A 72,089-nucleotide genomic window follows, 5' to 3' on the forward strand; every position below is an offset into this window, starting at 1 on the left:
GGAGAATTGCCCTAATCGACTCAGCAAAACACGATTATCGTCAATTTTTTGGGCTATCTTCGTTTTTTTTTATTTGGTTTTTTCAATAATGGAATTATGGAAGCGCTTAAAGAGACAGGAGTAATAATATGATTGTAAGTTTGTAACTGTATACAGTCTAAGTTCTTGTTTTTTTTTTACTTCTATTGGTTTTTATTTTTTATAACATATATATTCCTAAATCCTAATATCTTAAATATTATCAACTAGAAGTATATGTGTAGCTGAATTAGAAAATTACCCTAAAAAAAGTGAATTAGAAATTAAAAATTATTCTACTATAATAAATATCGTAAAAGTCAAGGGCATTGCCCCCGACTGCCCGAGCCCCCTAATTAAGGCGCTTCACCCCTAGACCCCGACTCGCTGACTGGCCAACAAGATCCCCATAATAGGTTATACGAAAGGGGCACAATCATATTCAAGATACGAATACACACAACATAGATCAAATTAAATCACGTGATCCTAGAAACTAATTAACCAACTTAATTTTGGCGAATTAGACAAACAAATGATTTTCCCTTTTTTGTTCTATTTTATTTACACTTTTTAGTGTGCAGCATGGGTAAATAGAGTAACAAATTAACCCACACGATGCGATTAATAAGTACGCTTGAAGTAAGAAATTTTAAAGTGTTTGATTTTTCATGTAGACCACATATATTGATTTTAACTTGCAATATGTTTGAATAAGTGCTATCAGTTATGGATATCCCAAAAATAAAAAGTATATTAAAAACATTGGATATATATATATACACATATATATACATATATATACATATATATACATATATATGTACATATATATATATATATGTACATATATATATATATATATACAGATATATATGTGTATATATACATATATATGTGTATATATACATATATATGTGTATATATACACATATATATGTGTATATATATATATGTATGTATGTATATATATATATATATATATGTCAATCTTCTAGCTAGCAGCTTAAGTAGATTTAGCCACTTATAAATTTACATTGTTGCATATTAATGTGGCTTAAAGGTATGTTTTCCATGAGAATTTTTTTTATGGCACAGGTGTAGCCACGGGAAAATCAATTAGTTGTAGCAACGCCATGAAGTTTGCCACGGGAAAACAATTACTCGTAGCAAAACTAAGATTTTTGCCACGGGAAATCAACTGCCTGTGGCATAAATTTCACTAGGTTTTGAATTTTTGGTCAAAATTTATTTTTCCCGTGGCTAAGGGAAATTATGCCATGGATTTGGAATTCCCGTGGCATAATTCGTGGCACAAGTGCCAATTTGTTGTAGTGTCTTTTTGGGATTCTAATCTTATGAGGTTCTTGGAGAGCACTTCCATGCAGAGAATAAAGATGTAAGAAGAGAAAGGGTCACCTTTTCTTAGGTCGGTTGTATTGGAGGTATGTCCTTCAAACAATGTGATGGGTATCTCTAAAAGATAGTTTATAGGATCAGTTACGAGTTACGATAATATTAGTATAATTAAGTACTCGATATGTTTAGCTGGAAACCGTTACCGGTTGGCAATATTATTATTAAATATATTTGCAACTTAATTATTATTAATCCTATAGGATCGCATACATTCGCATGGGTTGAACCATGAATATATTTGGACTAAGGTTCAATAAAAATATCAAAGAAAACTTTTGAATTCTCTAGCCGAGTCAACAACGACATTATGCACATTGTGCATATCTTCCGTTATGTGGAATCACTAGTAGAATAAATACTATTTGCTGCGATAATATTGCTGCGGTTTTACCTATACGCAGCAATATAACACGCAAAAAGAAAAGAAAAAATAGAAATTGACAATATTGCTGCGGTTCCCGCCCAAAACCGCAGCAATATTGTCTAACGAACACTTTTTAAAAATAATGTGGGGCCCTGAACAGCAAATATTGCTGCGGTTTCCACGTAGGACCGCAACAATATATTAAAAAAATATTTTTTTAATATATTGCTGCGGTCCTACGTGGAAACCGCAGCAATATATCTAAAAAAAATGAAACCGTAAAAATCTTTAAGTGGGGCGCCTTTCCCCTCTCACACCTCCCCCTCTCTCATGTAAACCCTAAATATAAATTAACTAGGCGCCTCTCTCCTCTCAAATCTCCCCCTCTCAAAGCTCCTAGCCCCTCTCTTTCTTCCCTCCCTCACATCTCACTCCCGGAATTTCCTCCTCTCTTTCTCGTGTAGAATTCCGGTCGTCATCCTCACATCCTCTTCCTTTTCGTTTGTTTGTCGTCGGCCGTTGAAACTTAAAGCCCTAAATCCTTCTGTTGCTTGTTTCTCGAAATCAGACCGGCCGCATCTCGTTCGCGAGTCGTTGTGTTGCTCATTTGCGTTTTGTCATCTCTCCTCTCTACTCTTCGTCGGCGGTTCTGTCATAATCACGCGATTTCGTCTGGTTTTTTTTTCAGATCGGAGATTTTTTTCTTCGTCATCATCACGCGATTTCGTCTGGTTTTCTTCGTCGGCAGTCTCATTCGTGAGTCGTTCGAAGATATCTTTATAATTTCAGATCGAAGATTTTTTTCAGATTCTCGAAGATCGAAGATCGAAGATCGTGAGTCAGTTCAATTCTCGAAGATGGTGAAGTAAATATCTTTATAATTTCATATCGTGAGTCAGTTCAATTGTCGAAGATCGAAGATTTTCATTTCGATTTTTTCAGATTTAATTTGTGTATTTTGTCGTTTTCTTTATTATTTCAGATCTGGTTTTTTTTTTATTATTATTATTTTAGATAGGTTTTTTCCGTTTGTTGATTATTTTCGTTTGGTGATTATTTCAGATCAGATTTTCATTTCGATTTGTGTATCACAAGCTTTAGTGGAGGAGTCGCAATTTTTGTAATTGTTTTTATAATATTTTAGTAATTATTTGTGTATCAGAATACTACTTTTGAGTTGTATGGTTTAGGTTTTTTTATAATTTGCCTTAAATATTTTTGTTGTTTTTTTAGTTACTATAATTTTGGTTTTTTATATTCTGCCTTAAATATATTTCAATTTGAATTTTTATGTCTTTGAATTTTGTATAATAATTTTTTGTTATTAGTTTCAATAAGTGTTGTTTTATTTGCTTTTAACCTTTTTGTCATTCAAATTTGATGGCAAAATGCAAAAAAAAAAAAAAATTTTTTTTACCTGTACAGACCCTATTGTTGCGGTTTTACTAAAAAAATCGCAGCAATATGCTTTCTAAATCTGATATAAAATAAGTATATTGTTGCGGTTTGGCCTAAAAAATCGCAGCAATATTGGTATATATTGCTGCGGTTTTAAACCACAGCAATATTATTAATACCTATTGCTGCGCCCTTAATTGCTGCGCGCCCCAATCCGCAGCAATAGGGCACTTTTTAACCGCAGCAAGTAGCCTTTATTCTACTAGTGAATTAGTTTCTTGTTAGGATTTTTCCTAAAATTAAGCTACTCTAATTCTAGGGGATTACATTATAAGATATTTATCTTATATATATATGATATTGCTTTCTTATAATGCTCTAGAGAACATTACGTGATATTTGGTTTGACCCCAAAAATCTATTCTACAAAAGTGAGACACAAAGTACTTGGGAGTAAGAGTCTAAGAGATATACTTTGCTCTTCCTACTCCAAGATCTAAGGTGTCCTTGTGTTGTGGTTCGATCGTGTGATGTGCTAGCCATTAGAGGGACTTCAAGTAAGGTTCTCAAGAAAGTAACCTGATCGAATCTGCTAATTGGAGGTGCGCTACAAAGGTATATTAATGTGTATAATACGTTCATGAATTAATATATGTGTAGTTTCGATTTTGACCTGTTTTCAAAAACTATATGTTTTTATCAAAACCCTTCAGTGGTATCAAGAGTCATCTTACACATATTAAATTTTTGATCTATTATTAATATACTTGGTGAATTTTATGCTTTTATTATATGATTAGATGAACATGTGATAATGATTATTTTTTTATATTCGGAAATCATGTTGTATGTTTCGAATTTAGCCCTAATTTTATTGTATCATGCGCATATTTTTGATTTATTTGCTTATTGGATTTTATTACTATGCGCAAGGGTAGATAAAGATCATGTTTTATATTGTTCCCTTTAAAATTTTGAATTAATGATTTTTCCAAATTGATTAATGTCAATTTTAGTTAACCATATCTTATCATGATTATTACTTAATAGTTCATGATTAAAATTTATGCCCTATATTTGATTTAATGTTAAAGATCAATAATCTATCCATTAGTTAATGTGATATTTGTAAACATGTAAATCATCTTTCATTTAAAAAAAAATAAAAGAGAAAGGTTGAGATGAAGTTTCAGCGTCAACAAGCAGGGAGTTTATTTTTCCTTTGCCGAAAGATACTTCGGCGGTGACATTCATTGGGATGTGCTGGTTTTAAGTGGGTTGTATACAGAATTCGTAAATTACGACTTGCTATATATAGGTTTCTGTAAGGTTTTCACCCTTACTGTCTTACTTAATTCAATTCGACATAAAAGGTTTAATAAAATATTAGGCAATAAATAATAATGTTATATGTGACGTGCGCTAATTATTTTATTAATGTAGTTTTAAGTGGGAGGATTTGAAAAACATGAGGGTTTTAGGTTAAGTTGAGACTTAGTTGGGCTCGTTAACTCTAGATAACCTTTTTCGTGTGTTGATCTTTTAGTAATAATAGGCATGAGAATTCGATTAGATTTAATTAAGATTAATAATTGGTAGAATGTTTAAATTAATTATTTCTTGCGCATTTATGTATGTTTATACATGTATTACGTGATTTATATAAATGGCTTTTATATAAAATGGGCCATTCATTTTGGAAAATGAATGGGTGTATGTTATTAAATATAATCATGCAAGTTTTGTGACTAGTATGGCCCAAATAGGATAGAAAATATGGTATGTATATCATTTTGTTTTATTTGTAATTTAAATACAGTCTGCGAACCATTATGTATTTTTGTATATTATAGTATAAATTATTATTTTAATTAAAAACAAAAATGTTCTCACTTGTAATCATGAGAAGATGAAGATCAATTGGTGAGACAAGCTATCCGGATTGAAGAGAAGAACTTCAAGTCTATGGGCCATACTAGGATCATTTATTTTGTTACATGTTTTATATTTAATTGTTATTGGTTTGTTTTATGGTGTTTGATTATTGTTCACTAGTTTACTCAATAATCAACCAACATAGAAAAACCTAAGTCCCAAATAATATTGAGAATAATAAGAGTAGACTTAGTGAAGAGGTCTACATGTTAGTTTGGTTTTCTCATCAATTTAATTTTGGAGTCCTTATAAATTGAAGCAAAGGGGTAGGTTCAATTGGCTATTTTCACCTATCAACCAAGAATTATACGAAAGTTATAATTAGTAGATGGATTGCTTACCTAAATCATTAGCTTGAGTGTCATGCCACAGTTGCCTTAGGCTAAGTGAGATAGGATCTTGGAATCATTTTATTCGGAGGGACTTATATTTTTTAACCTAAATAAAATGTTAATAACTTGTTTATATTGCATGTTGCTTTATTTTAAGTTATTAAATATGTTAAAACGAATTTGATTGCATTTCTTTCCATTTGTAGTAATGGCTAATTCAAATAACAACAATTTATCATACAATTTGCATTCAATTCTCGAGCGTGAGAAGTTGAATGGCAATAATTTTCTCGACTGGCAGAGGAACTTGAGAATAGTCCTAATGCAGGAGAAAGGGGAGTACATCATTGATAAACCTCTCCCCACTCCTCCTCCTCTAAGTAATGCATCTGTTGAGGAGAAGGATGCACATGTATGTCATGTTGCTGCTACGGATGTCAAATGCCTTATGTTAGCTACTATGAGCCCAGATTTGCAAAAGTAGTTTCTAGACTCAGATGCATATACCATTAATCAAGAGCTCAATTTATGTCAAGAGCAAAGTAACTTATTTATTATTCTTATTATGGTCTATTCTCTACTTAATATGATCTTGCATTATAATATTATATTCTAATTATGTTAGTATTTATATTACTTTGCCTTGGTTTGTCATCACCAAAAAGGGGGAAATTGTTGACCCAATATGGTTTTGATGATGACAAACTAAAGTAATTTAACTAGTTTTATGTGTGCAAGAATCATTGTAAAAGGTTGTGCCTATAGCATTGAGAATGCTTAAATGAAAGGTGTGCGAGGTGCATTGTTCCTATGGATAACGAGAATACTACAATCAAGGTTGAAGTGAAGAGGCTTGACTTCAATATTGAAGTGAAGATATTCAAAGGAACAACTATCCTAACATGAAGGAAGCTTAGAATGCATGAGTTTGTATTTAAGTTCCTAAATGTAAAAAGGGAACGATATCCGGAAAGGTAAGGAAACTTGAGTTATAAAGTTGGAATGAAGGTTTAGGGTTTAGTTAAGTTCCTAGGCTTAATGAGTCTAAATGTTAAAAAGGTTGTGTCGGTTTCTATTAATTAAGTCTACGAGTTCCTGTTCTGTTCCTATGTTGAGAATAGGCGTTGGTACAGTTTGGGAACACAGGTTGGGAACAGACCTAAAACGTCCTATGTTGTGCGCCTAACATAGAAGCGCTTAACTAATTTGTTTAGGAGTCCTAGCTTAGTTTGACTAGATCCACTAATTTAGGGATTAGTTAGGAGTTTGTTAGGAAAATATTTTAAAATGATTTTCTGTTTTGAAAAGGATAATATCTTATTTTAAAATCTTATCTTTTTATCAAAAGATTTTCTTTTTAAATAAAATATGATTTTCAGTTTTTATTTAAATATTTTAAAAAGATGTTTTTTTCTTAAATTATTTATTTAAAATGTTTAATTTTTCTCCAAGCAACACTAACCACGTAATGTTTACTGTTAAACGTTTTTATTTGTTTAGTGGGCTTGCTTATTATTTCCCAAGTATTAATTAATTTATATGGTTTAATTACTCCCAAGAAACTAATATCAGTTTAAGTTACTGCTACACGTTTACTGTTTGTGGAGTAATGGGCTTGATTATTTTATTAAAGCCTTAATTTATTTTAATTAGTTTAATTAGGCTTCAAGTTTTATAAACCACGTTATACTTTACTGCTTCTCTCATTAAGTTAAGTAGTGGGTTAGTGGTTATTTAATTCTCAAGTAAAGTTAAATAAAACTAATTAATTAATTAAGTATGGATATCATGGGTTAGTGGATTAATTAGTGGTAAGTTATTTCATGACTACTTATGTTATAAATAGGCTTAATCTAAAGTTTAATGTGTCGGACTTTAAGTTATTTTACATAAAGTGTCAAACTTTAGTAGTCCTTCCATAGTGTGTCTGACTTCGTTTTAATTGGGTTTAACTAAGATAGAGTCAGTACCGTCATTCCTTCAATATACTCTTGTGTTCCTTACGTATTTCCTACTTATTCCTTATTGTTTTTATCGTTTGTAATCTTGGTTTTTGGGTAAGGGATTTTGAGTGAAATCCTGTATTGGGAAAAGCTTTGAGTAAAGCAAGAGAAAGGGAAGAAACTTGAGTGAGTTTCATTGTAAGTGTGAAGCTTTGAGTGAAGCAAGAGAAAGAGAAAGTAACTTCTAGTGAAGTTTGAGAGGAACGATAGTCGTGGGAACTGTCGTTGGGAACTTGAGTTTAGTAACTTAAGTTGTGGCTCAAGAGAAAAGTAATAGGATTGTAAACAGAGTTGTTTTGGCCTATTTTAGTGGAAAGTTGAGTTAAAATCCCTTGTGGTCGAGGTTGTTTCTTCCTATTGGGCCTAGGAAGTTTAGTGTTCCCTTAGAAGTCAACAATAAGAAACCTGAGGACAAAGACATTTACGCTCTGAGTGACATCTTTACCCACGATTTTCCAGTGTTTCAGGAATAAAATTAGAGGGGTACCATCTGGGCCTAAGGATTTTAAAGGGTGGGAGTTGAAACACGCTTCTTTTATCTCTTCATTAGTGAAAGGTATGGAAAGGTAAGAGATGTGATTATCTGTTAAACAAGGAAGAGAGGTAACGAAAGGGTCATTTTGTAGAATTGTTGTGTTTGTGGTGCTCTCTTTTTTGTAGAGGTCCTTAAACCCATCCAAAAATGATTTCTAGATTGAGCTTTGATCCAAAAACCAGGTTCCTTCTTGGTCCTTTATAGCAGCCTTGATCACGTTCCTCAAACTTCTTCCTCTGACACTCTTATAAAAGAAAGCGGATATCAGATCACCTAACGCATCCCACCTAGACTTAGCTCTTTGTTTCCAATAGGTTGTTTTCTCTTTTAAGCCATTCAATGTATTGTTTCGAACTTCCAGGTCTTGATCTACTTGATTGATACTTGTTATGCTTTGTTAATGTTCTGTGAGATTATTGGTTATAGCCTTCCAGTCAATCTTGTTCTTTTTTGTATACTCAAGACACCAGCTTCGAATTCTTCTCATCGTGTTTTGGAGTTTACGTTGTAGAACATGAGAAGAGGAGCCAGTATGAATATGTTTCCATTCTTCTTCGATGATTTTGAAAACTTCTGCATGTTCAAGACTCCAAGTATCTAGTCTATAAGGCCTCAATTTCTTTCCTTGGCATTTTTCTTGGAAATGAAGCACTATGGGGCTGTAATCTGAAAGGAGAATGGGAAGATTCCATAAAACTTTGTATGGGAATAAGTTTCTCCACTCTTGGTTACTAAATGCTTTATCGATTCTTTCGTAAATTGCACTTTCGTTAGACCTATTGTTTGTCTATGTGTAATTGACTCCGTGGAAAGGGATGTCCAGGAGTTTATCATCCATTTTCCAATCCATGAATTGAGATGCTTCTTTAATAACCATTGAACCTCTTAGCTTTTGTTTGTTATTTTTCACTTGATTGAAGTCTCCTAAAAGAACCACTTGATTGCTAGAGATTATTTGTGTGAGGTTATTCCAAACAGTTACTTTCGGAGTTCGAAGGTGATCCGTAAACAAAGGCGATATTATAATCATTATTAGCAGTCATATCCGATGTCTTACAGCATATAAAGTGTTTAGAAGTTAAGAAAATGAAAACTACTACCCTTCGAATCCAACATAGGAAAAGTCCTCCACTGTTGTCCTCAGAATTAATCCTCGTACACCCTTGACAACCAAGCCTACTGAAAACTGGTTCCAACAAAGAAACCTGGCTTATGGTTTCAAATAAGAAAATAAAATCTACATTATTTGTACTAGCAGTGTTAGAAATAAACCCTAACATATTGTAGCTAAGACTTTTCAGCCCCCTACAGTTCCACCTAAGGAGGCTAATCCTTTAAAAGAAGACTGGGGCTAGGGTATTGGCTCAACACATTCGTTTTGCTTTCCTCCTCCGAAAATTGTTGCTTCATTGAGTTTTCATCGCTTAGGCCAAATTTTAATTATACCCTTCCCCTTAGTGTTCTTTTGTATCTTCATTCTCTTTGCTTTGTTGGTTTCAATTTGTTGCGTCTCATCCTTAGGAGGAAGATTTAGATCGAAGTTGTTTCGAACACTAATTCTTATTGCTTCCCATTCAAAATTCCTTAGGTTTCGCGAAAGATATATAACTTGTTAATCTCCAAGCTCTTTTCCTCCTCCAAAAATGGTTGCTCCATTGACTTTTCATCGCTTAGGCCAAATTTCAATATACCCTTTCCCTTAGTGTTCTTTTGTATCTTCATTCTCTTTGCTTTGTTGGTTTCAATTTGTTGCGTCTCATCCTTAGGAGGAAGATTTAGATCGAAGTTGTTTCGAACACTAATTCTTATTGCTTCCCTTTCAAAATTCCTAAGGTTTCGCGAAAGATAACTTGTTGATCTCCAAGCTCTTTTCCTTCTTTGCTTCTTCATCTTTTGTGTATTTGAAGACTATGTGGTGATACTTTGGAACTAATTTTATGCGCGTGATGCTAAAGCTGGCAAAGGGTTCAGGATCTCAATTGTACTCGTCTAGACTATGAGACTGTATCCTAATTGAAGGATATGGGTCTTAATTTTTTAGATCTTATGGGTAAGGATAGGTTATGGGTCTTGATATTATTGGGTAAGGATAAGGGAAGGGTCCACTTCTAAAATACTCAAACCCTACTCATAGGTTTGCTCAAACAAACACTACAAGAAAATTCGCCTATGGAGGTAACACATTGAGGTAACCAATTTTTTGTAGCCTCTAAAAGTGCCTCTTAGCATTAGTTAATTTTGATTGCCTCTAACATTTTTTTTTTTAACATCAGTGAAACTTAGGTTTCCCCTAAAGGTACTCTTTAGTATCAATGAAATATTGGTTGCCTCTAAAAAATTTTAACATAAGGGAAATCTATGCTACCCCTAAAAGTAATTTTTAGCATTGATGAAATAATGGTGTCCTCTATTTTTTTTTTTTTTTAACACCGGTGAAATTTAGGTTGCCCCTAAATGTAGTTTTTAGTATTGATGAACTAATGTTTGCCTCCAAAACTTCTTTTTAGTTAGTGAAATCTAGGCTGCCCTTGAAAAGTAACTTTTAGTATTAACAAAATTTATATAGCTCCTAAATGTTTTCTTTAACATCAGTTGAGTTATGGTTCCATCTAAATGTTCTTTTAAGTCTTGTTAAAATTGATTATTCTCCTAAAAACTCATTGTTAGCATTAGTGATATTGTGTTTGCTTCTAAAAGATTGTTTTAGCATTACTGAAATTTAAATTGCCCCTAAATGTAATTTTTTGCATTTTTGGATTTTAGATGGCCTCTAAATGATTTTTTAAGCGCAATCGAAATTCACATTGCTATATAAAGTTGTTCTTACATTAAATCACCCATGTATTTAAATGATAGAATACTAAGTGTTCAACAATTACATATTCAGTGGATCTTAATCATATGTTGCATAATCATTTATATGATTTCACTAAGCTATATATTAAACAAACAATATCATGTCAATTGTCAATCAAGCTACTATCAGTAATTAATTATTAGAATTAGATTTAGAATATGTATGTAGTTTAATTTATATTTAGTGGAAAGTGCATTAAGTTATGTCTTAGGATAATTTATGAGTCATTAAAATATACGAAGTATTAAATGAAAACTGACATTAGTATTTTGGATATGGCCAAAAAAAAGTTTGTTACGACACTTCTATATTGTTGATTTTCTACGTGTCACACGAGCAAACACAAGGTAGAGTATTCAGCCATTATAGGTGTGCAACTAGTACAATACTCTCAATCAAATATCAATAAATAATTCAAATATAATAATAATTTATGATGACTAAGAAAATTAAACCTAATAATACCAAGTATTGTGCAAAAATATGACAATAACAACTAGTTGAGTAGAATAGAAATCACTTTTATTTCTAGCTATGTATAATGCGCCATGAGAATTATGACCAATATATGATAAAACCGATATCTAAAAAGAAAAAAATCACAAGCATACTTCATTTTCATAATAACAAAAGAATTAGTACAATAATTACTAATTCCACAAAGTTTATTTTCCAATAAAGAGAATATACAAGAAGCACGAGTCAATGGTTAAAATTAATGTAGCCGTATATGAGAGGTTCGAACATTTTCTTCCCTTACGGTATACTCGTCATACCTAGGGAAGATAATCGTAGCTCTGACTTAATCTATCACTCTTATTGATAAGCCTTAATTAGTGTCGAGTGACACCAACCCTAGCCAGCAGTAATATCATTATAACCATCCAATATGTTAAGCAATAGTACTATAAGTCTACTTGGCCACCATCTTATAATAGGCATACAAACTAGAGCCCACAAAACCCAGAAGCTGTCTAATAAATTTAGTTGCAAGTAGAATACAAAAAGATAGTTACCATTTTCCACTTAAGATCGTACTCCTTTTTTTTTTTTGGAAGGGAAGATCTTACTCTTAAGTGATCATTAACAAATATAACAATGTCATTTTACCCACCAAATCGAAGGGTAGGCCACCAAATATTATCCAGCTCATTCCACCAGTGAAAAACTCCTACAATAGAACAATATCGAGAATAAGATACATGCAAAAGCATGATAAAATGGAATAAAGAGTTCAATTAAAGTGCATTAGGAACGAAAAGGGAGTTAACTTAAGGCACACTGTTTAGAGTAGGCTAAGCTAAGGTCCTCTTGACTTAAGGTGTAATATTATAGATGATTACGGTGTACAAAGCCAAAATTTCGACTATGAGAAGAGAGATCGTTATTACAACATAGATAATCTTTCTAACTCTGCAATATCAACACTTTAAATGAATATAATTGTATATCTAACTTGTGCTTTCCATTCACCATCAAATTGGAATGATAGATCATGTTTGGATTACAGAATTATCCCAAATAATTTGTGCAATATTGACTTTTGTGAGATTCTAATAGCTGAGTTTCTACTAGCCAATAGTAATGGTACTAATTATCACCCAAAAGTTGCATTGAGCATAATTACAATCAATATTCCCCATATACAGATATGAAGTCCTCGTCTACCATATACTAGACTCTAAAAGATAAGATATTCTTGTTTTTTAATAAGTAAAAAAGATAAGATATTCTTATTTCCTAAAATCTCATAACTTACTACTCAAGTTCGGAGTTCAGTGCATCACAAGTGTACTCATACCATTCACATTCGAAAGTATAGGCTCAGAAAAGTTAAATATGCTAAGGTCAACAAGGCATATCTCATTCAGGGCTTGCCATTGCTTGTGAGTTGTGACAGCCAAAGCACACATTCGACTTACTCAAAAATTGGAGCCATAAGTTTCATGAAAAGAAGAGAAATATTTGGCCATAAAATGGCTCTGAGCAGAAAATAAGCTAAAAATATTACAATTAGTTGATCAGATGTACCAAGTTGAAGACATCTCATATGCCTAATATACCCAATTCGACTAAAATTCACAAATAGTCTACTAATGAATTTAATTGCACTCAAAATTGATTGATTACAAGAACATTATTGATCAAGAAACCGAATTTGGAGCAAAGAAATGAGTGTGCAGTAAAAACAAAGTACGGGAACAGGGAGCCTAACGACAAGCAAGGAAGTATATAAATAAAGAAGACAAAAGACACTAAGTTTTCAATTGAATTTATCTACTTGTCCTCAGTTATGCCCATGCTAATTATTAAATTAAACGACCTTGAAATTTGTCCAATAGTTTAAAATCAGAAGAAAAGAAATAGTGAAAATTCAATCATTGACGAACAATCAACCTCTTATTAACTGGAAACTTCTTCTAATTACACTTGTGTAAGTGTATCACTTTTATTTTAACTCTTATATTACTTCTTTAATGAGTTTCCTAAAACATGTAAATCAAAATAAAATAAAATAAAAACGAGCTTAAAATAGATCTAACCAAAAGAAATTCAATATTATAGTCATACAAGTAACTTAATTTAGAGGACAAGATTATCACATGGTAAGGATAAATTCTGAATAATTAAAAAATAAAAAAGAAAAATAAAAAAGATCAGCATGACGTTTCAATGAGATTAGAACAACAAAGCTAACTATAACATGAAATTTCAATGCAAATTAAGCTGGAAATAAATGAAACAAAAAGAGAGAGACAGAGGATAAGAAAGCAGAGAGAAAATGAAAATGAGAAATGAAATTGGGAAAGGGCAAATGATTTTGAAATGGAGGTTTTGAAAAGAATATGGGATTTGGAGAAGTATAGGCTTAACCATGATGGAGACATGGGCCTAACTATATGCATATGCAGACATGGACATGACATGACTGGATTATGCAAGCAGACTGGACTCGATGATTGAGCTTTGGGGAATATTAGACTTTGAGCTTATAGGTGGGATAAGCAGACTAGACCCAAATAAGATTACTTATGTGGACTTTAGGGAATACTAGACTTTGAACTTACGGGAAAGTAAGCAGGCTAAGTGATAGGGAAGGCTAGACTTTGAACTTACATTTAGAGTAATCAGCTAAACCTAAAGATGACTAGACTTTGAACTTACGGTTGAATAAGCAGGATAGGTGATAGGAAAGCCTAGACTTGAAATTTACATTTAGAGTAAGCAAACTAAACCTAAAGATGACTAGGCTTTAAATTTATGGGTGAGTAAGTTGGATAGGCAATAAGAAAGGCTAGACTTTGAACTTATATTTAGCATAAGCAGGCTAAACCTAAAGATGACTAGAATTTGAATTTACGAGAGAGTAAGCAGGCTAGACAATAAGCAATGCTAGACTTTGAACATATATTTAGAATAAGCAGGCTAGACCTAAGGGTGGCTAGACTTTGAACTAACATTTAGAGCAAGCATGCTAGACCAACAGATTAAATGACTTTAGAGTTTGGCCTTCTGTAATATCCTAAAAACTTAATCATGTTTAATCAATTAATTAGTTATAATCGTCACTAACTTGACTAAGATTTGGATTTTTCTTTTTATTATGTTAAACATAAATTACTAGAGTTTGTAAAAAGGGTAATTCTATTTTTTTGTTTAACCAGAAAATATTAGACTTAAATTTAACTATCACCAAACTAGGTGGTTGAAAGTTGAAACAATGACCATTTTTTGATTTCATAAATTAAAGGAAATATAAATAAAATATTACAAAATTAAAGAAGTTTACTCATTTCTTCCTCCTACTTCATTCCTTCTTCTTCTATGGCAAACATATATATAGCAAACATGTCCCAACTTACTCAGCTTTTTTTCTGCCAAACCACTCACACCTTCATCTAAGTCAACTTGCTCAGCTTTTCAATGCTCGGTTTTGCCAAAAACCACCCAACAAAGCTCATGGTATTGAGCTTCTAGAAGCCATAAGCTTGGCTATAAATAACCATACACGCGGCCCTCCCAGCATCCCTCACCAGTCACCATCTTAAGAAGGGGTTGCCGGAATTGACCCCTAAATTTCGGCCATCAAGCCTTCTATCTCCTTTCTTTCGACTCCTCACACCACCACCACCAGCTGCCATCCTTTGCGCGACGCCCACCTGTCGCGTCAAACAACGACCACCCACCTTCCCTCGACCATCATCGCTGTTTCGTTGCCGCAGCTCGGACCCTCCTTTTTTCTCTCTCCTCGCATTCTGCTCCTTCGCTCCCCCTTCGGCTTCGCCGCTGACCTGCGCTGCCAGACGCGCGCCGCACCGCCGGTCTTCTACCACCTATCTCGCTTCCCAGGCATGCCTGTTCCCTGCCGCCCTCGCCGAAGCTCTGCTCCGCTTCCCTATTGTGCGGTTCATCCCTGCTCAACGAGCAGAGGTATCTGGTATTATCATACCTCTTACGTTTAGAGCACCATTAACCATGATTGGAAAATAAGATCATGGAGGTGATTGAGAAAAAATGGGCCTTAACCACAATTGAAATAAAGATTGTGGAGTGATTGAAGGTGAGTGGGGAAAAAAAAAGGCATGGAACGATTGAATTGATGATCAGCCGTGGGGTTGGGACCCACAGCCTGGTCATCAATTGTTAAATTTTTTTTTGGCTGAGAACACAGCAAAACGCAGCGTTTTGCTGCGTTCTCAGCCCAAAAAATTTGGCTTGCTGACGCTGCAGCTGACACGCGTGTCAGCGCCAGTTGCAGCGTGACATTTGTCATGCACGCTGCCAAGTGTCGCGTTGTTATTGGTTTGTAAAATATAACCGTTGTAAATTTTACAACGGTTATATTTTAAAAAATATAAATCAAAAAAAAAAATACCAACAGCTCTATTTTTTCGAGATCTATAAATAGAGACCCATTTTGCTATATTTTGGGCACACTTAATTTTCTCCCTCTTCACTAATTTCTTCTATTTGTTCTAACTCTTCTTCCATTGCTCTTTAATTTCAAATTCTTATAATTATGGATCCTAATCATCCTAATTATATAAGAAATTCTCAAAATTATTCTCCTCAATATGATAACCTCTACCATGAATCCCCATCTGAAAATGTCAACCTATCATACCGTGAAGATGATGATTCTGATGGTTCTTGTGGTAAGAGGGTTTGGAGTGAACATGAAGATGAACTCCTGATCTCCGCATTTACGAACACGACTCTTGATAAGGTGAGTGGGACGAACCAAAGGAAAAATTCTTCTGGGGAAAAGTTTGGGAAGCTTTCGAGGCAGGAAGAATAGCACACCCAACAAAAATTGCTCCAAGAAATGCTGCTATTTGAAAGGTCGTTGGAGTAGACTTGCCAATACATGTCAGAAATTTGGTGGCAATGCTAATTAAGTTTGAAATTTTGATATGGAGAAGTTTTATGCACTTTTTTTCTTAATTAAGTTTGTAATTGTCGCACCAATGTAGCATCTTATGTATTTCGTTCTTAAAATTATATTAAAAATGCTAATTGTGTCTCATATCATTAAAAACGCTAACTAGTTTCGTATTTAATTACTTAATGAAAACACTAATTACATACGCTAATTATTAAAATGATAATTAAAATTTTAATTTTAATTTTATTTATTTAATTAATTAATAATAAAATATTAATTAGTAATTAATATTTCATATCATTAAAAAGTAAATAATAAAAATATTGTATGATGGTAGTTGGGTGATGAGAGGGAAAAGTAGTTGGGTGGGGTCAAAAAGTAAGAGAGAGAGGAAAAAGTAGTTGGGATGATTGAAAAATGGTTCATGATTAAGGAGATGAGTGGGAAAAGATTGTGGGATGTAATTTTTTAGAGAGAGAAAGTTAGAAAGAGAGTGGGATGATCTTTTTTTTCAATTGTGAGTAATGGTGCTCTTATCTTTTTTAAAAGTTTATGAGCCCCAAGCCCAATTGAACTTATTGATGTATTAATTAGTGCTGGGCCTAAAAATCTAAGTTAAGTAATTAAACTATTTTTGTTTTGTCATTATAACTTATTGGGCTAAAAATTAGATTTTCATAATGTAGGATTAAACCAATGTAGACTAACTTAAATTGTTTTAGTGTTCTATTAAACCATGCTAGTTTAATATATTAATTAAACATAATTATTGGACTTAAAACCAAATTCGCTTAATTAAACCACTTAATTCAGCTCACACCTTTATCTAGTTTGAGCTAATTTTATATTAAGTAATAAACTAATTCCAGCGATCTGAAACTATAATTACACATTAGAAACACTTAAGTTATATAAAACGACTTTATATTAACTCATAAGTTAAGTGAGAACTATTGAAGGTTATTAATAATAATATCTTGGGTAATTAGATTGACAACAATAATTTAATAGTAATCATAGTAAACTTATGTTTAAGCAAGTAACTTGATAGTTTTTACTCATTGATTTAAGCTTGTGAATTAAACTAAAGTTAGAATATTATATTGTTGTAATATAGGTTCTCTTAAGATGTATTCATTTAGTGGCATGATAAAGGATTAGAATTACAATGACTTTAGTTTATCATTAATCATGTATAAGTTTATAGTATTATTAGACGAGTAATTATAAGTATTAATAATGTCGTAAGTTTATTCAAAGTTGATAACTTAGTAAATGACTGCTTAAGTTAAGATACAGAAAATGAAATAACTAGAATATGAAAATCTTATTTACAAGTTATTAAACATGAATTATGAGTTAATATTATTTATATCTTTGTAGATTTATGTCGAAAAGATGTTAAGAATTATAACACGATTCATAAGTCAAAACTACGATTATTATAATTGTCGACTAAGTATGCCTACTATGTTTAGAAAGATCCTATACGAGTATTGAGATAACTACTACGGCGCACAACGAAATAATATATTAGAAAAGTCGTCTTAGTTAAATAGCAACGAATTACATTATTTTAAATCTTAATTAGATTAAAGGATAAAGGATATTACAAGCCTCACCCGGCTATCAAGGTTGTTAAGCAGGAGTTCAGGTAACGTCTACTGCTAACACCCGCATTCCCCTTCGAAGTATGTTTTATGATCATGCATGATTAATATTATATTTTGTATATGAATTGCGGGAAATGAAATGTTTTATGATGGTTATGATGATATGATGCTATGAAATGATGATGATGATGTCATGGATGAAATGAAAGAATATAACTATTCATGATGATTATGATATGCTTAAAAGAAACGAAACATGGTAAATTCAAGTGAAAGACGGTTCTTGGCAAGTATCCCGTTATCCTGGGTCATGCACGTACCTCCCGGCCGATTAACCACCTCCCGATTAGTGAGGGCTATTGTCCTCGGGTGGCATCGCACACTTCTAGGGCATTAACGCCACCTCCAGTTTAGTGAGGGTTTTTGTCCTCGGGTAGCTGCCTCCTGTTTACGATGTTACTATGTTCTGGGGAGACGTCCCTTCTGTTGTACGAGCCAAGTTACCAAATAATATGAATTAAGATGATGAACATGATAAGGAAGATAATGTAACACGATATGATATGTTTACGAAATAGTTTTACTTATTCTCTTCTCCTTGTTTACTAACAAAATGAGTTGAAATGAATTTACGATGTTAGGGTAGTATGTTAGTAAGCCTCGACTCATGACATTTTGTTTTATGTTTTAGGTATGGAAGAACACTTGTGGATCACTACTAGGGTTGTTCAGAGTGCGGTCTGGACCGCACCAAACCGCAACCCAAACCGTTTTTTCGCGGTTTGAGTTGGTTTGCGGTTTTAAAATTGCGGTTTGGGTTATGATTTCAAGCAAACCGCGGTTTGCGGTTTGGGTTGGGTTTTAATTTTTGTAAACCAAAACCGCACCGCAAACCGCAATTTTTTATATTTTTTTAAAACAAAAATATAAATACACTTGACAAGGTGACATACAAGTATAAAACTTAACAAAGAAGTTTGAGGTAAAGAAAATTTAACACTTTTGATAAATCATTATTTATGTTTAATTATGAAGTCAACTTCATATCTATTTGGACTCTTGTTAACAAATTTTTTTACTCTTAAATTACAAAATTAATGACGCGGAGGAAAAGATGGTTAAACCGCAAACCAAACCGCATAAAACCGTTTTGTGCGGTTCGGTTTGGTTGGTTTGGACAAAAGTGTGGTGCAGTTTGGATTGGAAAAATATCAAACCGTATATTTGCGGGTTGGGTTGGGTTACATCCCAAACCGCACCAACCCAAACCGCGAACACCCCTAATCACTACTATACTACGTTATGGAGATTATGTTTAATTCTATGAGGTTTTAGGATATTTTGTATGATGGATAAACAAGTATTATTTTTATGATGATTAATTGTATAGTTTATTTTCAATTTTAGGCTATTAGTTTACTTGTGGGCCATAACCGACATGCTTAAGTTATGATTCCGCTGCCAAATAGGGTTTTGTATTTGTCGGGGCATTAGACCTTTGTCCTATATTGGATTGGAATTACACTTAACTATAGATAATATAGAGATGTAAACTAGACCTAAGATTGGGCTTTTATAGTCTAAAGACTTGACTAGGCTTACATGGAGATGCAAACTAGACATAAAGTATGAATTGGGCTTTTATGGTCTTAAGATTTGACTAAGGTTTACATAGAGATGCAAACTAGACCTATGATTGATCTTTTATAGTTCTAAGACTTGACTAGGGCTTACATAAAGATGTAAACTACACGTAGGATTGAGTTTTTATAGTATGAAGAATTAACTAGGCTTACACGAAGATGCAACTAGACCTAGGATATAAATTGGGGTTTTGTATCCTAAGACTTGACTAGGGATTACATAGAGATGCAAAGTAGACCTAGAATTGGGCTTTCATAGTCCTAAGACTTGACTAGGGCTAACATAGAGATGCAAACTAGAGACGTAGGGTATGAATTTGGCCTAAATGTACCTAAGCTTTGGATTGGATTATAATTACACTTAGATTGAAATGACTAAGATGAGACTTGGATGGGGCCTAAGATGTATTATTATAATGCAAACGGGCCTAATATGAATGCATGGACTTAAATGTGCCTAATATGAATGTATGGACTCAAGCTTATATTGCAAAAAACGCACTGTTGAGGGAGGAAAACATGGCTTCTTTCCAATCTATCTTTAGTAGGCAGGCCATCATTACAAGCTTTCCATAAAAACTTTTTGATTTTTGGGGCAACATTCAACTTTCAAATCCAACGAAAATTGACAACCTCTGGCGGGGAAGGAAGTAGCCCTTGGCCTAGAAGAGCACCTGACTTAACCGAATAAACTTCATTAGTCGATAGTCCCCAGATCAATTTATCCGCCTGCTCAGTAAATGAGATAAAAAGAGAGCAAATAATATGAGCTATATCTAAGGGAACTAGCTCCTAAATAAGCAAGGAATCCCATTGCCGATTAGGCAACAGACACTCACTAACTTTGAAATTTGACGGATAGTCATGTCTTTGAATAATATCTTTGAGGGGATATTGGAACACCCAATTATCATGCCCAAAACTAATCGAGGTACCATCCCCAATTTGCCATCTAAGGCCTTTCTTGAAGGTCTCCCGAAGGCCCATCAAACTTCTCCATTGCCAAGAGGGGACAGCAAAAGGTTTATAATCAAACAACAACTTATTTTTATAATATTTTTTTTTTGACAAGCTTAACCCATATATTGCTATCATTTTTAACTAATTTCCACAAAAGTTTCATTTGAAGAGCAATGTTATGGGGCTCGGCTTTTCAGAACCCAATACCTCCATAATCCTTTGGGCGGCAGACTCTATCCCGACCAACTAGATTGACAGTTTTGTTGCTCGCAACTTTATTCCAAAAAAAATTCCTACAAATCTTATCTAAACTGGAATGAGTCGATTTTGGAAGCAAAAACCTTTGCATCTGAAAATTTGCTTTGGTAGCCAGATTGACTTGAATCAAAACAGATCGACCCGCTTGGGATAGCGAGTTTGCTTTCCATTTAGCAAGCTGGTTGTTGGTTCGGGAGACTACTGGAGAGAAAGTTTCTTTGGTTACTCGATTTTGGATGATGGGACATCCTAAATAATTCCGAAGATCATAGGATTCCGCCATCTGTAATAAATTAGCAAAATTACTCTTCTCATTCCCATTAACATTAGAGGAAACTTGAAAAGCTGATTTATTGAAATTAACCAGCTGGCCTGACATAGAGCAATATTTGTCTAAAATTTCCTTAATTCTGATACAGCTTCGATCATTTGCATTGGCAAATAGCATTGTGTCATCGGCAAAGGTTAGGAACGGGATTTTGATTCCTAATCTACCCACCGAGACTCCAATGAGCTTACCCTCATGGTTACTGGCGGCCGCAATTTGCCTAGCAAGAAGTTCAGCGCATTAAATAAAAAGATACGGAGATAACAGATCTCCTTGTCTAATACCCCTCGAAGGGAAGAATCTCTTGCCAGGGATGTCATTAACCTTAACTGAAAAAGAAACTGATTCAATGCAGCTTCTAATCCAGGTTCGCCATTGTAAGGAGAACCCTAACTTTTCGAGCGTGACTAATATATAATCCCATTCTAACCTATCATAGGCCTTCTCCATGTCTAATTTAATAGCTATCCACCCAGATTTACTTGTTTTTTGTTTAAAAGAATGGAAAACTTCATGTGCTATTAAAATGTTATCTTGGATTAGTCTTTCCGGCACAAAGGCCCCTTGAAGAGGGTGAATTATTCTTCCTAACACTATCTTCAACCTGTTGGTAATGACTTTAGATATGATTTTGTAAATAGTCGAGCAAAGACTAATTGGCCTAAAATGGTTGACTGTAGACGGATTGTCTATCTTAGGGATTAGAGCTAAGAAGGTATGATTTATTTCCTTTAAAAGTTTCCCGGAATGAAAGAAAGCTTGAACAACACGAATAACTGAATTACCAACTAGTGTCCAATATTTTTGGAAGAAAATAGGGGGGTAACCATCTGGGCCCGGGGATTTGTCCGGGGCAAGATCAAATACAACCATTTTTATTTCTTCCCGAGAATAGGGGCACATAAAAACTGGTTATCTTCTTCCGAAATAACCGGTTCCAATAATTTGAAATCTTCATTTGCATCAAAAAACGAATTGTCATTTCTGATAAAACGTTTCCTGAACTCATTTGTGAGCTCCTCCATAATCTGTGTGGGGGTTAGAAATTACTTCCCCCACGTCTGTAATAATTTCCTTAATTAGATTCCTATTATGTCTTATAGAGGCATGGGCATGAAAAAACTTAGAGTTAACGTCACCTTTAAACTGATAATTGGTTTGGCTTCTTTGCTTCCAGTACTCAGCATTGAAAGCTAGAAGTTTTTCCCTTACACATAAATTGGTGTTGTTGCTGTAAGAGTCTTACATCATCCTCCTTAGTAGGGGTGTGCAAAAATATCCGATCCGAAAATCCGCTGAGTCGATCCGAAATTTCGGATATCTGATCCGATTTTAAGATTTCAGATATTTCGGATCGGGTATCCGGAAAAAATTTCGGGTTTTCGGATCGGATACGGATCGGGATTTTTCAAAAATGTCAACGAACCCGATCCGAAAATCCTGTGACCCGATCCAAAAACCCGGTGATCCGATCTAAAAATTTCGGATTGGATTCGGATCGCAATTCTCCGATCCGAAATTTTCGGATCGGATCGAATCCGATATCCGACATTGAACACCCCTACTCCTTAGTCAGGAGTTGGGTTTGTATACTTTCGAGTTTTTCATCCACAATACGCAATTGGCGAAAGGTATTGCTAAAAGCTTTTTGATTCCATTCTTATGACTTTTTCTTTAGAAGTTTACATTTTTGAACTAAACAATACATGTGGGAGCCATGAAATCTATTACACCACGTTTTCTTAACTAGTGTGTTATAATTTTTTCTTAAACACCACATCTTTTTAACTTTAAATCGAGGGGCCTTTACATATTAATGGGCAAGAAATCTAAAGATAAAGGGCAGTGATCCGACGATGTAAAGATATGATGCTTAAGTTTTGCAGATGGGAAATTTGTGATCCAAGATATGCTAGCAACGCCCTTATCAAGCCTTTCAAATACATTATTAGGACCCGTTAATTTTTTCCTCCAAGTATATCTCGCTCCTAAAAAAGGAATTTTAGAAGTGGTAGTTTGAGACAAGAAATTTTGCATAATCCGACTTCTACTAGACACATAAGCCGAACCACCCAACTTATCATCATCATCACTTAATTCATTAAAATCTCCTATTACAATAAAAGGCAAAGTTGATGCATTCAAATAGCAAATCAACTCTTCCCAAAACTAAGATTTATGACTGTTTTGTGCTGGAGCATAAATGAAAACAACAATGAAAGGCAAGTTAATTCTTAGATAGTTAATAGAACAAGCCAGGAATCTCGAAGATTTATAAATAACAGCAAGATTATATGGATTTATATTGCAATCTCGCCAAAAAAGCCATATCCCTCCTGAGTAACCAATAGTAGGGATAAAATCAAAGTGTTGGAACCCACATTTTCTAGCACAATCCTGGGAGGGGGAGGGGGGGACTGAACCTTTACTTCACAAAGCATCAAGATTTTAATCTTGTTGCTTTTACAAAAATCATTACATTATGAGAGAGCATTACTTCTACCAACACCCCTGATATTCCAAAACCCAATAGTCATCATATATAAAACCAAAAGATATCCCTACTAATCATAAGACTATTAACAAAAACTAACGACCAAGGTTGCTCAAGAGAGGGACTGATCATCTAAATCCTCTTCCTCTTTAGGGCAGAGGAAGCGTCATCTTCCTCCCCATCTTCAATCCCACGTTTAGTAGAGTTAGTCTGAGAGGAGAGAACCAAAGGAAGAGAGGGGTCCATTCCCAAGTTTCAATTTGTTTGACAATAGAGTTGTCTGAATGAAGAGAGGTGAAAGAATTATCAGCAGCAGGTGATAGGTCCTCAAAGGCACCCCTCATCTGGTGCTCAAGGAGATGAGTATCTCCACCAAACTCATGATCAAATTAAAATAACCCGGCATTGGGGAGCCATCAGACGGGGTGAGAGGGATATACTTACTAGCATCAATCAAGGCACATGAGACAAAAACTCTAGTGGGGACTGGTGAGCCAAGGGAGGCACCATTTCTCCAGCTTCTTCAATATTCTCAGTCACAGGCTCAATGCCAGCAGGAAAGACATGATGAATAAGTACTAGAGCCTCATCACTAGAGGTATCATCGGATATGTTAGTAGCAGCAAACAAAACTTTACCTTTTCCTTTACCCGAATGAGAGGGATTTTTAACAACACTGATAGCATAAATTTTGTCAGGAAGATGCTCAACATCATTGATCATAACACCTTTTGCAGGGATTTTAACTGACAAACCGGCAATTAGGAGGCCTTTTTTTTAAAGGTAGGGAGTGAGGTTTGCATTTAGGGATGTGCTTGGACTGGACATGCACCACATCAACCTGCTCGGTTATGGTAGCATGATTTTCTTGTCCAACAGCCTTAGCAAGAGCATTATAGAGTGACTTTTGTTTGGGACTTTTAATAAACTGAATAGTTACCTCCTTTTTAGGGGAAGTTAGAAGAGGACAAGCCTTAATAGCATGCATGGACTCACCACAGAAAGAACATCCAATAGAGAAACCTTCATACCATACAATATAACCTTGAACCAGATCACCTTCACGGCTTACTTCAGCAAAATAAGGGGGCTTGAATATCAACCCGATTGCAAGCCCTAACAAACCTAATCTTGTTCCTAAGCAGGGACCTTTGATCAAGCTTTATTAGGGCACCAATATGATTAGCACTTAAAATATTTGCAATAAAGTCAAAGTTCATAAGCTCAGCAGGAAGTCTTGGAATTTTGACCGATAAATCCACCCACTTGACCACCTCCAAATAGGGGTCAAAGGCTGGTTTCCATGGGTAGAGAACAAGCAAATCACCTTGGACATGCCAAGGTCTTTCAGACGAAACAAGAGACAAATCTTGAGGATTAGCAAACCGAAACATAAGCCAATGATTTCCCATATCCAGATAATTGACATCCCCCTTTATAAACTTCCAACTAGCCTTGGTTTTGGCAGTGATTGTACGAATATCCAAGGGGACATACATCATTTTTCCAATCAAGAATGATAGTCTTAGGATAACAAGGAGGGGAGGAGGGTCATCAATGCTCTTATGAGCATAGTTTTCAGAGGAGATAGGGTTAATAATGATAGTAGGAGGAAGACATTCTGAAGTAATTGGGACAGTAGGGATAACAGAAGTAGAAGATGAACTACCTGCATCACCATTACTAGGGTGGGGATATGATATTAAGCTTCCTTAAAATTTGGGGACTTTTCCATCTTAAATGCTAACCAATCTACTAAAGAGAATAACTTTAGCACATGATTAATAAGAAGAGAAGGATGGAAGAAGGTGTGAGCCAAGAAGTTACCTGGTCTCCTCTTTTATAGCAAAAGAAGAGAGAAGAGTCTGAACTGGCCAGAATTACCTTGGCAATGATATTATCCATCACATTAAATGCAACAATGGATCTAGCAAGCCTACTCTCAGGAGTAGGGTAGTCTATGGATGCACTTAAGACCTCATTAGGTATGCGAAAGATCCTTTGACAAAAAAGAAAATGCACGCCACCATGAAGGGGATTATCACCAATCACCAACGAACCCTCACTCACAATTAATGCTCTACAGACAAAACCCCTGAACCGTTGCCCTCTTTTGTACTTGAACTGCAGCAGGAAAAACCCCTTCCTCCAATTAAACGTCTTTTTTGACACTTTTGATAAACTAGCCGACTTCCACCCACAATTTACAGAACAATTAGATGGCTGATACAGGATTTGGGGCGAAAATTCAATTGAAGGGGCTAATCGCGTAGGCTGATAATGATTTGGGGAAAACCCAAAAATTGGGGAATACAGCTGTGAAAGAAGAAGCAAGCTTATACTAATGATGAATTCGAATGGCCATAGAGTAATTGCATTTGGTACAGGAATTGAGTTCTAGGGTTCCTCGTGAAATTGGGGATTTTTTGTTTCAGAATTGGAGACTGACTTTTGGTTTGCGGGGTTTCTTTCGATGTCTGCAGAGCTTCTCTCTCTAATTGCTTCTCTCTCATGATTTTTTAGTATTAATATTTTTTTGATAAAAGTGGTATTTGCGTCGGATGTTGCTGCAGGGTCCGACACACATTGTGTCTTTGTGCGTCGCATGTGGACATGGGTCCGACGTACATCATGTCCAGCCCCTGATTTGGCAGTGTTGCTAGGCATGCTGTGTGTCGGACCATGTCAACATACGACGCACATGGTTCATCACTGCATTGCACCTCGATCTAACGTAGATAATGTTTGAACCATTTGCGTCGAGACCTGGCGTCGCACGTAGGTCCGACGCAAATGGTGCTTTCGGGTAGCAAATTGTCAATCCAGTACTAGTGACCCTAATTGTTTAAATAACCTCAATTGTTCACATGAGTAACCTCTTTCGTTCACAAGAGTAACCTCATTTAATCATACGACGATCCTGTTTAATCATACGAGTAACCCCAATTGTTCACAAAAGTAACTCATTTCTTCATGCAAGTAACCTCATTCTTTCATAAGAGTTAACTAATTAGTATTCTCTTTTGTTATGAAAGTAACTTATTTTGTTTATAATAGTAACACCTTTTTATAGTTAAGAGTAACCAACATATTAATACAAGCTATTATTGCATTTGTTCATAAGAGTAACTTCATTTGTTATAAGGGTTTGTGCAGAGGGGTCAACTTCAAAAGGTCATACCTCATATCACACTCACTATCTTCAGAAGATTCAAGTTGGAGATGAAAATTTAGCTCGTTAGCTTTTCAACGCTTGGTCAAAAGCTCAATTCCGATGAGAAACAAGATATAACCGTTTAAAAATGAGCTAACGAAAAATACTCACGCGTTCACGACAATATTAATAATTATAAGTGTGGTCGACCATATACAAAACGCTTTGTAAAAAGAAAAAGCAAAGCAAGTATATTTCTGCATGAGATAAAGTAAGGAATTTGGAAATAATGCAACTATATATGATATAGATAATTGTGGAATATCTAGCTCTAGCCCACTCAATACAACAAAAGAACAATAATATCAAATTCACTATTGGTATCAATGTCCATATAATAAAACTTCATTCTAAAATGTATATTTATCTTTATAAGTTTCTATTATCACTCAATACCATATCTAAAATGATAATAGATGACAAAAAAAATTCACTAATAATAAACCCATAGTTATTATTAATATTGTTGGAGTTAAGGCTTGAAAATTTTAGCTTCTTCTATTCTATTGTCCCACATTGCTTGTGGGAGGGAATGCCTCCTTGTTTATATATTCCCTCCCTCCTTCCTTTCATTGAGTTGGAACTTGAGATGCTTTTGTGGTTGGATGTGATGTTTGGTTTGGGCTTGCTATCACACGCGCGCGCCACTCGGACCGGGCCAGGGCCATGGGCCTTGGGCCTTGGGGAATGAACTTAACTAAAGTTTTGGACCTGGGAATGAGCGCGTGTGTGGCGGCTTTGTGACCGTTGGAGTTTTGTAACGTTTTGACCGTTACAGGATTGATGGCAATCCCTTATTATTCGCCTATTAACTGTCGTCCGTTTTCCTGGGTTTCGTGCTTTTCTCCAAAGCTTGTTCTGTTAGTGGTGGCAGTCTAGGCTACTGTGTTAACCTTGAGGAGCATTCCGGCCAAATCGATTACCACCGTTGTCGGCCCGTAATTGCTTTCAAGTTAGTGGTCTCCTACCACGGCACAGTCTTGAAATCTTTCTCTTCTGCGATTGCGTACTGTCTGTTCTAACAATTATAAATTATACCTATCAAATTGGTCCTCAGCTAGCTATTATAACCATTTATCATCATGTATCAAACATCATTTAATATCAAAAAAGCCTTTTCTCCATGGTAGGTGAAGGATATAACCAAGACATCATCAACGTTGTAATGAGGAACAAAATTTGACTTGGCTATTAAAGATAACTTTTGACATCAACAATATAAAGTAAGTTTCACTAGAGACCAACCACGCCATCATCCCATTCCACATAGTCACTTACCTAACAAGTACCAACTTACCAATAATTTTTCAGTTCAAAGGGCCATTATATTCTTTTCCCCTCCTCTTCCTACCTAGTTTTTTAGATTATCCTACACAAAACCATCAATAGCCCCTTGGATTCTCCTCTAAACTACTGGCCCATCACTTCTCTAATCTCTACCCCTCTTCTGCCAACCTCACACACTATATATAACACTAAACTTCCAAGTTGCAACTATATCAAACCACGTAAGTAATAACCAAGAATCCCACATACCTCCTCAAGAGGGTAAACATGGAAACACACTCAAAAAATATGTCTAAAAATAACCTTATTAGAAACCTCATAGTCTTTTTTGCACTTTCCATCACTATGCTCGTTACATCCTCATCAACAACCCCTAAAATTTTCCATTATGCAATATTTCTCCCCATCATATTTTACTTGCTCTATTCCTTATTCTCTCCCCATGCACAAAATTCCCAAAATACCCCTCCAGGTCCGTTCTCCCTCCCCATCTTTGGCAATTGGCTCCAAGTAGGTAACGACCTTAATCACCGTCGTCTAGCCGCCTTCTCGAAGACCTACGGCCCTGTCTTTTTCCTCAAACTCGGGGTTCGAAACCTAGTTGTGATCTCGAACCCTAAGCTGGCATGTGAAGTCCTCCATGCACAAGGGGTGGAGTTTGGATCCCGCCCTAGGAATGTTGTCTTTGACATCTTCACCGGAGGCGGCCAAGACATGGTTTTCACCGCCTATGGTGATCATTGGAGGAAGATGAGACGTATAATGACATTACCATTCTTCACCAATAAGGTGGTGAATACTTATAGCCCTATGTGGGAGGAAGAAATGGACAAGGTTGTTAGTGATTTAAAGCATAATGACCATATTATTGGTATTAAAGCAAAAAAAGAAGGGTTTGTTTTAAGGAAGAGGTTACAACTTATGTTGTATAATATAATGTATAGGATGATGTTTGATGAAGGTTTTGAATCTATGGAGGATCCAACTTTTATCGAGGCCACGAAATTCAACTCTGAAAGGAGTAGATTGGCTCAAAGTTTTGAGTATAATTATGGAGATTTTATACCTTTGCTTAGACCTTTCTTGAGAAGTTATTTGAGTAAGTGTAGAGACTTGCAGAAGAGAAGGCTGGCATTCTTCAATAACTACTATGTTGAGAAGCGAAGGTATGACAACAAATTCTATGATCTTCTCCTTTTCTTAGAGTAAATTTCAAACACATATTCTCATTATTACTATATATAGAATTATTGCTTAATTTCTACTCCCTCTGTTTCATATTATAAGGCATTTTAGCTAAAAGAATTTGTTTCAAATTATAAGGCATTCTACAATACCAATGTAAGATTAAATGCAATTTTATATTATCAAGATAAGCTTATAGGTTGTTTTGTATTATCAATACAATATTTAATGTCAATTCTTATTACCCATGCAAAACTAACTAAAATTAACTAAATTATTAATTTGTGTGCAAAAACCTTAAACGACTTATATTTTGAAACGGAGGGAGTAGTTGGAAACGGATCTATATGAAAAATTATACTAGTATGCAGGAATGTAGTTGCTGGTGTGCAAAGAGTCGTCCCTCTGTATAGGACTCCTGGTCCAAAATATTTTGGTTTTATTTGAAAAGGCTCAATTTGAAAAATATCATGCTTTGTATAAACGGCAAACGCTACACGTCTTCGTCTCCGCACTCCATAATTCACGCTATCTCCTATCATCTTGTTCAATCTCTTTCACCAAAATTTCAACCTTTCATATCTTTAACTTTAGTATTGTCATCCGTACTTTTTCATAATTATTAATAATAAAATCAATCCATCAATTAGTATTGATTCTCTCTACTCTCCATGAAAAATTATGGTCTATCATTAAGGAGAAAGAAAAGACCCAATTTCCATTATAAAACAGGGCCCCATAAATATCCAAGATGGCCCTGGTAGTATGAGTTTTGTAATAAACATGATATACAATATAACCAATTTATTCTATCAGCTAATGATATTAATATATAAGAAGATATAGCATATATACAATTGGAAAAGTAGATTTATCTATTGGAGTGTCTTGTAAATGTTTTGTAATAAATATCCTTTTTCTTAATACCGAAACAATGATTGTATGGTTTATGTTCTGCATATAGAAAAGGCGACATTATTAACAAAGATAAAGATAACTTGTGCAAAAAAGAACATGGTCCATGATACATTTATTGTGGACCGGGTCATATAAGATCAATTTGTATAATGATTTAACGTTGCTGTAAATTTTACTCAATTCTCTACTAGTAGTATAGTCTTCATCTAGAAGCTCATGTTGTTTGTCTTTTCTATGTAACTAGAAAAATGCTCTAATGTGACTGACTATTCAAGTGTACTAAATGATCAGTGAACTTGAAGAATAAAACAAGTTGGAAAAGTATGCATAATTTTATCTTACGGTCAAATTTATGACACAACTCAATTATCATGTCTTAATTACAGGAATATAATGGCTACAAATGGAGAAAATCACAAGATAAGTTGTGCCATTGACTACATAATTGATGCACAAAAGAAAGGAGAAATCAATGAAGACAATGTGCTGTACATAGTTGAAAACATCAATGTAGCAGCCATAGAAACAACCTTATGGTCCATGGAATGGGCGATAGCTGAGCTAGTAAACCATCCAAAAATCCAACAAAAAATCCGCCAAGAAATCGCCACAAATCTCAATGGAAACCCAGTTACAGAATCAAACCTTGAACAATTACCCTATTTACAAGCAACAATTAAGGAAACCCTAAGGTTACATACCCCTATACCTTTGTTAGTACCCCATATGAACATTGAAGAAGCTAAACTTGGTGGGTATACAATACCTAGAGAGTCTAAGGTGGTGGTTAACGCGTGGTGGTTGGCTAACAACCCTGAATGGTGGCACGATCCACAAGAATTCCGCCCTGAGAGGTTTCTTCAGGAGGAAGTAACGACGGACGTGACAGTGGGTGGTGGTAAGGTGGATTTTAGGTTTTTACCATTTGGTGTTGGAAGGAGGAGTTGCCCTGGAATTATATTGGCATTGCCTATATTAGGGCTTATAATTGGTAAATTGGTGACTAATTTTGAGATGAAACCTCCATTAGGAGAAGAAAAGATTGATGTGAGTGAGAAAGGTGGGCAATTCAGTCTGCATATTGCTAAGCATTCAACTGTTGTTTTATCTCCTGTTCATGCAGCTTGACTTGATTATATAGTATCAAAATTTTATACACCAATGTTTGTTACATTGGCCTAGGTCTGAGACCTTGTTTATCTTGTTGAATTTACTATATAGAATTCATTATCTAGATTTTAATAAGTTTAATTTAGCATGTTATTACTTATACTTCATGTGATAAATATCTGTATGTTTCTCATGAAACCCGTGGATTTCAGTTTTCTCTCTAAAGGGAGTAAGGAACCATAATCAAGATAAAATGTTTACCTTGTAGTACTATTGCGTTATATGTGAATTTCATTTCTGAGTAGAATTTGATTACATTATATACATGAGCAACGTGAATCTTGACCAATGGTCAATGGATGCAAAACTTAAAATTTTAATCGGTGTACACTACAGTAAGCGGAACGCCGTCACATATCACATCCCTTTAGAAAATGATCAAAAAATTTGCATAAGAGATCTCAAACTCATGATCTCTTATTTTGTAATGTTATAATCTTACTGCTAAATTAAGACTTGAGTTTGTGACAAATGTTAATCCGAAACTATATATATTATTAAATAACCCGGGGCATTGCCCGTGATCAACAATTAATCTATACTAATATATTAAAAGGCGTTCCTAAACGTGGAACGGTGCCATACATGTGGCGCTCTCCCTAAATCATTTTACTCCATGTAATCCTCATGCAATAAAAACTAGAAATTGCATAGCATAAGGTTTGATCCCATGATCTCAAGGTCATATATTAAAGTCTTAACCAATAGACCAAGTGATATTTGGTGGTATGATTTTAAAGTATAATATTAATAAATAAAAAATCTCCTTACCCGGGGCATAACCCGGGCCTAATAACTAGTTAAGATCTAAAATAGAGACATCCAAGATAATTTCCAACTCATTTGCTCATTCAGTCATTTGTAGAACTCTAAATGAGTTGATTTGCCATTTACAACATCAGTGTAGAATTAATTATGCAATTTATTACAAGCGTAGCTACCCTCATAAACTTTTTTTTCTTTTCTTTTAATATAGTGTCCAACTTCCAAAACATACTTGTCCTTTTATAAATGTCCATTTCAAAGTTTCTGAAAAGAATCTGATTACTAATAATGTATACTGTGTATAGTTTTTGTTGTTTCTACTTTTCTTTTGCAGATGTGTTTGTTCTTCCCGCTTTTACTCCCTTTTATTGCAAAAACAAATGCTATTCCATTGATTTCACTTCACCACTATTTTAAATTTCTTGATTACTCTCCACAACTAAATTGATATAATGAGAAGAGACAAACGGAGTAGTATTTCCTTCATCCATTTTCTTTTTAGTTGTAATGCTTCCCTATTATTGTTTGGTGAACAAAATCCAGGTGGATCCTGCCCATCACTTAGCACGCTGGTGTAGGCAAAATAGGATTTATTGTCTTTCATTTGGTTTTCGTTGTAAGTTTTCTTGATGTAAAAAAAAAAAAAAAAGGTTGCAACACACGCACCTTTGTTTTGGTACACTTCATCTATCTTTGTTTCTTTCTCCTCATTACTAAAACACATTTTTCATGTCTCTATCTCTATCTCCTATATATGTTGGAACATTTATAGTGTAATGGGTTTATAAGTTCATATGGTTTTATATTAGAAGAGGAGGAGGCCAAGGATGCTAAGATTAGACGATGCAAAACACGTGAAACAATCAAGCGAAATAGAAAGGTCGTCACTAGTCGCGAAATAGAAAGGTCGTCACTGGTCATGACATCCGACGCGGGTCGCGAGCATGATGTCGTGACTCGCGATCTGTAGCACGGCTCACCTCGTGCTTAGTTTCGGCGCGTGACATTTTGCTTGAACGGTTTACAACTGTTGTATTATGTACGTTATCCTTTTAATGACGTTTGGGAATTTTAATCGAAGGATATTAAGGCAATAACTACTCTAATCTAAGAAGGTAATATAAATACTACCTTTGTCATTCATATGAGGGGTGGGAAATCAGCTTTCATATATCAAAAAACTTGCTTTGCTTTAGAGAAACTTCTGTATTTTCTCTCTAGTGTTCTTCACAAACAACAAACACAAAAGTTCTTGTTGATTCACATAGAAGATCATCTTGTGAATTGTTTTCTCCATTGTATCTCATTAGTTATTTCGTGTTAACCCGTTGATCTACAGGGACGAAATAAAACTAATAAGAAAGCATAGTTTCCATGCTTTGAAGTGATATATCTGGTTCCCTTGTTGATCATACATATAACATCATATGGATCTCCTAATATATCACATTTTTTATCTCTCTATATCTATCTCGTATCACCTGTGTCTCCTAATATATCACGTGTCTCCTCTAATATTGCAACTAAAATATCATAAGACGTATTAATATTTCACATAAAGATTGAACTTAATCATGTTTCTATTACAAGGATTGTCATGTTCATATCTAATATGAAACTTAATAAAGATAATACTACTCTTTATATTTCAACTTGAGCAAGTCCATAATTCTAATACTCTTTGTGGGTTTTTAGTTCAACTTCGACCTGTCACATTCTGTAATGCACAATTTTGACTATATATATCACATTCTGTAATGCACACCCAGAGGGGTAGATGAGGGTGTGCAAGGAGCCCAATAGCACAGGGCCCCCAAAATATATTATTTTGAAAATTTTACTTCATATTTGAAGAAATAACCCTTGTTCCCCACCCTTAATAAATTTGTCAATGATTAATTTATCTTTAGATTTTAAACTTTCCATCTTTAGAACTCTAACCTTCCATCTTTATTTTCTATAAACTAGAATTTTTTGCACGCGATGCGTGCTTGAATTTTTTTTCAAAACAGAAACTCAATTTTCTTCGACATAAGAGTCAAAATTTGAACATTAGACAAAGTATAATTGTTTTTAGTTGTAAAATTTGATTGGTTTAGTTTCCATCACTTAAGTCTCTCACCATTCTTTTTTTTTTTTTTTTACTTTTCAAAGTTAAATTCTATGAACAAAATAGAAATTTTATTGAATTTATTTATGATTTCTAATATTATAATTTTTTAGTTGATTTTTGAATTAAGTACAGTACTTCGTAAATTGTAAAGAAAGTGGAAACTTTGATTTCAAGTCAATTTATTCATAGTTGTAGTTTATAAGTGAATTTAAGTTTTTATAAAATTCCTCATTTTAGTGATTTGCATAATGTAAATTATGCAATTTTATGATTTTAGCTGACTTGTGAGAGTGATTGTTAACATTATATTTTTGGTATTTTTGTTTGAAGTCCCCTTTGATTTGTAAGTGAATTTGTAATTGAGAATGGAAGGGGATAGTCTCTTTATTCGGGGACACCACAGCTCCCCCCTTCCCTTATATAATAGAGGTATGTTATACTTTAATTCTTAAATGATATTTTACATAAACCTTTTTAACCTTGATAATTAATCGCTATTATATAATAGAAAATGATAGGTCCAAATATATGTAAAAGTTTCATTATATATAGGAAACACTTTAAAAAAGTAAATAATTTTTTTCTCTGTCTAACTTCTAAAATCTGATTTCACTACAAATACACCTCTATTTTTTATCATGACCCACCATTAATTGTGAATGGTTCTTGAGAATAGTGATTTGTAAGTAAATGTTTATAAATGTTTGTGTATGTATTGACGTTCTAGGTTATTAGTTTTAGTTTATATGTTAATTTTAAGTTTTAATAAAGTTTCCTGATTATTTGAGTGAGATTTTTATAACGTGATTTTCTCAATTGTATGAGTGGTTTGTAAAGTTTCTTCTTTTAAGTGATTTGTGAGTGAGTGTTGTAAATTAATTTTCGGTAGTTTTCTTTAAATGTCGATTTTGATTTTGACTTTCCTCTTGTAGTTTAGAAAGGGAAGGGGGATAAAATAGGCGTTTCAAAAGAGGACACCATTGCTCCCCCCTTTCCTTATATAATAGAGATTTAGGGGCCCAATTTTCATGTTAGATCCAGGGCCCCAAATTTTTCGCACACCTTTGACTATGGCATAAAGATATAAAGAAGAACCAAGGATTCTTGAATTCAATATTATGACTTCCTATCTTTCACATAGAAGACCAAGATTCAAATTTTGGTGAAAGCAAAAATTTCGAGGGGGGTTGTGTCTTTGGCTGAGTGGTCCTGGACGAGGCATTACCAACAGGTTTCCGAAAGAGTCCCCTGGAAAAAGGGTATTTTACTATTAACCGGATATTCAAACCAAATACTAGACCTCATCGAATTTACAAATTAAGGAGAAATATTTAGACACATGTTAATGATGAAAGTGAGGTGACAAACCATATAGTGAGTGATAAGTGACTACGAAAACAAAAATTCAATGACCTAAATTTAGAATTTCGTTTCCTTTCTACTCCACATATCTTGTGGCAGTATTGTACTATCTCTATTATATAAGGGAAGGGTGGAGCAATGGTGTCCTCTTTTGAAATGCCTATTTTGCCCACCTTCCCATTCTAAATTACTTCACTTACGAATCAAAGAGGGCTTCAAACAAAAATACCAAAAATATAATTATAACAATTACACAAGTCAACTAAAATCATAAAATTGCATAATTTACGTTATGCAAATCACTAAAATGAGGAAACTTTATAAAAACCTAAAAATTCACTTACAACTACAACCTATGAAAAAAAATTGACTTGAAATCAAAGTGTCCACTTTCTTTACAATTTATGAAGTACTGTACTTAATTCAAAAATCAACTAAAAAATTATAATATTAGAAATCATAAATAAATTCAATAAAATTTCTATTTTGTTCATAGAATTTACCTTTGAAAAGTAAAAAAAAAAAAAAAAAAGAATGGTGAGAGACTTAAGTGATAGAAACTAAACCAATTATACTTTGTATGTCTAATGTTCAAATTTTGACTCTTATACCGAAGAAAATCAAGTTTCTGTTTCAAAAAAAAATTCAAGCACGCATCGCGTGCAAAAAATTCTAGTGAAGTGAAGATTCAAAGGGGGTTCAACAAAGACGAAAAGAAAAAAAAATCAAATTTCACAAAACAAGACTTGATTAGTAGATAGTCACGCATGACGACCGTTTCAGGCAATTTTGGTGGCCTTGATTAGTTAGTCAAGACATACTCAAAGTCTCAAACAGCAGAGATTATTCTTCTACTTCATCATGTTTATGTTGGGAAAATAACATTCTTACCATGTTAGGCCTTATTTGACATTGATGTCCGTTTTCAATTTTTAGTTTTAAGTTCGTAGAAGTTATGTACTGCTTTTTTTTCTTAAAGGAGTTATATACTGCTTTATTCATTAAAAATTATCCATACCTAAGTTAATCAGATTTATGTTGCCAACTGGAACATTGAAAAACACTGTATGATTTCCATTCTAGCTACTAGTTTTATGACAAAATTAAAACCAAAACGATGATGAAGGAGTTACTGGTTTCAAGTGTAGCGGTGCATTTGATACAAAATGAGTAAATAAATAATCAGCTAATAATTGATTTAAAACATAACAGATTGAAAAGAAGGAAAAAAAATCGCCAAGTACAACACATCAATAGTTGAATTATTCGCCAAAAAAAAAAAGCACCTATTGATAATTTTGTTTTATGCGTGAAATATTAAGTCTTTTCTTTAAGCTTTTCAGAGATTAATATAATCAATGGCATGGATCCGGCCCCCAAGGTAATCCCTAGAATATCAAGTCTTTTTGTCTAATGAGAGACTTCTTGAACAAAGGTACGTGTTGGGCCTGTTGGCAGATTGGAAATGAAAAAAGCATTATTTTCTGATAGCCTCATAGAGAAAATCTTATCACCTTAACACTCCCATGCATCAAATAAGCCCAAATCTTACCCTCAACAATTTTATTCTACCTAACCGCACTTGGGATCTAATCAAATTACGTGTAATTGTTCCTTCACACCTTCTTAATACAATCAAAGGAATATCAATCCCTCAAAATGACCTATGTGATACTCCAATTTAGGGGCCTCACCCACCGAGGTAGCTCACAATTAAGACTGCGATATGGCTAGCCCATAATTTGGACCCCAATAGGGAAAAATGGCCTTTTAGATGGATTCGAAAAATTGATGTTCTCCCAAAGCTTTAAATTTTGCTATGGCAAATCTGTCACAATAGTTTAGGGAATCGTTCCACCCTATTCAACAGACATATTATCGGCACAAACTCTTGCGCGATTTGTAACTCCAATGAAGAAACTATTGATCATCTCTTCGGAACATGCCCACACCTTCTTTCCATTTGGCGCCTCCATGATTTAACAAAACGGTTCCCTTTTAAACAGAATCTCACCAACATATGGACAATGCTTCATTCGCTTAAATGCAAACATACCTTATTGGCCAATTACATTTTTCTGATATGGGGTATATGGAAGGAAAGGAATGAAATCATATTCAAAAACAGCAAATTAAATATTCATAGAATTCTGCACAAGGCCAACTTCATATACTCTGAATCGACCCCTAGAAATAAGATTGACGGATGTCACGTAAGTGGCATCCTCCGACATTTTCACTCTTCCTCCTTCTCTTCATCCACCCAACAACTCACTCCTCCTCGTCGCTTGGGAGCCGCATCCCTCCTCTCATTTCAAACTCAATTTTGATGGCTCGGTTTGCCTACAGTCTGCCGTTGCGGGAGTCATCATTGGAGACCACAATGGCAAGGTTCGCAAAGTTGCTGCCTTCAATCTAGGTAACACGCAAGTCTTCATTGCGGAAGCCATGGCCCTTCACCAAGGGATTCTTCTGTCACTTAAAGAGAACACCAATAATCTCCAAATTGAAGGCGACAACTTACTCATCATCAACACCGTCAAAGGTCTTTGGTCCCCCCCCCCCAATGGCAAATAGCTCATATCGTCCAAGATATCAAATCCCTTCTCCAACTTTTCAATAATTGGAGCATCATGCACATCTTCCAAGAAGCAAACAAAGTCACAGATTGAATAGCTACTGTTGGTCACCTAATAAAATCAATTTTTATATTGATGATTGTAATAGCTCAGCTCTTCATGATATCATTGTAAACAATGAATTAGGAGTTTCCCTCGTGCAAATTCTTTTTTATTCTTCTTACCTTTTAAAAAAAACTACAAAGATACAATAGATAAACACATAGATAACATACATATATTCTTTTTAAAGATGGACTTTAATGTTAAAAAAAAAAACTTATATGGACTTGATCCACACTAAATTAGCATGGAATTAATGCTAATTCATGTGATTTATGAAAAAAATCACTATATAAAAAATAGATATAAAAAATAAGTAAATATAGATTTTATGGTTATTTCACCAAAATACCCCTGACAAATCATGAAATTTACCATATACTCTCAGTGTTACAGATATTCACCATATACCCCTAACTTTTCAAAATTGTTCACCAAATTATTTTTTTTCTAAAGGACATTAACTTCTCGTTAGAGTTATTTACAATTTTGCATTATTATAACCCTAACCCTTAACCCTAATCCTAATCCGATCCCTAACCTTAACCCAAACCCACCCTCCCTTCCGCTCCACCCCACCCCAGCCCCCACCCCTCCTCCTCCCCTCCACTCCAGCCCAACCTCCACCCCCTCCCCCTCCACCGCTACAGCCCCCACCCCCTCCCCTCTGCCAGCTCAGCCCCCTCCCCTCTACAGCAGCCCCCACCCCCTCCCCCTTGCCACCCTAGAAAATGAACCGGAAATTCTCATATTTGAGAACCTGTATTATTGATCCACAAATCTCGTCCAAATTCGAGTCTGGCGTTTCTGATAAAGGATTTTGTTCCGAAATTTTCGCCCGTTTAGGCTTTGTTCTTTGTTTTACATACCACCATTGAGCATCAAACTTGTCTTTCAGATTTAGGTGCAGGTGTGGAGGGCAGAGGGTGAGGGGCGGGGCTGCGGGCTAGCAGGGGGAGGGTAGAGGGTGAGGGGTTGGGTTGGGGCTAGTAAAGGGAGGGGGAGGGGTGGGGCTAGTTTGGGGGCTAGGGTGGGTTAGGGGTTAGCATTAGGATTAGGGTTTAGGAGTTAGGGGTTAATAATGGCAAAATGATAAATAAAGATAACGGCAAGTTGACAACCGTTAGAAAAAGAGTATCTGGTGAACCTTTTTTGAAAACTTAGGGGTATATGGTGAATATCTAAACTATTGAAGGCATATAGTGAATTTCGTGATTTATCGGAGTATATGGTGAAAAAAACATATATTTTAAAGTTTGACTACGTGGAAAAAATTACTACGTCACAGATTTAAAATTTCATCATAATAAACTAAAATATGAAAGAGTGACTATTTAAAAAAAACAGTCACTATGATAGATAGTAACTCGGTACTGTAACTTAAGATTTTTATAAGGTTAATATGGAGAAAAAAGGGTCACTATGTTATATAAGTGACTTTGGTCCACAATAATATTAGTGTGGACCAAGTATACGCAAGATTAATTCGACTTTAATTCGATAGAAGAAATACCTAAGGCTATATATTCTTCACCTAATTTTGTCTAGTATTATATATACTTCATAATTGGTTCATGACTCAACCCCTACTAGGCTACTAACCTACAAAATACACCAGGATGCTAGGCTACTAACCTATATGATACACCAAGATGTTGCATAAAGCTAAACAACCCAAAAGATGACAGGCATAAAAACCCGTTTCCCCCACAAGTGAATAACATAAAGTTGGGATGAGGATTTGAACATTGTGCAACACCCTAAAATTTAAGGTGGTACTCCATTAAGATACCACTTCTCGCTCGTCTAGAATTATATCAGTCAACTCATTTGAACTTTTTAGAACCTAAAACCATCTTATTTTTTTTGGTGAAAAAACCATCTTATTTTACCTAAAAGTGTCTTGTTTATGTATTAAGTTGTCTAAAATTGTTTGAACTTAACTTATTTTCTCTGCATATATCTCAACTTGATATGTTTGATATAGGCTAAAATAAGTAAAAATATTAAAGTGTAAATTCCTCTTCCTAGACATTTTCAAGGACTAGCCCACTTCCCATTACTCAAAACAGAACTTCCTACACATAAAAAAGAAACCCCTTAAAAAGGTTAGACCCAATTCTTTTTGGACTTACTATTCAATTTGTCTGACTCAGTTCACTCACCAGTTCACGCAAATTCAAAATACTTGTCATGAATTGGTCAAATTCAGTCCAAAAACAGGTAACCTAAATCGCAAAGTCTATTTCACGTGGATACATAACCCAATGGGATAGATGGAGATTTTTTCTGCTCTAGGTGCTATATGACAAAAAAAAATTCAACCGTAACAGCTGAGCTTCAATTGCTTGAAATTTGTCATTCCCCAATAGCTCGTATCCGTGATTACAAAGTTTCACCAGAATAAATGATCCAACTTACAAATATACGGAATATGCGGTATGCCAGTGTGAATGGGCTGACTACTATAAACGGTGTTTTAGTGAAATCATGTCATATTTTCAATTAGAAGCGCTTAAACCATGTGATGATTTACGCACAATTATAGCCAGCACGTTTGAAAGACATTGCCAGTTGCAGCAGATTGTGCAAAAACCAGAAAACTGTGGATGAAACTCTTCTTGGATGGCAACTTAATTTATAATAGCGCTCCAAAAAGCATGTGTGCACACATGCACAAGCACTCTAGCGACAAGTTAGGAGTATCAAATAGCTAAAAAAACAAAACAATATTCCATTTGAAACCTACCCTTGGCCAAAACTGAGATTACAATTAATATATATGGAGATTATGCTTATTCATAACTCTTTAATGGCTTCCTAAATTTGTAAACACAAAGATCTTACATTTATACAATGGACTACAATTTGAAGGCTTGTATAATTTGTCAGATGATGCAACCATCGCAGCTACAAGTAAAGGGAGTTGGCGAACATAATACCTCGACGGAGGCTGGCACTTGCCTCTGCAAACATGTTCTCCAGATTGGCCTCTCCCACTGCACTAGCAGCAGCTTTCAACTGCCAAAGGCACACGTATATGAGAACTTTATGTAATGTAAGCACGTACCACAAGAAATTAACGAAAAACCAGATGGTTCCACCACATTATTCAAAAAAGGGAAAACTTGCAATCTAAAGCTTATATTTCTCACTACAAGAAGTTTTTGGATTAACATGACCATTCAATGATGTGTATACTAATAAAAGTAGAGTTTGCTATGTCAGACAGGTAAATTCAACCTCAGCCACTTTTAATACATCCCAAGACATCCAAAACCTAATCTCCTCATTATCACCAATCTGGGGTCTGAACTTCACTTGATTTTTCCTCTCATGGTCTCTTATTATCATTTTCATGATTGGGCTCTTCCTTAAACTCATTGAATGAAGGCTATTCTAGGTAGCTTGCGAATCACCAGCTCCGTGAGGATCTCCAGATTCTACATCTCAATAAAATCCTTTGCTAGATCACATTTGGTAGTCATTTCCCACATAAAGTTAAATTTAAGGGAAAAAAATTAATCGGATGGGTAAAAATAGCATAGAAACACTGTTGACGACAGAATTTCTCTCCATTATATGCAAGCATACTCTGGCAAAAACTTGGAAAAAACACAAGCATATATAATGCCACATCTGCCAGAATGGACAATGGAGTGCGCAAATTTATATTGATTATGCTGCTTCAACTGTAGCAAAGTCCAAATATAGAGTGCGATATCACAAAAATGAAAGAGCGAGAGAGAGAGAGCGAAGACAGAGCCCTCATATTATAACTCACCTGATTTAGAAACTCATCAAGTCTTCTTGCCAGTCTTATAATACTTCCCTCAAATATATCAGTCATTTGTATAACCTCGGAAAAATTGGCTCCCTGAAGACATGCGATATCAGAATACATAAAAGGGATAAAAGAAGGCGAAACTTAGACATGATGCTGAGACCAACAAATCCTGCAGATAGAAACTTCAACAGAAGCAGCAGATGGCAAAAGTCCCCCTACTTCAGGGGCATGAAAAATAGAAGCATCAACTTCAACAACCTTTACCAAAGACGGTCAACAAAGATCAAATGGATGATAAAATATCAAAAGGCATCAGATATCATCATGAAAAGCAATTCAGCGCGAAATTGGCTAGTAGATAAAAACCTAACCTTTGACCAACAGTAAATCACATCCATCAAGTACGGTCTCGCAGTTGACTCAACATATTCTTCAACATTTACGTCCAGCCCACAGTCATGTTGTATCTGCAATATGAACATATTGTTGACTCTAGCGGCTGAAATTCAGGATAACAAAGGGAATAAAGGATGGAGAAGGAGAGAACCTGTGCTATTCTTCGTGCACTGTCTTGGAGTTGCTGTAAGGGTTTTGCAAGTTCCGCTCGCAGATGAATCTGCTCATTTGACTTATCTCCGGGGATAAAGCAACTTGCAAGGGCGGCAACTTGATGATGATCCAGATCATTATATGTACCTGAATGTCAGCACCAATGAGCTCAGAAAACGATTCTTCCCAATTACCCAATTAGAATCTTAAGAGAAAACAGCAGGAAGAACAAAAAACAAAAGATCCCTTATTGAAAGAAAGCATTATATGCAAGACCCCCAATCAGGGATGAGAAAACAGGTCTATGTCACGCATTGCTGTATTTAGAATTAACGGGACACAACAGGATATTAGAAGATAGGTAGAAAAATGAGTTAAATTGCTGGGTGTCAATGATAAAACAAGCTAATTGGTTCAGTTAGCAATCAGAAATACCATTCCGACCTCTGACAATGTCGCATACCATTTAACATTATCAATTACTGGATACAATAGCATGTTATGCTATGATACGCTTAGAAAATCCATCCAGCACTCAAACATGCAAAATGGGTAGTAAAATTCAGAACAAGATCACATGCGAAGACTTCAACATTATTGCGCCACAAAAAAAGAACAATCACAGTGAATTCAAATCCTAGCCAATCTAAGACCAGCCATGCAAATATGCAATGAAAAAGCACATAATAATAATACAAAACTTCCCACCTGTTATCTCTTCATTCAGTGAAAGCATTAAAATTCTTATTCCCCAATACCAATTTCAGGACGACTCAGTAATAGACACCTTCCAGGATACAAGAACCCCAATATTCTACAAAATAGTTTTTCCAACATCACTGCTCACATTCTCACCCTTCTAACAATCTTTTATCCCCATAAGTTGCCAAGAAAACGGGTTAAGATGCCAAACAACTTACCCTCAATCTACTTTGATATAATGTCCTGACAAGTACAGAGACTAGCTCAAAAAAAAAAACCATGCGAAAGATACATAGACAAATGTCCTTCGTCAAAGATTAGAGGAAAGAGATAGCTTACCAATCACATTTTATGTCAGCCCCATAAAATATTGTAGCCCCAAAAGGTATGTGATGTACAGTCTTAAATTTAAAAAGTGTGCCTTGGGGGAGTAGAGGCGCCGGCCATAACGCAGCACAGCAGGTGACCCGAGGCGCGCGCTTTTTCCGCCTTTAGAAGAGGCGCAAGGAGCACCGCCTTGCCGCTTTTAGTGGAGAGGCGCGAAAGAGAGGGGGAGAGAGCAGATCTCAGTTAAAAAGTTAAAAGAATCACAAAAAGTTTCAAATTTAAAGTTACCTTGGTTTTAATTTAGCAAATTCGATCAAAAGCCCTTTGTTAGTTGTAATAAATCTCATCAAATCAAACACTAATTAAAAATCCCTAATTTGGGGAAAAAACACTAATTCACAAATCAGTGGCAATTGATGGCCGCCAACTCGAGCGGAGGTGACAGAGGATGTCCGCGAGCCAACAAACATCATCCCTGTTCCCTACACCATATTTTCCGGCAGCCGGCAGCGACAACAACACTCAGGTCAGTTCTATTTCTTCGATCTTCTTTCTTTTTCTCTATCTTCTCTTCTTCAATCTTCTTTCTCCTCTTCTTTGTTGATCTTTTCTTCTTCTGCTCATTTTCTTGAGCTTCTATCAGATGATTTTCTATTCTTCGATCTTTACATGAGCTTTGAACCCAACTTTTTTTTATTTAAATTGAATGGTGTATTATTGAAGTGAACGGGTACCCACTCCCTTTACCAGTTGACCCCACTGTCCTTTGTGTGCAATGTTTTTCCTTTAAGAAATGTCACTTTTTAAATTAACATTATTTTTTCTTAAAGCCACATTTATTTTTACTTTGCAATGGGAGTCATCTATTGGAAATTTAATACCACATAAGCAAAATAATAATAAAAAGGAAAAAGGCGCCTCGACTAAGAGATATGCACGCCTAGCGCCTTCGCCTTGCGCCTCGGTGTGCTTTGCGCCTTCTAAAACTAAGTGTACAGTGCTCTATCTCACAACTACTCTAACCCAATGGTCATAATCCAAAAGATCTCATTATTTTCTTTATTAACCTCTTTAACCCTAAAGTCGCAGAATAGCTAAGCATGTCGACCTCCAAAGCAAGTTCCTCTGCTTATTCCTCCCGAACCTAGCCGAACGATACTTAAGGCAGGAAAGAAATATGGCACAAATAAGATGTAGGTCATCCAGAAAGTCTTGTTCAAGCTGGGAAGAACTATAGCACTTACCATTGAACATCAGTTCAGTAACAAGAAGTTCGTCACCGGTGTCTATCAACGAGGCAGCCCGTCCCTTCAATTGGACAACACCATCAGCATCAATATGACCAAGCTTCTTCAAAACTCGCGACCGGTTTTTTAGCTCATCTCGAAACTTTTGAAGCTGCACAAAGTTCAAGATAATACATACACAATGTTATCACACATATTTCCTTTTTGACGCTAGAAGAAATTGTAAGCATAAGCACTAGAAGCTGATGCCAGTGTGCAACAAGACGACCATTTACATTATACTTCATGAATGAAACTGTGATCTTATAGCTGACTGTTAGTCAAAGCACCAACCTTCAATAACTATTAAAGATACAAATGTAGCAAAGATTTGCAGCATGACGGAGAAAACGGTATTAAAGACTAATCCTCAAATATGTAAAAAGTGCATGAACAGAGTTGACAAATAAACTTCTGAGTTCTGATGTATTGCAGTAATGTCTCTTTGGCACAGATTATTTGTTTTGCTTGAGATTACTCCTCAGGTCTTTACATATTCAGGTTTTGTGTGAGAGGAATGAGATTTTCTGCAAGGAAACATTTTTTTGCCATTTTTGTCAGGGGCTTCATTAGAGAGGAAACATAAAGTTTTCCATGGCTGGTAGTGTTCTTTGGTTACTTTATGGGAACAGGTGGTATTTTCGTGTGGTTCACAATCACGGGGAGTTCCCTAACATGTCCCTTTCTGATGTATAGCGAAGTAGCAATTTTTTTTTCATTAACCTTAATTTTTGGTTGACTTCCGATCCCCATACATTGTATATGTTATTTTGCAGTTAAATTCATTTTCTTGTCCCAATCAAAGCTTTCTGGAACAGAAAAACACGCACTACTTGAAGTTAAGTCTCCATTACCGAGCTAAAGCTTCAACAACCAATTCAAGATTAACTATAAATACTCACAACCCATTTGGTAGCCAACATTAAATGATGGTAACGGTAATAATTTCTAATGTAATCAATTAATTCAAGTCTCCTGTCAATGTACAAGGTAATGCTTGTCAACCCCTAACATCTCTTTTGTTCATAGAATTTGGTTACCATCCACTACCACTTCGGAAGGTGGCAATGAGTGACAATGAACATTTATGAAGAAAAACACATATTTAAATAGACATTGACATTAGAATTGTCTTTACAAACTTCCACTAAAATTCATTACCATCAACGTCATTTATCTTGACCTACAAAATGAGCCATAAGCTATGATGGCAAAACCACAATATAGTACCTGAGATTCACGCATCTTCGACTTCAACTGTTGAATTTCATGATTCACCTCAGCTTTTCGTTGAAAACATTTCACCTGGTGGACATCTTCGGACTGCAAAGCATTACGAAGATAGATCGAAAGAGAGAATGAGATACAACAGAAAGTACAAGGCATCGAGAAACCATAATCTGAACATTAAATATGAAAATAACCTTGTGCATTGGATGTGAAAATAATTTCTGTTCAAGTTCCTCAATTTGACTGACCAACTCAACAATTTCCTTCTCTTCAATACCCATATCCTGAAGTTTGAAAATAACCATGAGCGATAAAAAAAAATTCTGATAATGATGTTACCAAGACAGTATATAGGACTACTATTCCTCTCAAAACCAAACAATGTAAAAGAAAGTATACAGAAATTGTTCAACAGATACTACCATCCAGACATAAACTGTCCCTCCTTTGCCAAAAGAGTGTCATAATCTATTGCAGGCAAGACTTAAATGGATCTTCAAGAGCAGCACACAAAGATGATTTAGAAGGCTTTTGGTAATAGAATACGAGTATCAGACAACTACCAGTTTTACTGACAGTGTCATGACAAATTCTACATTTGTTGTCTCAGAAAACAAACATTAATGAAGCAATCACAGCCACATCATTCCCAACTTGTGCCTCGGGTCACTTGTTAGAGAGGATGTCCTTAACAGAAAAGCATTGTAGAATCATTGGGCTCATGAAGTACGTCAAGGAATAAGCAGCGGCGGTAAAGAATTAGTGAAGTATCTAACCGACAAGGCAATAAATGCTAAAAATACAAAAATGACCACTCTGGCAACCCTAGACTGTGACCTCTTCACTTTTGTTTGAGGAGTTTCTAGTTTCTCTATAGTCCCACATTTGGAAAGATCTTTGCAACTTTTGCAAAGTTTAAAGTACAGACTACAGAGATATATTAGACTCCTTATATACTTCTTATCAATTGTAAATAGAAAGCAACACCATACAAGTTCACAAATAAAAAATCCATGATATAAAAAAAAAGATTTACATCCTCGGTAAATAAAAATTAGATGATTCAACTTAACAAGCAGCCATGACACACCTTAACAGGATTAAGCTTTGGGAGTCCTTGAGGAAACCGTCTTTCTAATTCCTGTACAGCTAGAAGTATGCTTTGTCTTGCCTCAACAGGCCGAAGGTCTGGAGGTATAGATATCCGGAGCTTACTAAGAGCAGCTATTAAGGGCAACTGCACAGGAACCTAAAGCATATACAAAATAGATTAACCTCCTAAATTACAAAAAACTTCTCTAGAACAATACCTGTGAATCAAGATACTGACTGCGTGACTGTTAGCATCAGAGTGAACTAACTCACCACATGCATTTCACCCTTCTCCCCAGGACGAGGGGGGCATGGTTTAGGCCTTGAACCATTCTCACTTGTACCAGGGGAGCAATGAAGCAGAGTATCAACTATATAGCCTCCACCACGTGGCACAGTTCCTGATGTGGCAGGGGGCTTTTTCACCACATTGACCACAACTCCCCAGCCCCAGTCGGTTCCTCCTTCACGTATCTTAACCTGAGAATTTCGAATAAATTATAAAATAAGTAAAAAGCCATTTATCACAAAAACCTGCTTGTAAAAGGTAAAATACTATGATTCATGATTATTACAAAAAACATCAAAGATGTTGAAGAATGATTGCCAACGAGAACATTAAAATATAGATGATTACCAATCTCCCAGGAAGAAGGTAGTAAAGAACTCTCTCCGGCCTCGTAATCTCGGACATCATCTTCTTCTCAAGTAGCGCTAAATCAAGTCTTAGCTTATGGTATTCTGCAACATCAGACTACATACACAACTCCCTTAAAAGCTAGATAAAATCTTCATTTTACAAAAGCAAATTTTCTGACCAAACAAAAGAGTACCTCTCCAGAAGCATCAAGCATAGCAGCTTCCTGCTCGAGCTTCTCAATCTTTTTCTCAACTTCAGGCAAAGCCTGTGAAAGGAACAAAAATTGATATATGCCTTATCTACAAGCAGACCAAGTAAGAGATCAAGATAGGAGATTAACCTTCTCATACTGGAATTGGTGAAAGGAATTTCTAATAACATGTTCAGCATTAAATTGGCCTTCAGCTCGGCACATTAGATTCAAAATTGAGTAATAGCTCAGTCTGAAAGTGCTGACAAGTGGAGCTGGCTTACCCAACACCATATCTCTTAGGGAATTCATTTCCATCTGATATTAAAAAAAGCACACTGATCATCAAGAGGACACACCCCTTCGAAATGGAAGTAAAAGTATAAAATTCAATATAAATTACCAACATAATTTAAAACCAGATGTATGTAAAGCATATACAGAAAGCATAATAATTATATGATCATCAATTCGTCACATAACATAACAAGATCTGGTAAAGAGGTTAACTATTAGATACTACTGAAAATTGATGACAAGAATTACCTGTTCATCAATCATTATAATGCAAATGCCTCGGTCATCCTTGCCACGACGACCAGCTCTTCCACTCATCTTCAAGGCCAAGAGAATACGATTATTACATAAATCTAGATACTGATCAGATCCATCACTATATAGCGTAGACTTCACTCACCTGGATATACTCACCAGATCCAATATAACGATGGCTATCACCATCAAATTTCTTAACTGCCGTAAAAACAACTGTTTTTGCAGGCATATTTAATCCCATTGCAAACTGCAGAAGGCAAACCAGGGAAAAGAGTAAAGGTGTTGCAGGAATATTGAAGATCACTGAAGACGATTCAAGACAGCAGAGAAAATATTGAAGGACATAGAACATGACATGCTAATCATTCCCATGCCAACTGTCACGGGGTCTCAGTTTTCAGCAACATAATTAAAGAAGATGCTAGCACTGAGTATCTTGAAGAGATACGGCATACATAAGAAATATCTCGTAATAAGTCATTCGTACCGAGGGTTCAAATCCCTCTCTTTCGTTTCCATTGAAAGCAGAATCTTACTATTTGATTTGCCTTTTGAATTTATTAAATCTATTTTCATCTATTTTTTTCAAATTAGATATAGACGAGATATAGTTTCTAATTCGAACTAATTAGAATGATATTCTAGATTAGTAATTATGTTTCGTTACATTTTGAAAAATCAGTTACAGAGAGCAAAAATACTTGTAGCTGCCAGAAAGCTTACAGTTTCAGTGGCAAATAGGGCCTTCACAAGCCCTTCTTGAAAAAGAAGCTCCACCAATTCTTTAATTATTGGAAGAAGCCCAGAATGATGTACAGCAATTCCCCGTTTAAGAAGTGGCAACATCAACTCAATAGCAGGAAGGCTCCTGTCCTCCTCATTCAAGCACAAAATCGCATTTTTGAAAACCTGCTCCACAACATCTTTCTCTTCTTCTGTATTGAAGTCAAGCTTCGACATGGACATTGCATGCTGTTCACACTCCCTTCTACTGAAGCTAAATACAATAACAGGCTGAAATTTGCGCTCCATGATCATCTGTGACACAGAAAGAATTGAAAAGAATGTTGACATAAAATCAAATAAAAGCTCAGAATAGAGCAAACAGGAACATGTTTAAATCGCACCAAAAGAAGATATCGGGAAGTTCTACATGTACACAAGCCTACACTAATTCATAATGAGCTGGAAAGAACAAACATAAATGTATATACATAAGTACTATTGTGATGACGCAAAAAAAAACAACTAATTTTTGCAATTCAAAATGGCAAAGTGCACCAATGTAGCATAACGGCTAGCTTACAATCTCAGTCTCTTCCTTCTTTTGATTTACATAGTTACAGCCAACCACAAAGCCAACAATAGATGTATAATAAATTCAAAGCGAATTAGTGAAATGCAGGACATCGAGTTGTGGCCTACATTTGTTCCTCTGCAACAGTACTCTTACATTTTTTTTATTTTTTCCAGATCTTTCAATAATATATTTTGTACAAACCCGACAAAAATGTATATTCACAGATGTCACAACATAGAACCCCAATACATTAAATTCATTAAGGGTGTTGAAGAGCCAAGCACAGCCCGAGCATGGAGTTGCTCGGCTCGGCTCAGAATGTCACTTCTGCACTCGAACCGAAATTCAAGCTTCTGTTTTCAAGTTCAACTACTCTTAAAACCAAATTTGACTTTGAGATTAACGTTAAAATTTTCATATTCAAGTTTTTGTTACTTCTTTAAGAGTTTCTCACCAATTTGAATCCGCAAAATATAATAGCAAAAAAATATCTCGATCCTCTTCACGAGCTTTTACAATTGCTCTTAGATATGCTCGTTTAATAAAAAATTTCAAGCCAAACTTAAATAGTTTACAAGCCAACTAAACTCATCAACACCCCTAACGTTTTTTTTTTTTTTTTTTTTTTTTTTTTGACAAAAGGTAAAGAAACAAACTAGAATTAGCTATTTCTTGCTTGCGTAGCAAGCTTATGAGCTAATGAAACTTCTGATCTAGCAACCTTTCTACATGAAACAAAAAGGTATCCTTCCGCTATTCTCTTAATATCGCTAACAATGGCGTCTATGTTTTGATTTGAGCATTCCTTATTTCTTAACGCAAGAATGACTTCTTGGCTATCCGAGTGTATAATTAACCCCGCTGTTCTCCATGCCATATCCGAGATTGCCTGAAGAATTGCGTAAGCTTCCGCTTGAACTGGAGAGTTAGCGAAAATCTTATGCGCTGATTCTTCTGCCGGATCATTATTTGTATTCTTCCAGGCAATTGCTGCTTGCCATTCATTAGAGGCGGCTTTCTTCTTCCAAGCTCCATCAACAACTAACGTTTGAATATTTTGAATCATTCTATCCCCTATCGTCCATTCTAGATTTTTCGCTCCTTCCTCTCTATTGCTTGTATCCCTTTGGAATGAAAAATGATTTGATCTATTACCTTTATTCGAATTTCTGGCTCGTAACGCATGATCTCTGACTATAGACAGTATTCTCATCGGATTTGCGTTGTCTCCCTTAAAGATTACTTCATTCCGGTGAATCCAAATACCCCACAAGGTTGCTATAAAGTCAATTTCGACACGCCCATCTTCCTCCACCTTCCTCTTTTTGAACAGATTCAAAAAGTTTTTGATCCATTCCTGGAGCTTTAGGTGATTTCCGTTCGTTGCTACAATTCCCAAATTGCATCTCCAGATTCTTTGAGAGAGAGGACAATCTCTAAACAGATGTTCGAGGGACTCAGGTTGTTTCTTACAGAAGCAACACATGTTGTTGATACCTTGTATATTCCTCTTCCCCAGGTTTTCAGCAGTTGGAAGAGCTTTATGGAAAATTTTCCATAGAAAAAGCTTCCATTTTGGAAAAATATCTGATTTCCATAATCTAGCCCAAGCGTTCGATGAGGGCATTAGCTCTTTTTGCCCCTTGTTGAGAAACCAATACCCGGATTTAGCTGTATATCCCCCTGATTTAGTTTGCGTCCACCCTATCTCATCCTCTATCTCCTGATGAGGAATGTGGGTAGCAAAAATTTCTCTTGCATCACCAGCATTAAAGAGTTCCCATATAACCGACGGTTTCCACTTTTTACTTTGATCAATAAGGTCAGAGACCCAGGTAATTTGGTGACGTGAATCATGAGATTCTGGGACCTTAGGTTTAGGCGTAAAGTTCACATGCCACCTATCACTGTCTATTCTTATCGACTTCCCATTCCCGAGTTTCTTGTACAGGCCATCTTTGAAAGCTTTGCTAGCATGGAAAAGGCTGCGAAAAGCATATGACCCTTGCTTCGGATCTTCATTATCCATGACCATTCTGATTGGGTCTTTTTTGTACTTTGCCACATATAGTTTGTGGATGAGAGAGTCTTTGTTTTTGTGTATCCGCCAAGCTTGGCTAAAGAGTAAGGCTTTGTTCACATGGGCTATATTCCTAAAACTCAAACCCCCTAGAAATTTGTGCTGTTCAAGAAGATCTCGTTTCCTCCAATAAATCGGTTTCTTGTCCATGGAAGACGACCACCAGAACTTTAGTAGCAAAGAGGTAATATTTCTCGTGGTTTTTACTGGAAGAAGATAAATAGAGATGATGTTCGAGGCTAGAGCGGCTAGGATTGAATTGATAAGGATAAGCTTTCCCGCTGGGGAGAGCATGCTGAATTTCCATGTCAGGATTTTGTTTGCCGTTTTTGCAGTAATATCATCGAAGACTGAGGTGGTTCTTCCATCGACCTCCATCGGGCAACCTAAATAGGATCCTATCTCTTTCTTGTCCTTAACTCCTAGCGGTTTCCTGAGGAGCCTTCTGAATCTCGGAGGAGTATTAGGGCTAAAGATTACATGTGATTTATCGAAGTTAATCTTCTCCCCTGATTTTTCACAAAAGGTACTGAGAACATTTTTTATCGCCCAACAGTTTTTGGGGTTTGCTTTGAAGAAGAACAAGGCGTCATCAGCAAAGAATAAGTGTGAAATTTTAGGCCCATTTCTAGCTATTTGTAACCCATTGAGCTCCTTGTTTCTCTGCATCTGAGAAAGATTTCGCGAAAGAACTTCCATACAAAGGATGAATATATAAGAAGAGAGAGGATCTCCTTGTCTGAGGCCAACTGATGGTCGAAAAACTTTTGACGGTTCTCCATTGACCAATATTGAGTAGGACACTGTGGTTATACATTGCATGATCCATGTTACCCAAATCTCTGGAAAGTTCATCCTTCGTAGCATAATTTCCACAAACTCCCAGCTGATCCTATCATAAGCCTTGCTTAGGTCCACTTTAAGGATCCCTGCGAAGTTTTTACCTTTCTTCTTTTTTCTAACCCAATTAATAATCTCGTGTGAGATGAAGCAGTTATCCGCCATTTGTCTTCCAGGCACAAAGGCATTCTGGAATTCATCAACAATATCTCCCATAATCAACTTAAGCCTATTTGTAAGAGTTTTGGCTATAATTTTGTACGAAGAATTACAAAGGCTTATTGGTCTGAAGTCTTTCGTATCTTGCGGTCGGTCTTTCTTTGGTACGAGAGTGATGAAAGTTCGATTTTGCTCCTTAAGCAGGAAACCTGATGAAAGGAAGGAGTTGACACTTTTTATTACATCTGATCCCACAGTTTCCCAATTCCGTTGGAAGAAAGCCGGTGGAGTGCCATCCGGGCCTGGAGACTTGAGAGGTTTAGGACTGAAGCACGCAGCTTTAATTTCCTCATTTGAGAAAGGCTTACTAATCAAGTTAATATGGGCTTGGGACAAAGTAGCAACCGGCAAGAAGAAAGGGTCATTAAGCTGGAGAGAATCTCCACAATTCCTACCACATTGATAGGTTTGCTTAAAACTTTCCAAGAAAAGATCTTTTATTTGTGCTTGATTCGAGATCCAATTTCCTAATTCATCCTTAATCGCCTTGATTTCATTTCTCGCAGCTCTACCCTTGACACTTTTGTAGAAAAAAGCTGTAGACCTATCACCCAATTCATCCCATCTGGATTTAGCTCTTTGTCTCCAATAGTCAGCCTTTAACTCAATAGTGTTCAGAGTATTTGTTCTAAACTCTTTTTCTGTTTGAGCTTGATCAAAAGATCCAAGACCTTCTTGTTGTTCTGTGAGTTTGATATTGACGTCGCCCCAGTTAATGTTGTTTGCCTTCTTATAACTAAGACACCATCCTCTGATGCTTCTTAGTGAATTTTGAATCTTTCTTTGGAGAACAAAGGCAGGCGATCCTTCATACGTTTTCTCCCAATCTTTCTTAACCAGGTCGCAGACTTCTGGGTGGTGTAAGCTCCAGGCATCAAGCCTGTAAGGCCTTTTCCTTTTTTCAGTGCTTTGTTGTGCAATTGGAGAATAAGCGGGCTATGATCCGATAACAGGATAGGCAGGTTCCAAACCTCAGCCTCGGGAAACTTATCCATCCATTCTGAGTTACAAAAGGCTTTGTCTAATCTTTCATAAATGACATCTGATTTAGACCTATTGTTTGTCCAAGTGAAGTTTACTCCATGATAAGGGATGTCCAACAGATGGTTTGTAAACTTCCAATTTATGAATTGTGTTGCTCCCCTAATTTTTGTAGTCCCTCCAAACTTTTGACTTTTATTCTCCACTTGATTGAAATCTCCTATCAATAACCATTTTCCTTTGTTATTTTCCATGATAGTTGTGAGATTTGTCCAAACTTTCGAACGATCATCAAAAACAGGCGAACCTAAACAAAGGCAACGTAATAATTCAACCCAGTTATATCCTGGATATTACAACATACATAGTTTTGTGAGATACTAACTGAAGAAACTACCACACTTTTACCCCAGCAAAGAAATAACCCCCCTTTCGTGCCCTCCGCATCAAACCCCTTACAATCATGAAAGCCAAGCTTACTGAAAATAGGCTCTAAAACAGAAACCTTACACTTGGTTTCAGACAAGAAAATACAATCAATACTATTAGTACTAGCTATGCTGGAAATAAAACCTAAATTTTGGGAACTAAGGTTTTTAAGCCCCCTGCAATTCCAACTAAGAAGACTCATATCTTGAAGCAAGACTGTTGGTCAGCCGCACCTGATATCTTCTTCTTCAGCATAGTTTTCTTATTAGCCTTGAAACTTTTCCGCTTCGGAGTGTGGGAGCCCTCTCCGTCTGTAGGTTTTCCATCAGAAAAGTCCTCGTCACTGAGCCCAAATTTGAGAGTAGCCTTTCCTTTCGTTTTTTTCTGGACTTTGAGGCGCTTAACCCTTGGAGGTTCAGAAGGAGTTTGATCATCAGAAGGTGGAGAGTTGAGATCAAAGAGTTGCGCAGCAGTAGATTTTTTGGCCTTAGCTTCGAAGGATTTCAGATATTGGGCTATAAGGCCTTTATGCTGCCAAACCTTTCTTTTCCTTCTTTTGATGAAAGGGGTGGGCGTAGGGTCAATTTCTTTGGGAGAATTCTTTATTTCTTCCAACTCCAGCAAGGCATTAAGATCCATTGTTTCTATGGAAAGATCCCAATCTTCCACTGGGAAATCGGAAGTAGTTGAATTAAAAGAACCTTGTGAAGTTGGCGTATTAGGAGGAGTAATAATAAGAGAGTGAGAATCAGAAGAAGAGTTTGTGGACAGATTGGTGGTATCAAAGCTTTTATAGTTGATGTTATGGGCCTGGGTTGACACAACATGTTGGGTCGAGAGACTTTGGTCAAAAGGAACATGGGGGTCCAGTTTGACCAACCTGACCTTCTCATCCCAATCCGAAAAGGAGAGAGATGTGGCCCTACACTTTCTTTTTTGTGACGAGGATGCACTCGTGGGTTCAAAATCCGCACGAGTGTGTAAAGGAGAATTCGAAGTGGTGAAAGATGACAGACCTGTAGACTCGTGAACAGTAGTTTTTTCCTTGAGCAAATCTTTCGAGATTTGTGTGATGTTTGGGGAAGAAAATGTAAAAGTGTTTAGCAGAAGAGGATCAAACGGGTCAGAACTTGGTAGAGCAGCATTTAGAGAGGGAGAATTTGGGGGGTTTTTGAAGCGTAGTGCTTCCTCGAACATAGGCTCTTCCTGAAAATCAGTAGTAGGATTGTGGTTGAGGGTTTCGAAGTAGGGTATTGAGCCAAAAGGTATAAAGAAGTCATTGAAAGGATCATTAGGAAACTGCAGACGGTCATTCTCCGAAATTTGGACATTGAGGAAGAGATCAGCTAGATTAACTTCTTCGTGGGGGTGAAAAGGGTTAATGGTGTTTGTAGAAGGTGAAGGTGGTGTAGGAAAAATTTTTGAGTTGTTTGCCATTTTTGGGTGCTCGCTTGGGAGATTTGAGAGGAGATTCTGAAGTACAATATATTTGAGGTAGATGAGGTATAAATAGAAAGAGATGGCAGAGTTTAAGTGTACTGACGCGAGGGAATTTGCAGTCCAGTTTCTCTTTCTAGCCCAGCATGCCAGGAGAAAAACTCTAAGAGCAGTCTGGAAGTAAAACTCAGGGCAATTTTTCGAAAACTTACTATAGGAAATTACTTTAGTACCCTTTGCATGAGAGTAGTGGGTATTATTGTAATTTCCTAAAATCAAAATGCATACTGCTAGTGAGAAAAACTTACCTGTAGGGATGAGGCTCATTTCTCCATGCAGGTGGTTGGGCACTTCTCTAGCATTTATCCTCCGTCGCTTCTCCTTCTCCCGCCTTAACTCTCCCAACTCCTCATTAAACTCGTTGCCAGTAGGAGCGCATTTCCTCTTTGGATGTTGATGAGTAAATGCAAGTGCCCCTTTTTCTTGGTCTTCGGTCTCCATTGTCTGGAAATGGACAGAGGGGCTCGCGCTGAACGAGGAAAATTCATCATGAGTCTTAACTTGGTATTGCTCCCCCGATTGAGACATCTTGAATTTATCCATTTTCGTCTTCTTTCTTCCTTGATCATGATCATTATCATGGTTTCTCTTCCTTTTGGAAGATTCCGGACAATTATTTTCCTTACTAACAGGTGGACTCTGATGATCGATGTTCTGACCATTATTTGTCTCCTCCTGGTGCCCAGCGTCTTGATTTGGTGGACTATCTGCTCCTGATGAACCACTTGAATCGGAGTTATCATGGTTTGATCCATCATCACTTAAGGTGCGCTCCGAGAGGCTATCACCCTCATTATCCCTCTGGATCAGGAAATCCACCAGGTTCACTTGGGTGGTTCTATTTCTTTCAACACGTTTTAAACCTATCATCTTGTTTGTAAAGAGCGGAATAGCAACTTGTGAAACAATGGTAGGGTGCACACCTTGACCAATATCTTCCAGGACCATTCCAAAATGCCTGTGTGCAATAGCCATGGGTATTCGGCATCTCGGCCTCCTATGCCCAATTCTACCACATTTGTTACAGTAGACAAAAACTCCTTCGTATCGGAAATCCACCCAAACTCTAGGACCTTCTTGTCTATTAAAGTAAATACCTGGAACAAGTGGATTGTTGATAGGAATGATCACCTTTGCCCTTAAGTAGTCCTTAAAACCTTCGCGAGAAGATTCCTCGTCGAAGTAGAGGATAGTTCCTATTTTCTCTAGAGCTCTTCGCGCAGTATCTTCTTTGTTGTATAGGAGTGGTAAACCTTCCACCTTGATCCATATAGAAGCTCTTTGGAAGGAGTGAGAATCAAAGGATGAATATGGGACGCATTTAGTGAACAGAATTAAGGCTCCTTGGAAATTAGCTGTTCCCATATCAATGAGACCAGCTCTATCCCTATCATCCACACATAGGAAGAAGAAGACTTTTCCTACTTTCTTGACTGTGACTTCATCATGGGTTAACCAACTTGACGTTACCCAGTTAGATATTTGGGCTTCAGTGAATTCTCGCAAATCTTTAAACTTTCCTAGAACAGAGTTATAGAGAATGTAATCCTCCTGCGTAGTATCGTTATCTTCCGATTCGATCTGAATGCCTACTCTTCTAAGGTTGCCATTTTCATTAAGTGGGTTAGGAGCAAAATTATTGTTTGGGTAAAAAGGAAGGTAAGGATCATCCATTGTGGATGATGTTAGGAAGAGGATGTGAAGTCTGGGTGTGTATAGAAGTTTTTGCACTCGTCTATAGAATTTAGAATTCTAGAGAGAGATGGTCTCCTTTTTTAGAGAGAGAAAGCTATGTAGTTTTGTTATTACCATTAAGATGAATCTTACGCCCAACACCCCTAACGTTAATGTACTACATATATGAGCAAACTCCCTAGTATGAACCTTCCATCCACTAGGAAACTTGACATTATGACCCCACAACCTCCAATTCACTTCACTGGGGTGAAATGAAGAAAACAACCAATGACGAATAATAACATCAATATCAATGTAACAACATACCCTCCCTCACTCTGTCTTTTCTTCGCATCTTCATCTATACTCAATTCCCCTTGTCACTAGTCACTACTATACACCATCAACTCTTCCAAGCACCCACCATAACTCTTCTCACAAATAGTTAGCAATTGCTAGTCATAGCTAAACTGCAATAAACCCTCACAACTTACATAAAACTATATGAAAGAGCAAATATACTCACTCACATCAAGGACGTATATATTCAATTCCACATACGATTTTGGATATGTTTAGATCTGTCCTAGAAGGATTCTCCACCCTATCCCGGGCCTGTCTCTTTGGTTGAATCTTTCAATGGGTTTCATATCCCTTTTTAATTGTTTCATTAGTTCAATGTCACCTATTTTCTTCAATCGTAAATTTATCGAGCTTCTTTTAACTTCAAAATCAGATAAACATTTGGTTCATAATTATATCACTAGAAACCTCTTTGACATTAATCTATATTAATATATTAAAAGGTGTTCCTAAACAAGGAACGGTGCCACGTGGCGCTCTCCCTAAGGGGGTTTTACTCCATGAAAATCACATACAATAAAAAAAATTAGATATTGCATAGTATAGGATTTGATCCCGCGACCTCAACAATATATACTAAAGTCTTAACCCCTGGACCAAGTAATATTCAGTGTTATCATCTTAAAGTATAATACTTATAAATGAAAATTTTCCTTACCTGGGGCGTAGCCCGGGCCTAATAACTAGTTATATCACCAAAAATCAGATTGATATAGGAGTATAATAGTCAAGTTATTTTGTGTCAGCCTTGTAATCTCAAGAATCAAGAGTATAGAATAACAACCAATACATATACTCCACACCATCTTATTTGTCAGTTATATTTGAATCCACACATCTATAAAACAATGGATTACCACCTATATCATTTGACCTTTGCATGATGCTTAAACCACAATCAATCCAACAACACAAAAAGTGAATGCATGTCATTAGAAAGGAGCCCAATTTTCGAGAAAAAAAAGTAATTTCTTTTTCAGTCAAAAATATGCCCTTCGTGGAAGGAAGAACTAAGAAGATAGACATCCAATGATGTGTTTATAGAGTCGGACCAGAATAGGATTCAACCTAAGCTTCTCTCCTCCCTCTCTTGTGTCACACACAGTGTTTTATATCTATGGTGGAATGGAGTTAAAATCTTAGGAGGTGAGATATGTTTGACATTCTAGGAGATTGGGGTGGACTTTCAAAAATGGAATTCCTGGAAAGAAAAAGTCCCAACCAAACATCCCCTAAATTGACTTTGAAGATGGATCGAGTAAGCTCTGATTTCAGTGCAAAAAGAGGTTTCAAAATCCCAGATGGCATCAAGCCATCAACAAAAACAAATGCGCTAAATCTGAGTACCTTAAACAAAATCCCACAAGAGGCTGCAATCTCTCAATGCTAGAACAATTGGAACAATTGGCTCTCCATCAATATAGAACATAACATATACCCTAGGCAAGAATGATTTTACTTCTCTCAAAGTCTGCAAATGATTGTTCACATTCATTTTCGTGCAAAGCAACAATCCAAGAAAGCTTTGGCTCATGACATTGACTTCAAATTATAGAAAAACATGAGATAAGAACTGCGTCGTTGACAAATTACATGATAAGACAAAAGAAGAGTTCAGAGAAGAGGCTCAAACAAGAAGTAAAGTTGACCAACGCAAGGATAAGGAAAGACCATGCATTTATTAAAAAAAAATATAGAGAGCAGGGCACAACAGAGAATCGAGATAAGTTACTTCCTAGTAGAGGAACACAATACGTCTAAGGCAGACCACAATCCCAACTGGACTGAACCAGACACGTATTACAGGGTTTAGTTATAATTTTCTTCCACCAAAAATCAAGGGTAAACCTAAGTCCAGGTGCCTCCTATTTGGCTTCAGTCTGGTTGCACATCTAGAGCACAATGTTACTTTGAGAAATAGGTTAGAATGTCATGCTATAAATTTATGCACATTGAGACTAACTGAAAATATCACATGCTAAACTTTTTTTTTGCTTTGCATTGCCCTCAACTTGTGGTTAGTTACTAGAGCTAGCAAAAGTTGACCCCCACATGACAACACGACAAATCAATTAAGATTTTGACACGTCTAGTATATTGCATAGCAGGAATAACCCATTTCAATCAAATGGGACAGCTTAGTGTTGAGTTTTTAAACACGAATACAACGCACTTCAAACCATTCAACTTTCAAAAGATAGAACTTTACAAATAAACACCATGTAAGGGTTTGCTCTAGCAGAAATTGAACTATCTCATGAAAAAGTCAGTATACTTAGAAGCTGCAGACAGCTAAACCTAAATTGACATAATGATAAACATAACTGGACGAGGGTAAATGATTTGTATTTTGTTATATGAAATTCTTTGATATTTCCACTTAAACAAGTTCAAAGGGTGAACAGATTGATTTAGTGTCACACATTCCGACACTTCGTCAAGTTAGCCGGAACATGAGATAGCCCATTTTCCAACATGACCAACACTAGTAATTACTACTTATCAAAACCCAAGTATGTATAGTTGATTATTTAAACATGTTCTCAAGGCTGGTTGTGCTAACTGCTAACAAAAAGAATGGAGGCCGAGAAAATTAAACCTTAGGGTTAGTTACACAAAGATGTTGAAAAGTTCATGCAAATCCTTCACCTCCAAACCTCTACTCACTTCCTATTAAACTTTCCCTTTATCTTAGAGGCACGTTGTGATCACGACAAACCAAACTCCATCTTGTGCATGACTTTATTGACTTATTCGTCAAACATCTATATTGAATGATAGACCCTAAATTCCTAAAACACTCACTGGAGATGCTTCCCTCCATCTCAAATAAGATCCTCCTTACCTAACACTATAAAAGCTCCATTTTACTCCAAATCAACCTCAAACTTCCGGCTTCTAACTCTTGTCTACATACTTCCAAGTTCCACCTTACCATAATACAACAATCAAACAGACAACATCACTTGCACAAAACATACACCGAAACCTCATTCTGTATGGACTTGGAAAATTATCTATAATCGTCGCAGGAGAAAAAAATTTAGTATAGATCCTTAACATAAATTAATTATATTGAAAGATCTCTTACATGTGCTAATGTTTGTCCAACGATACTAAACATCTCCTCAAATTGTCTTCTTGACCAAAACGAGGGGAAAATGGATGGAAATAGTTGGCTAAGAACTTGTGGAAGACCCATGAACCTAAGCACCAGGTCTTTTCTAGACCCATATAATCTGGCTAGATGAAACATACAATAGCAGGTTGATTTCGACAAAGGCATGATACATTTTCAGGTTGCCACCTAAGGAGTTAGGGCCACGGGAAGCTTTTCCCAAGCGTAAATATGTCTTCTTCTCATCCTTTCTTAAGCAACAGAAGAAAAGCAACAAGCAAGACTATAGCAGACATTAAACCATCCTCAAACAAACATATGTCCTTGTTCTCATATTCCACAAACATTACAACATAACAAGTACTTGAAATGCAAAAAACCAATCGACATTACAACAAAATTTACCTTCACAATCTTGTAAATATCTGAACCGCCTTTAGGACCCGACCCAGATTTAGCAATCCTCGCACTCGCCTTAGCAGCAGCAGCCTTCATCCCATTCGCGGGCTTCACAAAGGTATCTTGAAGCTTCAAAAAGTTATCTTCCCTAAATTGCTCATTCTCATCCACCACCAAGTACAACCCTGACCCACCAACAGGAAACACATAATGCTGCAAAGGCGTAGGCCGAAAATCGGTATAAACAACATGGCAAGGCTGCTTATGAATATTACAAATCCACTCAGCAAACTCCGTAGCATTCGACATTGTAGCCGATAAAAACACCATCTTAATCTCAGTAGGCAAGAAAATAATACTCTCCTCCCAAACAACCCCTCTCTCTCTATCCTTCATATAATGTATCTCATCAAATATAACCCAAGCAACCTCTTTCAATACCTCAGACCCTCTGTATAGCATACCACGAAGAATCTCGGTGGTCATGACTAAACAACTCGCATTCGGAGAGATCGTAACATCGCCAGTCATAAGACCGACATCACTGAACTCCTGGTTCAATTCTCTGTACTTTTGATTGCTCAATGCTTTAAGTGGTGAAGTGTAGATTACACGCTGCTTCTCGCGAAACGCCATTGCAATTGCGTACTCAGCGACCGCTGTTTTTCCGGCGGAAGTGTGCGCGGAAACGAGGACGGATTCTTTGCGCTCTAAACAGGCGATTGAGACCTGCTGGAAGGGGTCGAGAGTGAAAGGATAAGTTTTGGCTGATGAACCGTTAAAGCTAGGGTTTGCGAGAGTTCCATGAATGGATTCGTCTTTGTCGGAGATGAAATGTTTTGGTACTGCTACTTCGTGAACGCATGTGCGAGTTGAATTTCGTCGTTTTGAGGCTGGTTGTTGTGAGTTTTGCTGTGATTCTTGCTGATTTTGTTGTTGTTCGGGTGATTGAGGTGGTGGTGGTTGTTGTTCGAGTTCGGATTGTTTTCTCTTTCCTAGTGTTGGTTGTTCTGGATGTGGAGAGTTTGATGAAGGTTCTGGATGTGGAGAGTTTGATTTAGGTTCTGTCATTGTCTGATGAGTTTCTGTAAGTGTTGAAGGAGTATCCTCCATTGTTGGAGGAGCTTCCGTTGTGGTTACAGGAGATTCCGCCATTGCAGAGGGAAGTTGAGAGAATGAGAGGTTTCAATTTGGGGAATGGAGGGATAGTTTTAGAGGGGGTTAGGGTTTTTGGGTAGGGGCCTAGTGGGGGGGTCTAAAGGGTAATCTGGTCGCATTTCGGGTTTAAGACAGGCGTGTTCATTTCGTTAATTGCAACGGATCTCTGAATCTCTCATCGCCAGGGCCTGGCTAAGGAAGATGCCTCACTTGTCTACTCATAAAGGCTAAATGTCTAATAGTGAAAATTTTACTTTGCTCCTAGACCCTAGTCCGATCCGATCCGAAGGAAAAAATCCGATTTGACTCCGACAAAAAAGTAATCCGACTCCGACTCCGTTTAAAAAGTCCGACTCCGATTTAACTCCGACAAAAAAGTAATCCGACTCCGACTCCGCTTAAAAAGTCCGACTCCGAGTCGGACTTTTTAAACGGAGTCGGAGTCGGATCTCATAAAATAATCCGACATCCGAATCCGACTCCGACTTTAATCAATCTTTTTTTCTTATTTATGTTAATGTATAATTTATGTATAACCTGACTGCGACTTTCAGCCAACTGTATTATATAGGATTTTTCCATTCAATAAATGATTGTTTTAAATAATGGTAATATTTGAATTATTTGTACTATATAAGATTTTCATATGATTATAAGATTAATTATAATGATTAGATTATTGTATTATAGAAGACTATTTTATTATAAAAAATGGACAGAAAAATAATTCTGATCGGATTCGGAGTCGAATGTTCAGATTTTAAGTCGGATGTTCGGATTTTAAGTCGGGTCAGAGTCGGATGTTCAGATTTTAAGTCGGGTCGGACTCGGATTATCGGAGTCGGATTCAGATTTAAAATTCGACTTCTTGTAGAGTCGGAGTCGGATTATGCATAATCTGGTCCAAGTCCGACCCGTTGCCATTCCTACCTATGACTATTGGGTTGTTAAATGACGTTATGAAATTTCTTAGTTACGCCCTAAATACATGTATAAAAGTACGGTATTGATATATCTCATCTCTTTTCTTATTTCTCCACTTCCTTCTTCACTTCCCCTCCCTATCATCTTTCACTTCACCACTACCTCCGACACACCCCCACCGACGCCGGCAAACCACCACCCCCGCAGGTGCCGACACACCACCACCACTACAGCCGCCGACACACCACCACCATCACATCCCACCCTTCTTCTTCCTCTATTTTCCCCAATTTACAGAAAAAATTCAAAAAAAAGTGAAGCGTCCACCATGGACGCCTCCGCCGGTGGTAAGGCAACGTCCATGGTGGACGCCTCTCCAAATATATTTTTTTTAAAAAAAATAAAAAAAAAGGAGGCGTCCACCATGGACGCCTCCACCAGTGGTGGGGTGTCCTTGGTGGACGCCTCTCTATTTAAAAAAAATCAATTCTAGGGTTTTGATGGTGGTGGTGGTCGGTATACTTAGAAGGGGGGAGGCGAAGCATGTGATGGTGGTGGTGGTGGTGTGTCGGTGTACTTAGATGTGGCATGTGGGTTTAGCAGTGATGGTGGTGGAGTTTGGTTTGAATATAATGTGTCCTTTTAGTAGGGGAAGGGGTGGAAGTGGGCGTTGGGTTTAGCAGTGATGGCGGGTGTGGTGGAGGTGGTGCGGCGACAGCGACACGGGTGGTGGTGGTGGTAGTATGGTGTTATGGAAGAAGTGAGGGAAGGGGAGAAAGAGAGAAGAAAGGTAAATATATAAATACAATATAAAAATATTGTATTTAGGGAGTTAGTAGGTAATTATAGGGAGGCAAATAGCAAAACCGGATGACTACCGTTCACATGGTGCATTTTGTAAATTAAATCCATTTTCAATGAGCAAATGTCCTATTTTATCAAATGTTTGTTTTAAACAAATTTTTCAGCAAAAAAATTGTTTTCTTTTCTGTGAAATATATTCTATTTTCGATAAGCAAATGTTTTATTCAACAAAAGTTCGTTTTAAGCTTATTTTTCAGCGTAAATATATCCTATTTTTATGTGAAAATTGTTCTATATTCGATAAGGAAATGTTTTATTTCAAGATAATTTTGTTTAAAGCTTATTTTTTAACAAAAAGTATGTTCTATTTTTCGTGAAAAATGTTTGTTGAGAAAATGTTATATTCAAGTAAATATTCGTGTTTAAGCCTAATTTTTTTATGAAAATATGTTTTGTTCTCAATGTGTAAAGTTCTATTGTAGTTTTATATTTAGAACTTTTTAGTCCTAACTAGTACATGTTACATTTATATGTTTGATCATTTAATTGAATATAATGAAACAAAAATATGTGAATCACACTTGTTTGAATTGAAAAACAAAAATGTGTTTCAGATTAATTATATAGCGAAAAGGGACTACTTTATAGGTAATTAATCTCGTTAAAAAAAATTAATGATTATTGAAAATAAGATTAAGAAAATTTATATTTGAAATCGAAAAGATCATTTATCAATATCAGATTAATTAGTGTACGAAATCAATTTTGAAAATACGAACAGAAACTAAAAACAGTAATATTGAAACGCATATATGAATAATAACTTATTTTGATTGAACTTGAATGAACTTTTACAAGGATTGAGTAATATGAGTAATAACTATTTCTGAGTGTAAGACTTTTGAACAGAATTTTGATCTCGCTAACTTTGAAAATGTTGCTCTCTTAAAACTCGATATGAAAAACTTTTTGTTCTACGGATTGACATACTCCTATTTATAGTATATGTTTTTTTGCAGTTATTTGAACTATTTTTGATATACTTTGCCGCCTGGAATTGATAAGGTTTGTTGTTTTGAGTGTGCAACAACATTATATCACTGCATCACTGCATCCTTTGCTTTTCATGTAATTGAGGATTTTATTTTAATTTGAGAAGATGTATTTCCTTGCTGATAAACAACGGGTGATGAAGTGCATGGATGCTTGGCCTTTTGTAGCTTTTGTCTTTAAAGTGATTGGTATTTCGTTGTTTCGTGCATTTGTGATGTACTTAGAATTATCGAATATTCAGGTGGTACACCTGTGTTTGATGTTGATGTGTCAACATTTGAGTACCTGCAATGAAAACATTAGTAAAATATGTTCCTCATTTTTGCCTAAGTGAGTCACTTAGCGAAATCTTTTTTATTGTTGTTGCCCTAATTTTTTCCAGGAAGATCTTGCAGGCTATTATTTATTTATTATTTTATAAAATAAAAAGTTTTTCCTTATTGCAAATAGAGATCCTGAGCACAAGGTCCTCCGAAAGGGTCGTCAGGTGAGGAGTGGACTAATGAACCGGATGAATCGTCTGAATTTCGAATTAAAAGTTAGGTTTGTCTTTTAAGAAGTTGATCTCTTTTTTTAGTAATTCAATTTCAGACTCTTTAATTTATGGCTTCTTTGTTTCCTTCTCTTTCCATTGAGTAAGAGGCTTTGGAATATCTTTGATTGCTTTTATGAGTTGATTATCTGCAATAATTCGATCCTGAACTGTTTTCAATTAGCAGAATTTGTCAATGGCAAATTTGTCCCACCATTTGATCTTGAATTCACGTATCAAAGACATAGGGAATGGTGCTAGGTACCACTGAATAATTTTTATGAATATGGAGTGTTGGTTTGAACATGCGTGGAGTAAATTTCATAAGACTTTTTTACTTCCATTGGCTAGATTTGTTGAGAGCTTCTAAAGTAAAAATTTATTTGGACATTGACGACAGATATTGAAAAACCATGAATGATTGAATCCTCTAAGTAAAAGTGCTCGAAACCATGCCATTTGATAGTCAATGTAATTGTATTCTTGTGGTTGAAAAGGAACTGATCGAGAATTCTTTAGGAACATAAGCAGATACCCATTCTGTCTGCGGAATGATCTTCTTGATTTTACATTTCGAATAAGCCATAAAGTTTCCCTTTTCTGTATGCTCGATTTCAACTGATTTAGTGTCAACAAGTATGAATTCATAGAACCTTTGGTTTTTGTAAGATATTTCAGGTCGGTATTGACAATACATTGGGAAAAGAGAATTAGTAAATTTGATGAGATCAGGAATTTGAGGGGTTTCTCTAAAATGAGTAAGAAGTAGGTGTTCTTTATGAGGTTTAGTGATGTATTTGTGTATTTCAAAATTTTGAGATTGAAAATTTTGAGTGTTTGATTTTAAGTTTGAATTTTGAGAAGGATAATTGACTGTTTGGGAATAGGATAAAGGTGGAAAGACGAAAAAAATACACCGAGTTTATTTGATGAAGATGTTTTCTCATTGGAGGGACGGAGCTTATGAAATCTCATCACATAGATCTTCGGGCTTTTGAATACCTTTGCCCTTATCAGAATCTTGATTCATTTTATTTCGTGTAATAGTTTGAATTTAATTATTATTTCCTTTTCCTTGTAAAAATTCTTTAGTTAAAAAACTTAGAAGAGGATTATTTTCACCTTTTATAAATTCTATATGAAAATCAAAAACTGATAATATAGCTTGCCACCTGGCGAAGATTTGTTTTGTAACAATATTTTGAATATCTTTTTGTGATATTTCTTTTGCTGATTTACAATCTGTTCTTAATAAAAAAAAACCTTATTATAAAGATCATCTTGAAATTTTGAAATACAAAGAACAATAGATAAAATCTCTTTTTAATAGTTGAATATTTTTTTGGGAACCTAACCATAGATCCGAATGAAATCTAACTATTTGTTCATTTTTGTTTTCAGATAGTTTTTGTTTAAGAGTGCCTCCACAGCTCATGTCAGACGCTTCCGTTTCTACTATCATGAATGCATTGGGATTCGGGAGACCTAAACATGAAAGAGACTTGACCCTTTCTTTTAATGTTTGTATTATGTGTATGTTTGGATGACCATGCTGGAGGATTTTCGTATTCTTTGGTAAAGACACGAACAAAATTGTCTTAAATTAGGGGGGGAAATCCAAAATATAATTTAGACATCCTAAAAATCTTTGTAATTCGTTTTTATCTTTGATTTCATCTAAATTTGTCAGCAAAGTCAATAGCTCTATTAATAGGTTTTATAGTACCTTGGAAAATATCATGTCCTACAAACCGTATTTTAGTTTGAAATAGTTTTATCTTAGGAAATGAGAAGACAAAACCATTCATTTTAATAACATGTAGAAAAGTATTAAGGCGCTTAAAATGTTGATCTAGAGTATCTGAGAATATTAAAACATCATCAATATATACTATTATATATTGAGTATAAGGATTAAAAATATCATTCATAATATTTTGGAATTCAGACGGATCATATTTTTAAGCCAAAAGACATTACATTCTACTCACACTGTCCAAAAGGAACATTAAATGCAGTTCATATCTATCTTTTTCTTCTATTTGAATTTGCCATAATCCACTTTTCATATCAATTTTTGAAATGATTTTTGCATTATAAAGACGACTTAATAAATCTTTTTTTATTAGGGATTGGGTACCTTATTCATTGTAAGAATTTATTATAAGGCTTATACTTAATTACTAACCTAGGAACTCCTCTTTCTTTTTCTACTTGATTCATAACATAAAAAGCAGCACATCTCCAAGGAGATTTAGATGGTCTAGTTAGTTTTTTATCTAATAAAGTTTGAAATTTTTTAAATAAAATTCTAACATTTCTTGGTTCAGCTGAATAGGTCTTGCTTTAGTAGGGATATCTTTTTCTAGAAATTCTTTTTCATAAGGAAGTGAGACCATATGTTTTTTCCTTTCCCACAAAACATTAGAAATATCTACACAAACTTCTTTAAAATTTTGTTCTAGATCAAATATTTTCTTTTGAATATAAGGGTTTTTTAATTGTTCTTCTATTTTCAAGTATGAAATTTCTTGTTGTGAGAGAGATATTTGAGATTCCTTATTAGTTATTGTATTAATTTGTCGAAATATAGATGAGGATTGTAATATAGCTAAATCCTTTTGATATATTGGGGCAAGAAATTGAAAAGATATTTTCTTTCCCATAATATTAGTATGTACACAAGTATGATCAACCGAAAAAGGATAAATTTGAATAAAAAAGGAGTACCAAGTATTTTTCATTATTTATATCTTTTACTAAAATAAATGTATTTTTAAAACAATAACCTTGATTACAAATATATGCCTTTGAAAGTTTACATTTTATATTTAATGGTTCACCTTTGCACTATGTAATTTTTCTAGCTGTTTTTTCATAAAAGGTACTAGGAATTAGTCCTTCTTTAATACAATTTTGATCAGCTCCACTATCTAATAAGTTATAGAATTTAAGTGAAAGTCATTACCTATTGTAAAAGAAATGAGAATATACCATTTTTGAAAATTTATGTTATCTATAACATTTATTTGATCATCATTAAGATCTTGAGATGAAATTTGAATAGGAGATGAGTTTGTAGTAGAAGATTGATCCCTTTGACTATTATTTGATTCTAATAAAGCTATTCTAGTTTGAAGTTCTAAGTCTTTAGTTTTGAATTCTACTAGTTGTTCTTTAAACTCTTTTACTTGTGATTTAAGGGTGTTAACTTCAGTTTGTAAGTCTTTAGTTATAATTTCTTTGGAAATATTAGGAGTCAGATATTGGTCAAATGTTTTTGATAAAACAAGTTCAGTTCTAGTAAAATTTTCTTCTTTACAAATAATGTCTTTTAATTTCAAAAGATATTCTTTTTTAATATCCGTGTCATCAATATATATAAGTTCATATAAAAATTCTTTCTCTTTGTTATTTTTTGTAATAACATTGATAGAAGGAAAAGAGATAATGTCTACATATTTGTTAGGTATAGTCCAATTTTAAAAATTAATCGAAAAAGATATTTCCTTACTATGTACTATGTTTGAGTTATCACTGTGAAAATAAATTTCTAAAAGAAGTAGCCATGATCATATAGTAAATAAAATTTAATGCATAAAGCAGTTAAATAGATGCGTATATATAAACGGAACCAACGGGACCACCCTTACCGGAACCACCTGTTTCTCCTCTTAACGGCTGACCAACGGATTTAACATGGCCTGACCAACGTCTGACCAACACTTAGTGCAACTGCTTAATTACTAAACCCACAAAATTTATATGTAACTTTTAGTGAAAACTACTAAAACTAGATAGTTAAACTAAACTTAGCATAAATAAATATAATAGATTTTCCTTTTAAATAAATAAAACATAAACTAATCTAATAAAGTATAGTAGTACATATGGTGAGTAACAAAGCTTAAAAGTTCTACTTAACATGTGAGCAAGTAAGTACATCAAATTAATTAAAAAACGAAAAACACTAAATGACGAAATAAGAATCCATGAAATATTTTCAGCGTAGTTAGTAGTATTAGTATGAGAATTTAGACTGTTTTAGACTTAATATCGACAGATCCTACCCCCAGCATATTCTGGCTCGGATAACAGGATTGACCCAGGAGTGGACAGTTTTTAGGATCGTCTCAACTGTGTTTCAGATTAATTATATAGTGAAAGGGGATATAATAAACTGTATATTAGTCATATTTATACTTAATGTGTCAAATTTGAATACTAACAACAGAAAACTGAAAATTACTTTTTCTGGTTTCCATATTTTTATTTTTGGTTTTCAAGAAAATTGAAAACTCAGATATAATAAATTGTGAATTAATCATACTTATACTAAACGTCAAATTTGAACAGTAACAACAGAAAACTAAAAATTACTTTATATGGTTTTCATATTTTTTTTTTGGTTTTCAATAAAATTAAAAAATTGAAAAAGGAAAACAGTTATGAACAAGACTTACTCTTTTTGGTTTCCATATTTTTGTGTTTGATTTCCAATAGAATAGAAAACTGACAACAAAAAATGATAACGAACGAGACCTAATATTTCGGATCAGATTTCGTTGTACTATTGTCTTTATGGCTCTATAGTCTATATAGCCCAACAAAATAAAATGTACCACGAAAGTGAATCAAATTAGTCATGTACTTGTGTAACATGATAATGCATTTTTTTTTGCTCCCTTTCGGGAACCGTGGTAAGATGAATTTCCTCTGGGCTTCCCTTGCATATGGCCAATCACCCAAAGGCCCAATAAGCCCCAAACCCCCTCCCCAACAATATTGAAATTTCGCTTCCACCAAGTAGAGATGGCCATTGGTGCGGGCTGGTCTGTGGGACCTAGTGGGCCGAGCTGAGAATTCATGGCCCAAGACCGGGACCATGAAATTCACGGTTTGGGTGGGTTGGTCCATGGATTGAAAAATCTTTGTCCACACCGGTCTGTTACCGATTTTCACGGTTCAAAAGCAGTTCTGGCGGGTTAGCGTGCCGACATGAGAATTTTTTTTTTCAAAGTTATATAATCTTTTATTATTGTTGCATAAAACCTTTAAAATTAGTTAAAATATATGCAATTATTAATATTAATGAATAATTTCATTTATTTTTAATTTTCTTGAATTGTAATATATGCAATTTGATTAAAATATATATACAATTTGATTAAAATATACACAATTTGGTTGAATAATTACAGGGCTGGGCTGGCCAATTTTAGTAGCGAGCTTTCATGGGTTGGGTTCAAAAAATATGACCCACGGTTCATCCACCAATTTCATGGTTCGAGCTGGACACTAAATAATTATAGGATTTGTAACGATGTTTGGGAGTGGTCACAAAGCACACGATGTTTGGAAGTGGAAGTTAGGCATTATAGGATTGGATATCGTTACAAATTGTATATAGTCACGAAACCAAACATCGCGTGTATATAGTTGGTCATGCGTGTATAAATAATTTTGTGACTACATGTTGGTCATAGGTGGTAATATTAACAATGTTATAGGTAATTTTGTGAAGAAGGGCTCATGTCGATGTCCAAGTTAATAAAACTTCATCTCAAATATGTGTTCTTCTTTACAAATCCATAACTATTGAATCACACCTCTAAATTGATAATGGAAATTTATGAAGGAAAAAGAGGTACTTAGTTTAGGACTGAACAAGCATTATCATGGAACTTAACATGACTTTTTCTTCAAATATGACCTACAAAATATTACCCTTAGCACCATTTATTATCACTTATTGAACCATATACGTAAACATCGGGAGGTTTGTTTAAAGAACCATGTTATAGTATCTTGTTGACGCAATGAACAAAATAACATGATGAGTTCCCTTCCTCGACCCTTTGTAATACTCTCGGTGAAATGTAATGAAACTAATATGTATCACTCTTTTAGTGACTTGTTGACGCAGTTAGAATTATGAAATGAAAAGCAAGCCCAATTCCTAGAACGAAATGACAGATTTACAAGCGATAAAAACTCCGGAATCCAGCAAAAAAAAAGAGAGTTAAACTCTCGGATATTATTATCAGGATAAAAGTTGCCTCTTATTGACGCCTAAAAATATTTGAATAGTCTAAACAAAACTCTAATATGAAAATTAG

The 72,089-nt window shown here is 35.5% G+C and overlaps 2 protein-coding genes across 3 annotated transcripts; one reads left to right on the forward strand and one right to left on the reverse strand.

Moving 5' to 3' along the window:
* The first annotated feature begins 28,237 nt into the window (after positions 1 to 28,237).
* LOC104886776 (cytochrome P450 CYP73A100) lies at positions 28,238 to 31,524 on the forward strand. Its single transcript, XM_010671282.4, has 2 exons — positions 28,238 to 29,210; positions 30,534 to 31,524. Exons 1-2 carry the CDS (start codon positions 28,312 to 28,314, stop codon positions 31,273 to 31,275), a joined length of 1,641 nt encoding a protein of 546 aa, XP_010669584.2. The 5' UTR covers positions 28,238 to 28,311; the 3' UTR covers positions 31,276 to 31,524.
* Positions 31,525 to 40,842: 9,318 nt separating this feature from the next.
* On the reverse strand, positions 40,843 to 62,814 carry LOC104886775 (DExH-box ATP-dependent RNA helicase DExH10). 2 transcript variants are annotated; one of them, XM_048638999.2, is made up of 16 exons: positions 61,506 to 62,808; positions 49,320 to 49,634; positions 48,739 to 48,843; positions 48,588 to 48,656; positions 48,192 to 48,359; positions 48,045 to 48,116; positions 47,849 to 47,965; positions 47,485 to 47,691; positions 47,210 to 47,368; positions 46,314 to 46,403; positions 46,120 to 46,212; positions 44,848 to 45,001; positions 42,573 to 42,721; positions 42,397 to 42,492; positions 42,023 to 42,115; positions 40,843 to 41,259 (listed from the first exon to the last, which is right to left on the reverse strand). In XM_048638999.2, exons 1-16 carry the CDS (start codon positions 62,652 to 62,654, stop codon positions 41,149 to 41,151), a joined length of 3,147 nt encoding a protein of 1,048 aa, XP_048494956.1. In that variant the 5' UTR covers positions 62,655 to 62,808; the 3' UTR covers positions 40,843 to 41,148. The 2 variants fall into 2 exon arrangements, with proteins under 2 accessions (XP_048494956.1, XP_057248589.1); XM_057392606.1 differs by lacking the exons at positions 40,843 to 41,259; positions 42,023 to 42,115; positions 44,848 to 45,001 and having other exon boundaries at positions 42,398 to 42,492; positions 61,506 to 62,814.
* Between the last annotated feature and the right edge of the window lie 9,275 nt (positions 62,815 to 72,089).

This window comes from Beta vulgaris, chromosome 2 (genome assembly GCF_026745355.1).
Source record: "Beta vulgaris subsp. vulgaris cultivar EL10 chromosome 2, EL10.2, whole genome shotgun sequence".
Lineage (NCBI taxonomy): Eukaryota > Viridiplantae > Streptophyta > Magnoliopsida > Caryophyllales > Amaranthaceae > Beta > Beta vulgaris.

What these genes read in the sequence shown, in the direction of transcription:
- LOC104886776 (XM_010671282.4), top strand. Translation starts at nt 28,312, where the DNA reads ATGGAAACACACTCAAAAAATATGTCTAAAAATAACCTTATTAGAAAC. An exon ending in TACTATGTTGAGAAGCGAAG is followed by an intron (nt 29,211 to 30,533) that starts GTATGACAACAA and finishes TCTTAATTACAG; the next exon opens with GAATATAATGGCTACAAATG.
- LOC104886775 (XM_048638999.2), bottom strand. Translation starts at nt 62,654, where the DNA reads ATGGCGGAATCTCCTGTAACCACAACGGAAGCTCCTCCAACAATGGAG. An exon ending in TTTCACATCCAATGCACAAG is followed by an intron (nt 46,213 to 46,313) that starts GTTATTTTCATA and finishes AATGCTTTGCAG; the next exon opens with TCCGAAGATGTCCACCAGGT. An exon ending in GTGCACGAAGAATAGCACAG is followed by an intron (nt 42,493 to 42,572) that starts GTTCTCTCCTTC and finishes TTCATATTGCAG; the next exon opens with ATACAACATGACTGTGGGCT.